We start from the raw sequence: 72,089 nt of genomic DNA, 5'->3' as shown, positions 1-72,089 counted from the left end.
CTAGGATATATATACACTAAGTAATCAATTTTAATGACCGAAAGTTGTTAGTCATTATAATAACTAATTTAGATACCAATTTATAAAATAAAAAATTATTGATTATTAAAATAGTTACTATTATGAATAAAAAAATATTATTGTCATTAAATTGGATTTTAAAAATAGCTATCAAGATTTTGGCTACCAAGGAAAATTGGTCACTAAAACTTAGCTACTTAGGTACCAAAATGACTTAGTTACTAAATTGGTCTCTAATTAATTAGTAACCAATTATAATTTTTCGTTTATAATAGTGACTATTTTAGCAACCAATAATTTTTAATTTTATAAATTGGTCACTATAGTGACTAATAACTTTCAGTCACTAAAATTAGTTACTAACAAGACATCTTCTTTTATATATATATATATATATATATATATATATATAAATAATAGAATTTCTATTAAAAGAAGTTAGTTATATATCATGAAATTTTATATTTTAATTGAACATATGCTATTACATTTTTGTTTTAATTTAGGAAAACATGAGAGTTACTTTGCATTGTTATTAAAGAGATGTCATCATATAGAAAGTAAAAATTGGTTTAATTAAATTTTAAGTTCTTCATAAAGACTATATTAAAGTTTTTAAACAGAATGTCCTTGTATTTAGAGATATAAAAAATATGTGTACTTGTAGATATTCGCAGATAAGATCCGTAATAGGTAAGAAATGAATATTGAAAATAGATATCGCGAGTAATGGATACGAGTATTTTTTATACCCACATATTAATAGAACGGGTACAGATATCATAATATTCGTACTTGTGGATATCTGTACTCGCTATACTCTGATACATTAATATATTGATTTTGAATGAGTTATTTTTTATCCATTAATTTTAAAAAATCTTAATTTATATTTAACACTATTTAAATGAATTATTGTCGTTTTGTTTAAAATTTACAAGTAAGAAAAACACCATCCAAACACCTGAAAAAACCAGGGTTCCCCGGTGGAAATTGAGCTGAATCGCGCTCTGATTAGTGAAAAGGGGTCTTTGTGCTTCTTTGGTTCTTTGGTCTGAATAGCGTTGGGAACAGTGTCCAAACGGCTATATTTTGTATATTACGCGCCCTCGCTTTGGTCAGGGTGATATGATCATCATTTTAGTATGAATGGAAGTGGATTTTATAAAATTTAATTATGTCCATAACAACAACATTGCGTCATTACTTCTTTCTAAGTTAAAATTTTCATAGTGTCGAAACTTTCATTATTAACTTAAATACCTCGATAATAACTATAAAAAATCTAACTACAAATTAGCAATTAATAGTTTCAATATAATTATTTAATTAAATGTTCATCTCATTAATTTTGATTAATTTTGGATGATTCACTAATTAAAGTTACAAGTACGATTAGTAATCTCGTCGATATTTTCCTTGAAAAACTAAGCATCATAGCAATTATACTTTCAACATCTATGAATTCTAGTACAGTGAGTGATTTCTAGATAGTTAATTTTGATATTATCTTGTGAAAAATAACTTAGCTAATTTCTTATATTTTTAGAAATTCTCCAAACTTAAATCAAGTAACCCTTGAAGCAATTATATCGGTGAATTTTGGTTGTGATTTGGAGAATATTTTTTCAGGAATGAGATTGATATATTAAAGGAGGCAAAAATTTAATTATTTATTATTTTTGTTGAATCAGTTGTATATATTTTTGAAATTTTGGTTGATGATTTAATATTCAAAAGTATTTTATAAAATTTTACATCATATATACACCCATTTTTTAACTATAATTTTTTCTCACTAATTTGACACAAAAAATATTTTTACACCTATTTGACACCTAAATTTTTTTGCACCCAGTTTACAACTATAATTTTTGTACACCCATTTAACACCTAAATTTTTTTTATACTCATTTGACAACTAAAATATTTTCACACACATTTAACACCTAAAATATTTTTACAACCATTAACAACAATAATTTTTTGACACTCATTTGACACTTAAAGTATTTATACACACATTTGACACTTAAAATATTTTTACAGTCATTTGACACCTAAATTATTTTACACCCATTTGACACCTAAAATATTTTATATCCGTTTGACAACTAAAATATTTTCACACATTTGACACCTAAAAGATTTTCAGACACTTTTGACACCTAAAATATTTTTACACCCATTTGAGAACTATAATTTCTTAGCACCCATTTGACACCTAATATATTTTTACACACATTTGACAACTATAATTTTTGTACACCTATTTGACACCTAATATATTTTTACACACATTTGAAACTTAAATCATTTTTACACCAATTTGACACTTAAAGTTTTTTTACCCATTTGACAACTATAATTTTTGTACACCTATTTGACACCTAAAGTATTTTTACACACATTTGAAACTTAAATTATTTTTACACCTATTTGACATCTAAAATGTTTTGACAGTTATTTGACACCTAAAATGTTTTTACATCCATTTGACAACTAAAATATTTTCACACATTTGACACCTAAAATATTTTTACGCACATTTGACACTTAAAATATTTTTTCACCTATTTCAGACCGAAAATAATTTTACACACATTTGACACCTAAAATTTTTTTACACCTATTTGACACCTAAAATATTTTTACACAAATTTGACATTTAAAATATTTTACACCCATTTGATACTTAAAATATTTTGACAGCTATTTGACACCTAAAATATTTTTACATCCATTTGACAAGTAAAATATTTTCACACACATTTGACACCTAAAATAATTTTATACCCATTTAACAACTATAATTTTTTAACATTCATTTGACACCTAAAATATTTTTACATACATTTGACACTTCAAATATTTTTACACCCATTTTACATCTTAATTATTTTTACATTAATTTGACACCTTAAAGTTTTTTACACCCACTTGACAACTAACATGTTTTCACACCCATTTGACACCTAAAATATTTTTACACCCATTTTACAACTATAATTTTTTAGCACCCATTTGACACCTAAAATTTTTTTACACCCATTTGACAGTCAAAATATTTGTACACATATTTGATGCCTAAAATATTTTTACACCCATATGACACATAAAATTTGCTTACACCCATTTCTTAGCTATAATTTTTCTCACCAATTTGACACTTAAAATATTTTTACACCAATTTGACACCCAAATTTTATTTACAACCATTTGACAACTGTAATTTTTGTACACTCATTTGACAATTAAAATATTTCTACACACATTTGACACTTAAAATTTTTTACATTTATTTGTCACTTAAAATATTTTTACACCCATTTGAGACCTAAAATATTTTTACAACCATTTGACAACAATGATTTTTTAGCTCCCATTTGACACCTAAAATATTTTTACATACATTTGACACTTAAAATAACTCTCTACCCATTTGACACTCAAATTATTTTTACACCAATTTGACACCTAAAATATTTTTACAGCCATTTGACATCTAAAATGTTCTTAGACCCATTTGACAACTAAAATATTTTCACACGCATTTGACACCTAAAATATTTAAACACCCATTTGAGAACTATAATTTTTTAACACCCATTTGACACCTAATATATTTTTGCACACATTTGACACTTAAAATTTTTTTACACTCATTTGACACTTAAAATATTTTTACACCCATTTGACATCTAAAATTTGTTTACATCAATTTCTCGGCTATAATTTTTTCTCACCAATATGACACCTAAAATATTTTTACACCAATTTAACACCTAAATTTTTTTTATAGCCATTTGACTATTATAATTTTGGTACATCTTTGACAGCAAAAATATTTTTACATATATTTGTCACTTAAAATTCTTTTTCACCCATTTGACATCTAAAATAATTTTACATTCATTTGACAACTATGATTTTTTTGCTCTCATTTCACAACTAAAATATTTTGCCACCCATTTGACAGCTAAAATATTTTTACCATCATTTGACACCTAAAATGGTTTTACACCCTAACCCTAACCCTAACCCTAAAACCCTAACACTAACCCTAAAAACCCTAACCCTAACACTAACCATAACCCTAAAACCCTAAACCCTAAACCCTAACCCTAACCCTAAAAACCCTAACACTAACCCTAACCCTAGACCCTAAAAACCCTAACCTTAAAAACCCTAACCATAACCTTAACCCTAACCCTAACCCTACAACCCTAACCATAACCCTAAATCCCATAACCCTAACCCTAAAACCATAAAACCATAAAACCCTAACCCTAACCCTACACTAACACTACTCCTAACCCTAACCATAACCATAACCCTAAAACACTAACCCTAACCCTAACCCTAACCCTAAAAACCCTAACTCTAACACTAACCCCAACCATAAAAACCCTAACCCTAACCCTAACTTACTTTGCATTGTATTTTTATTTTAATTTATGATTAATTTGTTTTATTATATATTAAATATTTTTTTTGTAAATACTCGTGGGTACCCGTGGATAGTAAAAAAAAAATACGGGTACCCGCATAACGGATACTCACACAAATATGGGTGCGGGTACAAAACGAATATTTATCTCACAGATAGAGTATATATGGTGAGCTATTATCGTATCCTACCCGCCACGTTGACATTCTTGCTCGTGTTACATGAGTAACAATAGGCTTAGGTAAATCTATTTTCTTAAATTCAGTTTTAAGTTTTCAATTTAATTTGTGATTGGATTTTTTTTTATCTGAAGTGTACATGATATTGAGTTCAATCCACAACCCAAAACTTTATGAAATGAATTTATAAGACTTCTATCTTATATGATGTATAATTTTATTATCTTTATTTGATGTGTACTTAGACTTACAAATAATTTGCAATTCTGATACAATTCAATGAAATTGGGAAGTGTAGTAGAAACTCTTTCCAATGTCTGCAGAATGTGAAGAGAGTTGCAATAAAGGTTGCACCAAGGCCACTGAAGCCAAAGAGAAAAGCACACAAGAAAAGGACCTGTGTTTTCCTCTCATATTTCATTTCATATTCATTATGATTCACTCCAAATCATTTACAGAACCAAATTGAAGTTCGATGATTGTAGTGCTTTTTATGTTTGTGATCTGCATAAAGAGAATTTAATGCTTTCAATCTTCATTGAAAGCAATCTGCTACAACTCATTTGTATAATTGCAGCCACACCTCTTTTAGCATTCACCTTTCTTGATTGTAGCAATATACTCTTTTCTTGTAACCAATTAATATGCATTCTTCAAATAAGGAACATACAGCACATAAATGTTTTCTACAAGACCATTCTTGATCTTTAGCTTAACATGAGCCACTTTTTTCTCATCACTCTCGCCATAGAAGAATCACTAAAACATAAAAGTGAATTTTCTTATTACTTTCTTTCACTGATTAATATCTATAAGTCTTACATAGAATAATAAGAAAAAGAAATTAATAAAAAAAATACTATAAGAATAAAAAGTTGTTTTCGAAGTTATCAAAGATTTATAATTTTGTTCATAAAAAATTATACGAAGGTTTGAGTATTTGTGAATGTTTGGTGCGTGATTCCGCACATCAAAGAATTTGGTGCTTTGATCAAAATCTATATATCAATGTTATTTGTTATTTGGTCTTATGCATTTGATACACAACCATCAGAAAAAAAGGTTTTGCTCCCATTTCACAACTAAAATATTTTTGCACCCATTTGACAGCTAAAATATTTTTACCATCATTTGATACCTAAAATGTTTTTACACCCTAACCATAACCCTAACCCTAACACTAACACTAACCATAACCCTAACCCTAAAAACCCTAACCATGACCCTAACCCTAACCCTAACCTTAAAACACTTACCCTAACCCTAACTATAAAACGCTAACCCCAACCCTAAAACCCTAACCCTAAACCCCTAACCCTACCCTAACAGTAACCATAACCCTAAACCTAAAAACCCTAACCCTAACCCTAACCCTAAAAATCCTAACCATAACCATAACCCTAAAAATTGTAACCCTAACCACAAAAACCCAAACCATAACCCTAAAAACTCTAACCCCAAACCCTAACCCCTAAACACTGACCCTAAAAACCATAACCCTAACCCTAACCCTAACCCTAACCCTAAAAACCCTAACCATAACCTTATTCTTAACACTAACCCTAATCCTAACCCTAACCATAACCCTAACCCTAAACCATTAACCCTAACCCTAACCCTAACCATAAACACTAAACCCTAACCATAACCCTAAACCCTAAAAACCCTAACCCTAACCCCAAACCCTAAACCATAAACCATAAACCCTAACCCTAAAACCCTAACCATAACACTAACCCTAAAAACCCTAAACTTAACTTGAACCTTAACACTAACCCTAACCCTAACCCTAAAACACTAACCATAACCCTAACCCTAACCCTAAACCCTAAACCCTAAACCATAAACCCTAAACCCTAAACCATAAACCATAAACCATAAACCATAAACCCTAAACCCTAAAAACCCACCCTAACCCTAAACATAACCCTAAAAACCCTAAACCATAACCCTAAACATTGACCCTAACCCTAAAAACCCTAAGCCTAACCCTAAACATTGACCCTAACCCTAATCCTAACCCTAAAACCCTAACCCTAACCCTAACTCTAACCCTAACGCTAACCTGAACCCTAACCCTAACCCTAACCCTAAAAACCATAACCCTAACCCTAACCCTAACCATAAAACCCTAACACTAACCATAACCCTAACCCTAACCCTAAACCATAAACCCTAACCATCAACCCTAACCATAACCCTAGACCCTAAACCCTAAACCCTAAACCATAAACCCTAAACCCTAAACCATAAATCCTAAACCATAAATCCTAAACCCTAAACCCTAAACCACAATCCCTAAACCCTAAACCCTAAACCCTAAACCTAAAACCCTAACCCTAACCATAACCTTATTCTTAACACTAACCTTAACCCTAACCCTAACCCTAAACCATTAACCCTAACCCTAACCCTCACCCTAAACGCTAAACCCTAAACCCTAACCATAACCCTAAACCCTAAAAACCCTAAACACTAACCCTAACCCTAACCCTAAAACACTAACCCTAACCCTAACCCTAACCATAAACCCTAAACCCTAAACCCTAAACCGTAAACCATAAAAACCCTAACCCTAACCCTAAACCCTAACCCTAAACCCTAAACCCTAAACCCTAAACCCTAAACCATAAACCCTAAACCCTAAACCCTAAACCCTAACCATAACACTAACCCTAACACTAACACTAAAACACTAACCCTAAACCCTAAATCCTAAACCCTAACCATAACACTAACCATAAAACACTAACCCTAAACCCTAAATCCTAAACCCTAAAAACCCTAAACCCTAAACACAACACTAACCACCCTAACCCTAAAAACCCTAATCCTAACACTAACCCTAAAAATCCTAACCCTAACCGTAAAAAACGTAACCATAACCCCTAAACCCTAACCCTAAAAACCATAACCATAACCCTAACCCTAAAACCCTAACCCTAACCCTAAAAACCCTAACCATAACCTTAACCTTAACACTAACTCTAACCCTAACCCTAACCCTAAACCTAACCCTAAACCATTAACCCTAACCCTAACCATAAAACCCTAACCCTAACCATAACCCTAACCATAACCCTAAACCATAAACCCTAACCTTGAACCTTAACCATAACCCTAAACCCTAAAAACCCTAACCCTAACCCCAAACCCTAAACCATAAACCATAAACCCTAACCCTAAAAACCATAACCATAACCCTAACCCAAAAACCCTAACCCTAACCCTAAACATTGACCCTAACCCTAAAAACCCTAAGCCTAACCCTAAACATTGACCCTAACCCTAATCCTAACCCTAAAACCCTAAACTATAACCCTAACGCTAACCTGAACCCTAACCCTAAAAACCATAACCCTAACCCTAACCCTAACCATAAAACCCTAACACTAACCATAACCCTAACCCTAACCCTAAACCATAAACCCTAACCATAACCCTAGACCCTAAACCATAAACCCTAAACCCTAAACCCCAATCCCTAAACCCTAAACCCTAAACCCTAACCCTAAAACCCTAACCCTAACCATAACCTTATTCTTAACACTAACCTTAACCCTAACCCTAACCCTAAACCATTAACCCTAACCCTAACCCTCACCCTAAACCCTAAACCCTAAACCCTAACCATAACCCTAAACCCTAAAAACCCTAAACACTAACCCTAACCCTAACCCTAAAACACTAACCCTAACCCTAACCCTAACCCTAAACACTAAACCCTAAACCCTAAACCCTAAACCCTAACCCTAACCCTAAAACCCTAACCATAACACTAACACTAAAACACTAACCCTAAACCCTAAACCCTAAACCCTAAACCCTAAACACAACACTAACCATAACCCTAACCCTAAAAACCCTAATACTAACACTAACCCTAAAAATCCTAACCCTAACCCTAAAAAACGTAACCATAACCCCTAAACCATAACCCTAAAAACCATAACCATAACCCTAACCCGAAAACCCTAACCCTAACCCTAACCCTAAAAACCCTAACCATAAACCCTAAACCCTAACCTTAACACTAACTCTAACCCTAACCCTAACCCTAAACCTAACCCTAAACCATTAACCCTAACCCTAACCATAAAACCCTAACCCTAACCATAACCCTAAACCATAAACCCTAACCTTGAACCCTAACCATAACCCTAAACCCTAAAAACCCTAACCCTAACCCCAAACCCTAATAACCCTAACCCTAAAACCCTAACCATAACACTAACCCTAAAAACCCTAACCATAACCTTAACACTAACCATAACCCTAACCATAAAACCCTAACCCTAACCCTAAACCCTAAACAATAAACCCTAAAAACACTAACCCTAACCCTAACCCTAACCCTAAACATAACCCTAAAAACCCTAACCATAACCCTAAACATTGACCCTAACCCTAAAAACCCTAACCTTAACCCTAACCCTAAGCCTAACCCTTAACATTGACCTTAACCCTAAAAACCCTAACCATAACCCTAATCATAACCCTAACCCTAACCCTAAAACCCTAACCCTAACCCTACCCCTAAAACCCTAACACTAACTCGAACCCTAACCCTAATCCTAACCCTAACTCCAACCCTAACGCTAACCCGAACCCTAACCCTAACCCTAACCCTAACTCTAACCTTAATGCTAACCCTAAAAACCCTAACCCTAACCCTAACTTACTTTGCATTATATTTTTATTTTAATTAATGATGAAATTTTTTTATTATATATTAAATATTTTTTTATAAATACTCGTGGGTACTCGTGGATATTAAAAAAAAATACGGATACCCGCATAACGGATACTCATACAAATATGGGTGCGGGTACAAAACAATTATTTATCCCGCGGATAGAGTATATATGGTGAGCTATTACCGTATCCTACCCGCCACGTTAACATCCCTGCTCGTGTTACATGAGTAACAATAGGTTTAGGTAAATCTATTTTCTTAAATTCAGTTTTAAGTTTTCAATTTAATTTGTGATTGGATTTTTTTTATCTGAATTGTACATGATATTGGGTTCAATCCACAACCCAAAACTTTATGAAATGAATTTATTATAAGACTTCTATCTTATATGATGTATAATTTTATTATCTTTATTTGATGTGTACTCAGACTTACAAATAATTTGCAATTCTGATACAATTCAATGAAATTGGAAAGTGCAGTAGAAACTCTTTCCAATGTCTGCAAATTGTGAAGAGAGTTGCAATAAAGGTTGCACCGAGGCCACTGAAGCCAAAGAGAAAAGCACACAAGAAAAGGACTTGTGTTTTCCTCTCATGTTTCATTTCATATTCACTATGATTCACTCCAAATCATTTGCAGAACCAAATTGAAGTTCGATGATTGTAGTGCTTTTTGTGTTTGTGATCTGCATAAAGAGAATTTAATGCTTTCAATCTTCATTGAAAGCAATCTGCTACAGCTCATTTGTATAATTGCAACCACACCTCTTTTAGCATTCACCTTTCTTGATTGTAGCAATATACTCTTTTCTTGTAACCAATTAATATGCATTCTTCAAATAAGGAACATACAACACATAAATGTTTTCTACAAAGGTTTGAGTATTTGTGAATGTTTGAAGCGTGATTCTACACATCAAAGAATTTGGTGCTTTGATCAAAATCTATATATCAATGTTATTTGTTATTTGGTCTTATGCCCTTGATACACAACCATCAGAGAAAAGGTTTTGCTCCCATTTCACAACTAAAATATTTTTGCACCCATTTGACAGCTAAAATATTTTTACCATCATTTGACGCCTAAACTGTTTTTACACCCTAACCCTAACCCTAACCCTAACCCTAACCCTAAACCCTAAACCCTAAACCCTAATTATAAAACCCTAACCCCAACCATAAAACCATAACCCTAACCCTAAACCCCTAACCCTACCCTAACACTAACCATAACCCTAACCCTAAAAACCCTAATACTAACCCTAACCCCAACCCTAACCCTAAAATCCTAACCCTAACCCTAACCCTAAAAACCGTAACCCTAACCACAAAAACCCAAACCATAACCCTAAAAACTCTAACCCCAAACCCTAACCCTAACCCTAAACCATAACCCTAAACCCTAAAAACCATAACCCTAACCCCAAACCCTAAACCATAAACCCTAACCCTAACCCTAAAAACCATAACCATAACCATAACCCTAACCCTAAACCATTAACCCTAACCCTAACCGTAAAACCCTAACCCTAACCCTAACCCTAACCCTAAACCATAAACCCCAACCCTAAACCATAACCATAACCCTAAACCCTAAAAACCCTAACCCTAACCCCAAACCCTAAACCATAAACCCTAAACCCTAACCCTAAAAACCATAACCATAACCCTAACCCTAAAACCCTAACCATAACACTAACCCTAAAAACCCTAACCTTAACCTTAACACTAACCCTAACCCTAACCCTAAACCCTAAACCCTAAACCCTAACCCTAACCATAATTCTAACCCTAAACCTAACCCTAAAAACCCTAACCCTAAACATAACCCTAAAAACCCTAACCATAACCCTAACCATTGACCCTAACCCTAAAAACCCTAACCTTAACCCTAACCCTAAGCCTAACCCTAAACATTGACCCTAACCCTAAAAACCATAACCTTAACCCTAACCTTAACCCTAACCCTAATCCTAACCCTGAAACCCTAACCTTAACCCTAACCCTAACCCTAACCCTAACCCTAACCCTAAACCCTAACACGAACCCTAACCCTAACCCTAACCCTAACTCTAACCCTAACCTTAACCCTAACTTACTTTGCATTGTATTTTTATTTTAATTTATGATTAAATTTTTTTATTATATATTAATTTTTTTTTATAAATACTCGTGGGTATTCGTGGATATTAAAAAAAAATACGGATACTCGCATAACGAATACTCACACAAATATGGGTGCAGGTACAAAACGAATATTTATCCCGCGGATAGAGTATATATGGTGAGCTATTACCGTATCCTACCCGCCACGTTAACATCCCTGCTCGTGTTACATGAGTAACAATAGGTTTAGGTAAATCTATTTTCTTAAATTCAGTTTTAAGTTTTCAATTTAATTTGTGATTGGATTTTTTTTATCTGAAGTGTACATGATATTGAGTTCAATCCACAGCCCAAAACTTTATGAAATGAATTTATAAGACTTCTATCATATATGATGTATAATTTTATTATCTTTATTTGATGTGTACTCAGACTTACAAATAATTTGCAATTCTGATACAATTCAATGAAATTGGAAAGGGCGGTAGAAACTCTTTCCAATGTCTGCAAAATGTGAAGAGAGTTGCAATAAAGGTTGCACCGAGGCCACTGAAGCCAAAGAGAAAAGCACACAAGAAAAGGACTTGTGTTTTCCTCTCATGTTTCATTTCATATTCATTATGATTCACTCCAAATCATTTGCAGAACCAAATTGAAGTTCGATGATTGTAGTGCTTTTTGTGTTTGTGATATGCATAAAGAGAATTTAATGCTTTCAATCTTCATTGAAAGCAATCTGCTACAACTCATTTGTATAATTGCAACCACACCTCTTTTAGCATTCACCTTTCTTGATTATAGCAATATACTCTTTTCTTGTAACCAATTAATATGCATTCTTCAAATAAGGAACATACAACACATAAATGTTTTCTACAAGACCATTCTTGATCTTTAGCTTAACATGAGCCATTTTTTTCTCATTACTTTCGCCATAGAAGAATCACTAAAACATAAAAGTGAATTTTCTTATTACTTTCTTTCACTGATTAATATCTATAAGTCTAACATAGAATAATATGAAAAAGAAATTAATAAAAAAATACTATAAGAATAAAAAGTTGTTTCCGAAGTTATCAAAGATTTATAATTTTGTTCATAAAAAATTATACGAAAGTTTGAGTATTTGTGAATGTTTGGGGCGTGATTCCCAACATCAAAGAATTTGGTGCTTTGATCAATATCTATATATCAATGTTATTTGTTATTTGGTCTTATGCCTTTGGTACACAACCATCAGAAAAAAAGGTTTTGCTTCCTTTTTGTCTCAAAGGAAATTTGAACTTTCCTACTTTTGTTTATCATTAAACAGACAAGAGTAAGATTCAAATGCATAAACATAATGACCATATATTTATGACTCCTAAAAGCACTCTTCCTTAATTGTGCCATCATAATTACCTTACATAATTACTTTAACATCTCTTTCTGACCATGAAATCCATGAATAGTATGCACTGTAATTTTATTTAAATTTATGTACGAAAATATTGTTAAATATTAAATTTTTCGTTTGTAACCCATAAATATTAAAAAAATTATATGAGTACTCACATAATGGATATCCGTACGAATACAGAACATATATTTATCCATTAAATAAAGTACGAGGAGATACTACGCGTACCTGTTCCATTGACATCAGTAGCATCTATGTGTTCACTTTACCCTTCCTCTTCCTCTACCAATACCTCTTTCTACTCCTAAGTTGTTGGAATGGAATGAGTACTAGTAGAAGCTAGAGAAAGAGAGGTTGCATATCTTTTTCCATTCTTGAACCGATCAAAGGACACTTAAATTCTGGCATAACAGTAACATCTTCATTTTTTCCCAATGAAATTGCATGAGAAACATAAATCTAAATTTCTGTACTATTAATATTTCACTAGAACATAATTGGCACTTCCTCTTGTCTTTTTGCATGAAATAAATTAATAATTTATCATTTTTTATCGTTTTTGTTCAGTTCTTATTGTAAGTAATCTTCTTTCTAGCTTCTTTATCCCATCTAGCTTATTGACTTATTATCCCCTCTTAAGAATATGTCTACTATTAACTGCAAAAGCTACCCAGAGTTGAAAATAAGAACTTTGAATATCTTACTTATCTGCCTGAGGGTATTAATTAATTTGGATCAAATCAACCCCATCAACTTGAAAAACCAATCCAAACCTCATAAATGGATTTAAGTTTTTAACTTAATCCAATACCAAACCAAGCAGATTCAATTATATTTAGTTTAGATATCAATTTTGAGATTTTAAATTCAATAAACTCAAACTAAACCAGTGATATGCTTTTTATTAGTAATTATCGTTCCTCTAATCCTTTTCATATGCTTTTTAAGGTTATTTATCACAAATCAAGAATATTAATAAATGATTTGTTTTCTAATAAAATAGTTGTTCATTTTCTTACGTTACCCATTTCTTTCTCCATCTAACACAATAAATGCTTGTTTTGAAAACTGATACTTGTTTGCATTGTACTAAGAGTGAAATAAAAAATAAAAGAAGAAAGAAAATGTATGTAAGCTGAAATTCTTTGGATTGGAAAAAAAGTAAAAAATATTAAAAGTAATCAATTTTATAAATTTAATTTTTTAAGTGAAATTTGTATATTTATATAGTTTAAATTCGTCTTATCTTAAATGAATGTAAAACTTTTAAATCTAATATAAACTAATTTTAATATTATATTAAAATATGAATTTTAAATTTAATTTAATTTTATAAAATTTACGTGTGAAATAAAATTTTTATTCATTAATTAATATATTATAAATTTATCTCATTTTTAATTTTAACTTATAACAATATTGTCTCCTTCTTATCAGCTCGTGATGGGTTATCATTCATTTTTTTTTATCAATACAAAATCAATACAAATTGGTAGTCCCAAAAACTAATGGACTATTAAGTTTATGATATAATTATATAAATGTTTTTATAAATTTTACAGTTATCTTGAATAAAATTATGCATATTTTTTTTCCTAAAACAACTTAAGGATTCGATTGATCCAAATTGAAACAACTTATTTCGCCAGCAGGTTTGTTTCAATTTTTTTTTTGAAGAATTAAAACCCATCCCAACTAATAAAAATGGATGTTTTTGACTTTTAAATATTGTAAGTATCCTTAGAAGAGAGTTTAAAGTCTAACTCAACTCCACAAAACCAACTTGTAAGGTGAGGATTGTACCTTACTTATATATTGTGAATTGGTTTTATCTCTAGTCGATGTGGAACTTTCAACACACTCCCTTACACCGAAGTATATTCATCTTGTGCGTGAGACTAGAAATTTGTGAGTGGTCCGTTAGCGATCTGATAACGGATGGAACAGAATGTTCAAAAAATTTCGCTAGGATAGCTCTAATTTGACTCTGATATCATATTATCTAAACAATTGATCGATGATAATACATGAAACTAACAGTGTATTAAAAAATTTAAATAATTGTTAAAAATGCAGATATGGAAATTGCAAACTGCCGCCTTTGAAGAAAAAGTGTGGGTTTGTATATAAGCCAATAATTAATGATTTAATTTGATTATTAGGAAGTAAATTGATGGTTGATTAATAGTTCCAAACAAAATATTAGGAGCATAGACCCATAACATGGGACAAAGATGTTTTGGGTGGAGCATTGCTGTTCTCCCCTTCCCACAGGTGAAGCATTAATTTCTGGCTGCACTTTCCCAGAAATTGTGCTTTATGTTGTTTTTTTCCCTTACTCAACATGCTTCACACACTTCAATCTTTAAATTTCAACGTTTTCCCTTTTTCTTATATTTTTAAATTTTCAGGTTAATTTGACTCTTGTTTTATTTGTTTTTTAATTCAATTTCTTAAATTTAAAAAGTTTTACCCTCAAAAGTGTATTTGTTGACTAAGTTGTTGTACTAGGTGGAATCTCTTAAAGTAAATCAACCACGTAAACGATAAACAATGAAACGGAAAACTAAAAAAATAATAATATTAGTACGAAAAAAACTATTAGAGTGATGAGTTTTTCTATCAGAAACAGTTCTTTGTTTGGATACGGAAGTGAGGGAGAAAGAAGAGAAAAGATATCTGTAAGTTAACTTTATTTTTCTCAACTCAATCAATTATGTCTTTGTTTGTAACTTTGGCTTCAATCTATCTTCAATATTTATCGTTAATTTCATATAATACGAGACAAAATAAAAAGGTTCAATTATGTTAAAGACTGAAACAAAATTGCAAAACACAGTATCACTTGATTTTTCGCTCTTTTCTTAATTCTTAGAATGGGACAACTCCTTTTTCACCGATGATATTTTCATTTCTCACATTCTTTTTCAAAATATATGATCTAAACCATTATATGATTCGGTTTCTGGCCAACCGAGACATATAAGACAAGGTAAAATGGAAATTCTACATTAATGATAGTAAATTATATTTAACTCCTCTTATTCCTTTTCAATTATATATTTTCAAAATTACATCAATAAATTCAAACATGTTGTAAGGACATAGTGAAAAATTACTTCAAAGCTCAACTAAAACTAAAAAATAAGATGGAATATTTTCCTTGTTTAATTTATTTTAAAAATTTATCATTAGTCTAGTGATTATAAATGATATTGGAGAAAAGATAAATTTTTAGGGCAACTTAGGTGCATGAACCTCCTGGTGAGATAATAATTTGTTATTGGCTAATGTCATGGGTGTTAGCTTGCAATGTAGTTAGTTTATTTTCTTCATTTTCTCATTTACCCAAAATAAAATACATTTGCTAGTATAAATAAATAAATAAATTAAAAACAATATTTGTTTTAGAGGTTAATTTTCTTTAAACAATATCAAGATGGATGGAGTGAGATTAGGGTAATAAAAAAAATTATACTCACTTATTTGTGGATAAAATATGTGACATATACTAAACAAATATTCATAATGGATTTTATATATATATATATATATATATATATATATATTCTTACTTAAATTTGTATTTATTCAAGTCTGCATTTCGTCTAAATATCCACAGTTAGAAAGAAAAAAATCTCGAATAAATAATTTTGTGATATTATTTTCAGAAAAATCACATAAATGTGGCTTGCAATACCCAAAATGTTGTATGAGTGGCTTGATCGACTCTCCAGGAATACTCGCGAATCACATCTTTGTTTAGTTTTAAGTTTCGCATGATTTTCTCATCAACTTTGTATTGTCGAGCAATACTTCACATAGACTACAGTTTGAATTGCTCTAACAAACAATAATCTCCAAAAGTAGAGTTTGACCTCTGTTGTCACCCTGATTCCTCCGCGTTCATAATGAGGTAAATTGGTTTTTAAGTAAATATAAGGTTTATTACCAGAAATCTCATATTTCATAATTATATGACCCCTCATATTTTATAATTATATTTCATAAATCCACGTCTCACTTAATTTTGCACCAAACTCTTCATATCAAAATGCAAACTTAAACTCGCATAGTTGCTATCTGTTAATAATTATCAATGAATTTTATTTGAGTATTTTTTTTTAAATTTAAGTGGTCAAAATAAAATTATTAGTAAAAGAATTTTTAATCATGGAATAACCATTTAAAATTTGACTTCAAATATTTTTATTTTTTATTTGGACATATGAAATTGAATTTATTTTATAAAATGTTAACTTTTTAAAAATTATATTTTGTTGCAACTCATTTAAATTTACATTTAAAAAAATTTATTTATATTAATTTATTGACTATTTGATTTTGAATTTTGCCTAAAATTACTTTTTTTTTTGTCTAAGTTTATATTTTAAAAATTTACTTTTAAATAATTTTATTTAAAATTAAAAAAAATATATAGATAAATATTCGCATCTATCTATGAATACCTCGATGTAAGAAAAAGAAAAACTTGTAAATATTTTTCATGGTTATCCGACTAATAACGAAACGGAGACGATGATAGATTTATTTTGATAATATGAATAATGAGTGGACATTATCCGCACCCGATAAACCCAACGAGTTCTCATTCCTAAATGTGATTCCTAATTGGGATTACAGTGTTCCAACACTGGAGCCCTAAACTTTTCTTTGAAAGGACATAAAGAAGTTTCGGTGAGCCATGAAGCTACACATTTGGAATAGCTTAGGTAGGGTCATGGAAGCAAAAATAAGTTTGTTGGGAGAACTTAATTTACCCAATGAAAAACGTTTGTATGTGAGAGGTGAGGTGATGTTGAGGGAGAGCCCGTGCAATACACAATCTGTTTGATTAAAGTTCTCTATCATTCATTGTCTGAACTCAAATTATCTGCCCCTTCAATCTAAACTGTTTCCAGGTTGAAAGGGGAGAAAATGACCAAAGATAGTTAAGAATTGTAATCTTTTAATTTAATTGGTCCCTCATACATGGCTCCTACTTGAAAACGTTTGTCACAAATACAACAAATCCAATAAACAGAAGCACACCACTTTGCAGCCCATAGCCATTTCTCCGATAATTTTTTTTCAGAAAACTCAATTGCTGAGTAGTCTGACACTGATGTTTCTTGTATTTTTTTTCCAAAGTCAATTCTCAGTTTCCAATAGAACTAACACGTGTGCAAGCTATTGACAAAGAGTGCTACCTCTCTCTCTTTAAGTGCTTAATGCAACCTAATCATTTTGTTTTTATTTTCTCCTTCTTCTTAATTAAATATTTCTGTTAAAAAAACTCATGATCTGCAAACTTTTTTTCTTCTAATAATTCCATATCTTTTTTCCTCATAAAAAGCATTGACCTACTTTTCCTAATCACCACCTTGCCTTTTAAGGACTTGTTTCCCTGCCTTTTCTCTCTCAGTGCCTGTGTATGAAACAAAAATCTTTCTCCCTCCCAACCCTCCACTGAGATCAAGAAAATCAAAAGGCATGTTTGGACATCAAGAGATAGGTAAATGTTATATAAACACACATAAATTTTCTTCCTCTCTTAAAAATCAATTTACTCATGAGTTGAAATTAGTAGCATACCATTCATATCACAGTTTCAACCATGTTTTTGGTTTCTGGTGATGGTGCTGAGAGCATGATGCTCTTACACCACCCAAAACACGAATTATTTTTTCTTTACAGATTCATGGTTTTAACATGCAGTTTTTTGTATTTTCCCAAAGACAGATTAGAGGAGATAACAAAGGTGAGAGCAGAGGTGGAAGCATCATCTCAAATGGGAAGAAAGCATTTCTATGGTCCAACTCCTGGGATAACCTTAAACACAGTAACCCCTTGTGCTGCATGCAAGCTTTTGAGAAGAAGGTGTGCTGAAGAATGCCCTTTTTCTCCTTATTTCTCACCACACGAGCCTCAAAAGTTTGTAGCAGTTCACAAAGTGTTTGGTGCAAGCAATGTCTCCAAGATGCTTCTGGTTGGTGCCTAGCTAGCTCCACAACACCAAAATAGTTACTCTTTTGTTGTTCTTCAATTGGATTAGTAGTTCTTATTGAAGTAAAAACTGATTTGTTTTCAAATTTTACTTTTATGTGCAGGAGGTACCAGAGGCTCAAAGAGCTGATGCAGCAAATAGCCTTGTTTACGAAGCTAACTTGAGGCTAAGAGATCCTGTGTATGGATGCATGGGTGCAATATCAACCTTGCAGCAACAAGTTCAATCTTTACAAGCAGAACTAAATGCAATAAGAGCAGAGATACTAAAATACAAATATAGAGAAGCCGCGAGTCTCATTTCTTCTAATCATGCAGCTTTGGTTTCTTCAGCTGATGCAATCTCAGCAGCAATTCCCACAAACTCACAACCACTAGGTCTTTCTCAACCTCTCACTCCTCCTCCACCAAAACCATTGCATACTCCTCCACTAAAACCATTGCCTTCTCCTTCTGTTATCCTTTCATCCTTCTCTTCATCTTCAACTTCTTCTGTGTACACTCCTCCTAAAAGCTCAATGAGCCTTGGATCCATTTCCAGCACTGAAAATGTCCCATACTTTGTTTAGTATTCATTTGTTGTAGGAATAATCATGTTTTTCTCAACAGTGTAGAATGTATCACTTCGCCATCTAGAGCTAGTTATGGGGAAGGAAAGCCCCATCACGTATTCATGTGCTTTTAGTGGTATTTTCTACTCTTTTGATGTTCTTTTTCACAAACATTATCATTATGATTTTTAATTTTATACATCTTCTATTTATGCTTGATTTGTCATCATTTGTAACAGTACTGCATTCGAATATAGGCATCAAATTTACTTTTACCAGGTAATTAATTAACTAGATTGCAATGTTTCAAACTGATGTAAAAGATTAAGGTATGAGATGGAGAAAAACTGAATAAATATAGATGTAGGTAAATGCAGAAAGCAAAAAGTATAAAGAATACAATGAGAAACTCTTGATGCTCTGAGAAGTATGATTTTATTATAGAATTGGTGCTGAAGATCACATGAAGAGATTAAGTATAGCCTTGAACAATTGGCCACTGCACGTGGGGGGAATATATCTCCATTTGACTCAAGTTTAAATAACTCACTCACGAGTCTGTGCCAGCTGCAGATTTAAAGGATGTGAAAGACTTCACTTCTTAAAAGGGAGACAAGGTACGGTGCCTGTGTTATGGTTCCTGTTCCCATGTGAAGATATATAGATATAGATATAGATATATAGATCTAAGAACATATATTAAAACCCTTTTCTCGTTTTACTTAGATTCTCAAACTTTATCAGTCTTAGTATATTTGAAAACATCTCTCTCTATATATGACATATAATAGAAAAATAAAAGTAAAGCTTTTCTGTGTCTTTTGTTGAATTGTATGCTCTAAACTCTTATGTAAGCAGCCAAATTATAACCACTGATTGCATAGATTAGTTAATTAGAATTAGTTTTGTAGCCTAACAAGTCACTCAAAGTATATACAGTTATTTCCTTCCACTGATATAAGAAAAAGGAGACATATTGTAATAACCAAAGGCTATGCATAACCTTTTCTTTCAAAAGGTGTGATAGTTAGGTATGGTGGTATTGGAATCTTATGTGATCAACCAAAAAAAGTTAGGTAGAATAATAGAACAATAGAAAGATTGATTATCTGTTAGCAGCAGTACTAGTTGCTAGCACGTAGTGTAATCAAGAATAAAATAGTTTTTCACTGCAAAAAAATATGATTACGGTTATTTTTTATGTGATTAATGAACTGTAACCTATAATAGTTATAGATTGAAATTAAAGTCGTAATCTATTACACATAATAGATTATAGTTCCAATTGTAACCTATTCATAACACAATGGATGTAATTGTCAAGCGGTCATTGTAAGCATCCTGCTAGAGTTATGATGATGGCATCTAATAACTCAACTATGATATAAAATAGTAGAAAACTGATTTAAGCCGATGCTGGAATCAGTAGCATTTGATATGCATAACCAAGCTTAACTAGGAGAACCAACTTTAACGTTGAACACCAAAGAATCAAAGGAAAGAAAAAGAACAGTGGAATCGTTTGCTTTGCAGTGTAATTAAAGTTGTTCAATGCAAGTAAAGGGTATGCAATCTAAGTCAATCTTTCCACCAACAAAATCTGGTGAGTTATGGAAGCATTCGATTCCTTTGACGTGTGAAACTCAACCTGAAATAGTGTGAAAATAGGCTTAGAAAATGTTAATAAATAAAAAAAGATAGGTAATAGACATGCATAGAATGCTCCATTTTTATTATTTATATTGTGTGATAGTTTGGACGAAAGATGCGTATGGATTATGACACAGATCGAACTTGGTTTTGTCACCGTTGCTTGAAATATTCGCATCTTTGGCTCAACATGGCCATTAGTTATTGCTCAATTTACTATTACTTAATATTCAAAACTTCAGAAACTTCATCTTTCTTACATGTCAAACACCCCATCAACAAGGCACGAGAATTTTGGTTTTCTTTATTCAGTTTTTTGTTTTTTAGAAGTGAAAGCAAGAAATAGTTTTATAGCACGCAATTCAAGCTAGTTGGGCGACTTGGTGGTAAATCATGCAATATTTTAACTAATAATATGGATTAAAAAATATTATCAAACTGATATGGCATTTATATGGAGTTGACAAGTTCTAATTTGGTATTAAATGTGAGAAGAAGATAAAGTATTATGTGTTTGTGAGGATTCCTAGACACATAGATGTGTGTATTAATGATAGGTCTTTGGATCTATATAAATGTGATTAAAAGTCAAAGATACATATCTAAATAAAGCATTCACATGGATATATCTATGAATGCTTAATTAGCTATTAGTTGAGCTGTGTCACAGTGATTAATCAGAGAGGTTCTTCCCAGTGACAGAGACAGCTCGAAACTTGCTTTGTAAATTAATGTGTTCTCACATGGAATCATCAACTGCAACTTGGTCTACAATAATTAACCTAAAGGACAAATAGGGTGTTAGCCAAATTCCTTATATGCTCAACCTTTTAATCATCCATATCTTATGTTAAATTTGGTAATTTAACACTACATTCTTTGGTTTGTCAAAAACATGTTATATGGATTGGATTTTAACATGAACATATTAAATAGGATTCAATTCTTGATTAAGGTTTAAATATATTTTTGAAATTAGTACAGATGTATTAGAAGAGTAGGATAAAGATAGGATAAAAGTATGATAAATTTTAATTTTATCAAATATTTGATAAAGGGTAAAATATAGAATAAATTATGTCTAAATGGAAAAAATACCATTTTTATATAATTACATTTGATTTTCTAAAAGTTCAATATGTTTTTTTACGAGTTCTAAAAGTTCAATATTTTTTATGTTGTTATTTTTCTAAAAAACTGTAAAAGTTGGTCCTTATAATTTGTGTCAGTAATGATATCTTTGGAAATGTTTTTAATCCCTAAAGTAAGCATTAGTTACCTATCTTGAAATGAATAATGGAATAAAAATAATAATTTCAAATTTTGAAGGATAAAAATAAAAAAATACATATTTTATAGTAATTAAAATAAAATTCACTCATTGTATAGTGAAAATTTAAATTTCGAACTACAATGGAAATAAAACAGAAAAGAAATCAATAAAATCAAAACTCGAGGCCAAAGTAATTTAACAAAAAATTATAATGATAATTGACATATAAGGTGAGAATATTAACAATATAAAAATATATAGATCAAGCTACAAAACTCAAATTATTAGTATTGATGGAAAATGTAGTTAAACAAGTTATGATAAGAATAAACATGACATAAAGAAGTAAAGGCTTGAACTTTTTACCTTATAAAAACTCCTTTTCTTAGCGATCAACATTGTTTCAAAGATGAAACATATAGAGCTGTTGCTGCATTGTTAAAGGTTAGCATACGATTAAGTCTAGCCAGTTTTTTCTTGCACCCCCACAGAATTCTTACTGCACCCCATATAAAAGAAATTTCTCATTTTATTGTTCTTAAATTATGCAATCTAAAAGTTAAAAAATATTTTCGGATTATACTATTCGAAAAAATTCATAATTACGTAATTTAAAAGTTGTTTTGGCTTTTCAAATTACGTAATATGAAATTTTTTTTTTTTTGATAGAATGACTTTTGGTTGCAAGATTCACAAATCAAAAATGACTTTTTGATTATACAGTCTAAAAGAAAAAAATGTTAAAAAAGACTTTTAAATTGTGTTATCTTATTGATAAAGTTATGTTCTACTGCACGCAACGTTTCCTCTTAAGTTTTGACTATTTTTTTCGTTATTTGCCTCTTTCACTTCTTTTGTATATAAGGCTTTTGTCCTTGTCCTTGTCCTTTTGTAACACATCAAGGAATATAATTCTATTTTGTCTTTCTTCCTTATGACTCTCTCTATCTCTTTCTCCCTTTGCTTTTGTTTCCATATTGTTATGCAATTCCATATTGCCTCTGTCATTATGCATTCTCCTTTTTTCTTGCTTGCTTCCTGCCTGTTTCTTGTGTTTCTTTCTTCCTTTTGTTTTTGTTCCCTGCTTTCTTTAACCACGACAGATATCTCCACCACCAATATTGTGCCCTCTACATCAAACGAAATTCAGTCACCTAATTTTCTTAATCTGCATCCAAGTGAAAACCCAACTACACCTCTGGTTGCACCTTTGTTTAACGGGACCAATTATCACTCATGGAGTCGATCCATGATCACGGCTTTAAGTGCCAAGAACAAGGTCAAATTCATTCTTGGCACCACTGATCCACCTAACACCAACAATTCTTTGTTCTCCACTTGGCATTGATGCAACATAGTTGCTTCTTGGATCATTCATTCAGTTTCTCCCACCATAAGACAAAACATCATATGGATGGATAACGCCCTCGACATCTGGACAAATCTCAAGAACAAATTCTCCCATGGTGATCTTGCACGTATAAATAATCTACAATTAGAGGCAGTTACCCTCAGTCAAGGCGATCTCAATGTCTTTGATTTCTTCACAAAATTATGCATCATCTGGGATGAATTAGAAAACTTCAGACCAACACCTACATGTTTTTGCCCCGTCAAATGCTCATGTCTGATTCCTACTATCCTTGCACAAATAAGAAGAGAAGATCAGGCTATACAGTTTTTAAGGGGTCTCAATGACCAATTTAACAAATATAAAATCATATGTTCTCCTCATGGATCTAATGCCACCTATCACAAAATTTTTTTCCGTTGTCATGCAATAAGAAAGACAGTTGTCACATGGCACTCCTGCTATCAACATCCACAACATCAACAATACCACTCAACACTCCATTGCTTCCAATCACAATCCTAACAGTGGGTCTGTCAATGTTGTCTCCACTTATTCTTGCACTCATTGCAACAAAACTAGTCACACCGAAAGTGTCTGCTACCGCAAGCATGGCTTTCCCAACCAAGCCAACAATAAAAGCATCCCTCCTCAACTTTCTTCTTCCAAGAAACTTTGTACTCATTGTGGTAGAAATGATCATACAGTGGATATATGCTATAAGAAGCATGGCTATCCACCTGGTCACAAACTACACAATAAAACACCACACGTTCATTAAGCATCCATACAAGAAGACAAATATGCCCAATCTGAACCTGATGACACCATGGGAGACATTCACCTAACACCCCTATAGTACCAACTCTTGGCTAATCTGTTCAAGAATCACACATCGGTAACAATCAATCAAATTGGCTCTATTGCTTCAAGCAATTCTTCATCAGGTAATATCAACTCTATTATTGCTTCTTCACACCATAAACGTATTTGGATACTTGACTCTGGTGCCACAGTTCACGTTTGTGTTTCCCTACATTTTTTTTCTTATCACACCAGAATCAAGCCTATCCAAATTACTCTACCTAATGGTGAAACTGTGACTGTTGAACAGTCAGGAACTATCCACTTCTCCCTTACCTTTTATTTAACTAATGTTTATGTTCCTCATTTTTCCTTCAATCTCAATTCTGTTTCACAGCTAATCAAAACTCTTAATTGCAAACTCATTTTCTCTTCTCTTGGCTGTGATATACAAGACTCACAGAGCAACGCCACGATTGGTTCAGCTAATCACGCTGGTGGCTTATATTTCTATAAACATGTCCAAACTCATGACAACAATTTCTTTGCTTTCTTTAAACAATTGTAATGCCAAGAACATAAATCTATGACACTTTAGACTATGTCATCTCTTAAATGATAGACTTCGTCTTCTGTCTGCAAAGTATAACTATATCAATTTTGATCATTCTTATATTTGTGATGCATGTCATCTTGCTAAACAATGCAAACTAACTTTTCCTTCTAGTGTATCAAAAACTATTCAACCCTTTGAGTTATTACACATTGATATATGGGGCCCATGTTCTTCTCATTTCTATGCAAGGAAATAAATACTTTCTAACTATCGTTGAAACTCCCCAGCAAAATGGCATTGTCGAGAGAAAACATCAACACCTTCTCAATGTCACCAAGGCCCTTCTTCTCCAAGCTAATCTTCCAACTCTATTCTGGTGTTTTGCTGCTACCCATGCTATTTTTCTTATCAATACTATGCCTACTCCCTTTTTAAACAATGACACCCCTTTTGAAAAGCTTTTCGGAAAAAATTGTGATCTAACCAATCTTCATATTTTTGGTTGTCTTTGTTATTCTTCCACCATCACTGCACATTGAAAGAAACTTGATTCTAGAGTTGTGCCTGGTATATTTCTTGGTTTTGAACCCAATGTTAAAGGTTATCGTCTCCTAAACTTAAAGAACCACAATCTTGAAGTATCACACAATGTTATTTTCCATGAAAATCATTTTCCCTATCATAACACTACTGGAACAATTGATACAAACAATCTTTCTCTCCCTCTTCCAACCAACTACACTCAAAATTATGATGACCTTCAAACCCCTTTCCCCACTAACCCTCCTTACCCCAATCCACCCTCTAACACTCTTGCTCCCACCCAACCTCCTTTTATTACAGATTCCAATGTCACTCAACCTCGATGATCCACCCGCTCTAGAAAACCTCCCTAATACCTTCAAAATTTTCAAACCAATAGTATCACCAAATACCTCATCCACAACTACATTAACTATAATATTTTATGCCCCTCTTTCAAACATTTTATTTCTGTTATATCCTCTACTAACGATCCTTGCAGCTACACTGAAGCTTCTAAACACCATCATTGGATTCAAGCTATGAAAGAGGAACTTGAAGCCTTGCCTACTGTTAGATGATATAATATTGTGTTTAGTAGTTGGGCTCAGCCCATTATGTATTTCTGGGTTATGCCCATTATCAATATAAATAAACTATCCTTTGTGTAGGGTTTACACAAGGGAGATTAATCCCAAAACCCTATTTCATCTTATTTTACATGGTATCTAGAGCTTAGGTTAGTTTACTACAGTCACTGTCCAGTCGCTCATTGCCGTCGCTTCTACCGTCGTCACCGTTGCCTCCATCGTCGCCGTCGTCGAAGCTACAGTTTCGACCGACGCCAGACGGTTTTGTTCATGTCGGCCAGGCGACTCCAACGCCGCAGAGATCGCCGCCATCGAAGTTCTCACGCGCCTTCATGCATCGCCGCAAGCTCCGACAGTCTCCCCCTCTCTGCCGCACGTGACGGCGCGTCGCCGATCTTTTTCTACGTCGATCAACTTCGCCTGAATCGCCTTCTTGAGCTCTTCCTAGATCTGTGGTTGTTGTTTCAATCGGAGCACCTTGAATTTTTAGGGTTTCTCCCTCTATGGCTTCTTTCGCGGCCAATTCGGGTGTGTCGTCTTCAAGTTATCTAGTTTGTCGTGTGAGTCTTGTCAATTAGGAAAGCATAGTCGTAGTTCGTTTCCTTGTATTGTCTCACAACGGGCTTTGTCCCCTTTTGCATTAGTTCATTCAGACATTTGGGGACCTAATCGTGCTAAGTCTACTTTAGGTTTTCAGTATTTTGTTACTTTTGGTTATATTTAATGAAAAATCATTTTGAGTTGTTCTCTATTTTTCAATCATTCTTTCATGAAATTAAAACACAGTTTGGGGTTTCTATTCGAAATTTGCGGAGTGATAATGGTCGTGAATATCTCTCTAAATCCTTCAAACATTTTATGGCTTCTCAGGGCATTCTTCATCAAACATCATGTGCTTATACACCCCAACAAAATGGAGTGGTTGAGCACAAGAATAGCCACATTATTGAAACAACTGACACTCTTTTAATTCATGGTGCAGTTCCTTCACATTTTTGGAGTGATGCGGTTCTTACCGCTTGTTATCTTATTAATCGCATGCCTTCTTCAGTCTTGCATAACCAAGTTCCTCATTCTATTTTATTTCCTCACGACCCTCTTCACCCTTTACCTCTTAAAGTCTTTGGGTCCACATGTTTTGTTCATGATTTTAGTCCTGGCTTGGATAAGTTGTCTCCGAGAGCCCACAAATGTGTCTTCTTAGGATTCTCCCGCTCACAAAAAGGGTATAAGTGTTTCTCTCCTTCCCTCAACCATCATTTTATCTTCGCTGATGTCACCTTTGACGAGTCTTCTTTTTACTTCACACACCCCTCTTCTCGCTGTGAGCCACCATCTACTACTATAGATATCCCTGTTGTGTGTGATCCTCCTAGTGTGCCCACTTCCAGTGCCACCTCGAATTCTCCTCAGCCACCTCCGAGTGTACCTATTGCGGATAGACCACCTCTTCAGGTTTATAGCAGAAGACAGTTGCCAACCACCAACACATTACTCACATCAAGTGCCGAGTTATTTGTCTCCTCCGGTTCCAACAACTGAGTCTGATCTTCCCATTGCCCTTCGTAAAGGTATGCGTTCTACCCGTAATCATTCCCCTCATTATGCTACTTTGAGTTATCATAGAATCTCTCCATCTTTCTATACATGCCTTTTGTCTATTTCCTCTTTGTCAATTCCAAAATCTTTAAGTGATGCATTAGCCCACCCTGGTCGGCGTCAAGCCATGCTTGATGAATTGAGTGCTCTCAGGCATAGAGGAACATGGGATCTTGTCCAATTACCATCCGGGAAATCTGTTGTTGGTTGCAGGTGGGTCTATGCTATCAAAGTTGGCCCTGATGGTACTGTTGACCGTCTCAAAGCTCGCCTTGTTGCCAAAGGTTACACACAGATCTTTGGTTTAGATTATGGTGATACTTTTTCTCTAGTGGCCAAGATGGCATCTGGTCGCTTATTCATTGTCATGGCTGCTCTTCGCCAATGGCCTTTTCACCAACTTGATGTCAAAAATGCATTCCTTAATGGCGATTTGAATGAAGAAATTTATATGGAGCAACCTCCGGGTTTTGTTGCTCAGGGGGAGTCTTCTGGATTGGTTTGTCGTCTTCACAAATCTTTATATGGCCTAAAGCAGTCTCTTCGGGCCTGGTTTGGAAAATTCAGTAGTGTTGTTCAACAATTTGGCATGTCTCGTAGTGAAGTGGATCATTCAGTTTTTTATCGTCACTCCAGTGTGGATGTATCTACTTAATAGTATATGTTGATGACATTGTTCTCACAGGAAGCGACAACCTTGGCATCTCCCTCTTAAAGCAACATCTTTATCGTCATTTTCAGACCAAAGATCTTGGAAAACTCAGGTATTTCTTTGGTATTGAAGTAGCACAATCCAATAGTGGTATTGTCATATCTTAGAGGAAATATGCATTGGATATTCTGGAGGAAACTGAGTTAATGAATTTTAAAGCGATAGAAACACCCATGGATCCTAATATTAAACTTCTACCTAAATAGGGGGAGCCTTTCTCAGATCCTGAACAGTACAGACGATTAGTTAGAAAGTTGAATTATCTTATTATTACTCGTCCTGATATTTCCTTTGCTGTTAGCGTGGTGAGTCAATTCCTTAATTTCCCATGTGAAGAACATTAGAATGCAGTCATTCGCATATTAAAGTATATCAAAAGCTCTCCTGGAAAAGGTTTACTATATGATTCCAACTCTAATACAAAAGTTGTATGTTATTCAGATGCTGACTGGGCAGGATCTCCTTCCGACAGAAGATCTACTTCCGGATATTATGTCTCGATTGGTGGTAGTTTGATCTCTTGGAAGACCAAGAAACAAAGTGTTGTGGCAAGATCTAGAGCAGAAGCGGAATATAGAGCTATGGCTTTAGCCACGTGTGAACTTGTTTGGCTTAAGCAATTGCTTCAAGAATTGCAATTTGGAGATGTCACTCAAATGACACTCATATGTGACAATCAGGCTGCTCTTCACATTAGCTCTAATCCTATTTTTCATGAGAGGACCAAGCACATTGAAATTGACTATCACTTCATTCGAGAAAAAATCCTATATGGGGACATCAAGATTGAGTTTGTCAACACAAGTGATCAATTAGCAAATATTTTCACTAAGTCTCTTCGAGGACCTATAATTGATTATCTTTGTAACAAGCTTGGTACATACGATTTGTATATACCAGCTTGGGAGAGTGTTAGATGATATAATATTGTGTTTAGTAGTTGGGCTCAACCCATTATGTATTTCTGGGTTATGCCCATTATCAATATAAATAAACTATCCTTTGTGTAGGGTTTACACAAGGGAGATTAATCCCAAAACCCTATTTCATCTTATTTTACACCTACAAACAACACATGGATTATCACGGATCTTCCACCAAGAAAATCTGCCATTGCTTGTCGTTGGATCTACAAAACAAAGTACAAATTTGATGGTTCCATTGAGCGTTACAAGGCCCACCTAGTAGCAAAAGGTTACAACCAAGTTCAAGGGTTAGATTTCATTGATACCTTTGCTCTTGTTGCTAAACTAACCACTCTTCGCCTCTTTCTTGCCTTAGCTGCCTCTAACAATTGGTTCTTGCGCCAATTGGAGGTCAACAACGCCTTTTTGCACGGTGATTTACACGAAGAAGTATACATGAAGTTGCCCCTAGGTCTTTCTAACCCCAAATCCAAAAAAGTGTGCAATTTGCAACGCTCCCTTTATGGCTTAAAGCAAGCAGGAAGACAGTGGTATGATAAGCTATCCCAGTTTCTCATATCTCATGATTACACATGTTCTCCTTCTGACCATTCACCTTTTATCAAACATGTTGAATCTCACACCTCTGTCATTCTTATCTATGTGGATGACGTCATCCTAACCGAAACATACATTGAGGAAATACAACATATAACTCATCTTCTCCAAACCAACTTTCACATTAAGAACCTTGGTGACCTCACCTATATTCTTGGTCTAGAAGTGGCTTGAAATCCTTCAGGCATTCACCTATCGCAACGCAAATACACTCTTGATCTGTTGACCGAAACATGTATGCTTGATTTTGCACCCATGCCAACTCTTATGTCTCAGTCATCTAAACTCCTTCTGCAAGGAAAACCCCTCAATAAAGACCAATCTGCCTCCTACAGACGTCTAATTGGCTTTCTCATTTATCTGACAAACACACGCCCTGATATAGCCTTTTCCATTAATCACCTTAGCCAATTCATTTATGCCCCAAAGTTTCACCAAGCCAAAATCAAGTAACACCAGGCCACTATACAAAACTAATAAGAACGTTGAAGCGAGAGAATCATTGAAAAGTTTCACAATTTGCCATGTAACAAGTAACAACCATGACTTTTCTAACAATGAGGAAAAAAAGACCAATATCCTTTTCTATTTGAATATGGCAGAATCATGATAGAAGATACAAAACAAAAAATGTATCTCTCACTACAGTAGAAATTCTACTAAAGTGTAAAGTACTAAAGTCTACATAACAAAAACAAAAAAAACTAACCAAACAGTCTTCACTTATATAACATAAAAAGTATCACTACACAAATGAAAAGAAACAAAAATAAAGCCATGTTACAATTGTCATAGTGAGTAGTGATGCAGAGGGAAATTCAGTAGGACACGTGCCTATATATAAGGAAATATGAAAAGTGGAGAGAAAGTTGTTAGGAGAAGCAACAGAATTGCAAACAAACCAGCACGTTATAGGGACTAAGGGATATATGTATGCAAAAGGGGAGGGGAAAAATAAGAAGAAAGTTAGTTATGAATTTCTCTTGCTGAATGTTCTCTTCTCTCTTTGATTTCTATTGTACTCACAGGCTGCTCGGTTTATTTCCTTTGAGAATACACCAAAAATTTCAATTGTCTCTCTTTTTTTTTGCTATCACTATATTCCAGTTTGTGCATGAGATATTCCATTGGTGCTTACATTGAGCTCTGATGGAGGAAAACACACGATTGAAGGAGTTGGTTGTAGACATTAAACGCGCCTCTGATAGTATCACTTCCCTTGATGACCAGAATAAGGTAACCCAGTAGCGTTTGGATCGAGTGGAGACAACGATGTCTTCAATCCAACGCACTCTTGATACTCTAACTCGAGCTCTTGATCGCCTCTCCCTTCCTTCACCAATTGGAGCTCCGTCCTCATTACCTCCATTACGTCACGTGAAATGGGACTTTCTAAGATTTGATGGATCTAATCCTCTTAATTGGTTGTTTTGTGCCTAACAATTCTTTGCATATTATGACACCCCTGCTTCACAATGGCTCCTCATTGCGTCCGTTCATTTTGAAGGTTTTGTTGTGCCATGGTTCCAGATGTTACAAAAAGCCAACCAAATCCCTACATGGATCGAACTTGCTCATGCTGTGGAGGAACACTTTAGGCCTTCAAACTTTGACAACCCTCGTGCCCAATTGTTCAAGCTATCTTAGGAAGGCTCTATTGTTGTGTATTACACTCAATTTTTGACTCTCGCCAACTGAGTCGATGGGCTCATTGATGCAGCCTTGTTGGATTGTTTCATCAGTGGATAGCATGACCCAATTCGTTGTGAGGTCATCACCCAAATTCCGCAGTCATTGTTATGTGCGGTGGCACTGGCCCGTTTATTTGATACAAAGGTTAATTTGGGCCTTCCTTCCAATTCAGCTAAAGCCAACGTTGTTGCTACCCCAATGAGGTCCTTTTCTTCTCCTACATCGTCTTCTACTACTCTCAAAACCTATAACCTCGTGGGTTCTCCTTCGTCAAGTTTACTTCCTACGCCTCGCCTCAAACCATTACCACCAATCAAACATATGTCGTCGGCAGAGATGCAAATTCGTCATGACAAAGGGCTTTGTTTCACTTGTGATGAGAAGTACTCTTGGACTAACAAATGTCCTAATAAGAATATCATGTTACTATTATATGATGTTGATGACGATGATTGCCAACCTATTTTTGATGTGTTGACGCCTAACCCTCCAAACCCCGAGGATGACCCACCATTATCTCTCCATCACCTTTCTCTGCAAGCTTACCAAGGCTTCCCTAGCAGCGCCACTATCCATTTCCAAGGAACCATTATTGGTACAACCGTTAAGGTGCTTATGGATGGTGGTAGCTCCGATAGTTTTATCCACCTTCGCATCGCACATCACCTTCACCTCCCTATTGAACCAACCCCTGGTGTGAGGGTTTTGGTGGGAAATGGTCATTACTTACAGGTCGGTGACATCATCCGTGCCTTACCGCTTCAAATCAGTGGCCATATCATTCATTTCCCCACGTATGTGTTATTGATTTTCGACACTAATGTGTTAATTAGAGCCTCATGGCTTGTGACATTGGGCGAACACATTGCCGATTATCGCTCTGCTTACATCAGATTTTATGCTAACAATGCTTTTATCACCTTACAAGGTGACCATTATTATCACCTGGTTACTGCCAAATTTCACCATCTCAAGCGGTTGTGTGCCACTAAGGCTATTGCTGAAATGTACACTTTATCTTGTTTTTCCATGGACTTGGATACAGGAGAATCGTTGGACTTTCCTCCGAAATTGCCCAATGATCTTGTGGTTGTTCTGCAAAAGTTTTCCTCTCTCTTTGAAGTTCCTCGAGGATTACCACCACCACGTAGCCACGATCATTCTATTCCTCTACAAGAAGGGGTTTCGGCAGTCAAAGTCAGGCAATACCGTTATCATTTCTCTCATAAATCTGAGATCGAGCATATGGTTACAGTGATGCTCCAAGACGGTTTGATTCAGCCAAGTACTGGTCCTTTTTTAGTTCCAATTTTGTTGGTGCATAAGAAGGATGAGACATAGCGCTTTTGCACGAATTACAAAGCCTTGAATGCGGTGACAGTGAAGGATTCATTCCCTATTCCTATTATAGACGAATTACTTGATGAACTTGGTGGGTCTTGATTTTTCTCTAAGTTGGATTTATGTTTCGGGTATCATCAAATTTTAGTCTATCCCGAGGATCGTCACAAGACAGCTTTTCACAGCCATCATGGGCACTATGAGTGGCTTGTCATGCCATTCAAATTAACCAATGCCCCAACCACCTTCCAAGCCTTGATGAATTATGTTTTTTGTCCCTTTTAGCGTAAGTTTGTATTAGTGTTTTTTTATGATATCTTGGTATACAGCACTACCTGATCCTCACATCTGGATCACTTGTCTCGGGTACTTGACTGTTTGCAACGCCATCAGCTTTATGTTAAGCTTTCAAAATGCTCTTTTGGCAAATATAGTCTTGAATATTTGGGTCATATAGTTTCTTGCCAAGGCGTGGAAATGGACCCCGACAAGGTTCAAGCAATGCACGAGTTGCCTATACCGACTTCCGTGACTCAATTGAGAGCTTCCCTTGGTTTAATTGGATATTATCGCATATTTATTAAAGGATATGCTTCCATTGCTGCACCTCTTACCAATTTGTTACAAAAAGATAAGTTTTCTTGAAACACGAAGGCCCACACAGCTTTTATCGCTCTTCAACAAGCTCGCTCTTATCACGGCACATGTCTTGTCTCTTCCCGACGATTTTGCATTACCGTTTATTGTGGAAACAAACGCTTCAGGCTTGGGTATTGGTGTTGTTTTGTCTCAAGTCGGTCATCCTATTGCTTATTTTTCAAAGAAAATATCTCCTCGCATGCAATGACAATATGCATACGTTCGGGAACTCTATGCCATCATTGAAGCGGTTGCGAAGTTTCGTCATTACCTGGTTGGCCATTATTTCATTATCCGCATTGACCATCGTAGCCTTAAACATCTCATTGGTCAAGTCATACAGACATCGAAGCAAGAATCACTTCTTCCTAAACTACTAGTTTCCACTACTCCATTGAATACAAAACTAGATCCTCTAATCAGGCTTTTGATGCATTATCTCGTTCATTTCACATGGTAGTAACAATTCCCCATTCCACCATTATTGATGAGATCAAAGATGCCATCTCTTTGCCGCGTTCATTGAACCAATTAATTCAGAAATTCCAATCTGACCATGCTACCATGCCACAACACATATTGAAGGATGGGTTGTTATTTTGGCGCCACCGCTTATTGATTCCAGTCGAGGCTCATTCTGTTATCCTTCAAATCTTACATGAATTTCATTCATCTGCCATAGGGGGACATGCGGGATTCCTCCGCACTCGTGCTCGTGTTGCTACTTATTTTTATTGGTCGGGTATGCGTCGTGACATTAGTGCCTTCATTAGGCAATGTCAAGTATGCCAACAAGCCAAATCATTACAAACATTTCCTGCTGGTCTTTTAAGCCCTCTTCCAATTCCGAATCAAGTCTGGGAGGATGTCGTTATGGACTTCATCACTGGTTTTCCATTGTCAAGGGGTTATTTTGTTATTTTTGTCATCATTGACCGCTTATCTAAGTTTGCTCATTTTGCACCTTTGCAGTCCCATTTTATTGCACTCCAAGTTGTTGAAGCTTTCCTCAATATTGTGGTTAAATTGCATGGTATTCCTACTTCCATAGTCTCTGACCGTGATAAGGTTTTCACTAGCTCATTTTGGCAGCATTTATTCAAACTTCAGGGTACTACATTGAAGATGAGCTTCGCTTACCATCCACAAACAGATGACCAATCTGAAGCTCTTAATAAGTGTCTGGAAATGTATTTGCATTGTTTTGTTTCTGAACACCCACACCAGTGGGTCTCCTTTCTGCCATAGGCAGAATTTTGGTACAATAGCTCATTTCAAACCTCCATTGGGATGACCCCTTTCAAAGTTATCTATGGCAGAGAGCCTCCCACAATCATTCCATGTTCTACTCGTGATGACATTCCCTATGAAGTTCAGGATCAGTTAGTGCAACGTGATCGTCTCCTTGCTCAGCTCAAACTACAGTTGTCTCACGCTCAAGCTCGCATGAAGACGAATGTGGATAAAAAGTGGACGAAAATAGAGTTCAATGTTGGTGTCGGTTTTTGTGAAGTTACAACCCTATCGCCAATTGTCTCTACGGCTTCAACGAAATCAAAAGTTGTCCATGCAATATTTTGGGCCTTTTAAAATCTTAGAACGTATTGGAATTGTTGCTTATCGTCTAGAGCTCCCTTCACATGCCAAATTACACCCATTTTCCATGTTTCTTTGTTGAAGTTGTGTAGGGGTGAACCCATTTCCCAGTACATTCTATTGCCACTGATGACAACTCTCGAAGGACCACAGTTACAGCCGTTAGCAGTATTGGCTTTTCGCCATATTCAGGTGCAACAATCTTGGGTTCCCCAAGTTCTCATCTAGTGGGAAGGTACATACAAGTGCACTTGGGAATCATTATCATATATCCAAGCTCATTTTCCTCAGTTTGACCTTGGGGACAAGGTCCCTTTCGATGGGGAAGGTAATGTTATGATGATTAGTGATGCAGAGAAAAATTCAGTGGGACACGTGGCCATAGATAAGGGAAATATGAAAAGTGGAGAGAAAGTTATTAGGAGAAGCAACAAAATTGCAAACAAACCAACGCATTATAGAGACTTAGGGGTATATGTATGCAAAAGGGGAGGGGTAAAATAAGAAGAAAGTTAGTTATGAATTTCTTTTGTTGAATGTTCTCTTCTCTCTCTAATTTCTATTGTACTCACAGGGTGCTTGGTTTATTTCCTTTGAGAATACACCAGAAATTTCAATTGTCTCTCTTTTTTTTCTATCACTATATTCCAGTTTATGCAAGAGATATTCCAACAGCTATGCAGAAAGTCTAGTCACATTGCATTATTTCTAGTATATGATTTTGAAACATTATCTGTGCCTTTTTAAGTTGTTTTGTTTACAAAGTGAAGACAATACAGGGGAAATTGAAAATTTTCCAATCCATTAACTGCCTTTATTTGAACAAGCATACAAAGGTCTTGGCAAGCAATGTATGGAGAAACAAGCAATAGAACCTTTCACTCTACCTCTGTACTTCATAATGCTGTTTTGCCATTCATCGTATAAGCATCTCTTTTTGTGCTCGCTTAGCTTCTGAGCACTTCAATGTTTGTACTACATATGGCAGCATTGTCTGAAGTAGTTGCACACCTTATGTAATTCTTAGCATTCATAATAAGTTCTAAAAGTTCAGGAATAGAAAGCATATTTTGATCCTGAAGACAAACTGCCAGTAAATTTGCAAATGTTTCGAAGCTCAAAAAAGAAAGCTCAAAGCTAGATTTGATAAGAGGTATGAAAGCCGTTGTCTATTGGTTTATTTAACATGCATTGTTAGGTTCTCTTTTAGCATTTTTCTTCTTTGCCATCTTATCTGTTATTCTGTTTCAGACAGTTGGCAGTTAAGTAGTTTAGTTGGTTGGTCATGTTAGTTAGACTTAAATAGTACTTTTGTTTAAGCCTGATAATAAGGAGTTTATACCTATAAAAGAAAGATTCAGAAGTTACATCTTGGTTTTAAGTAACATCTGACATGATATTAGAACTTACAGTTCATTTCGGTTTTCAATTAGTTAGGAAGCAATGACATCAAAGAAAATATTAGCATATTAGGAAGAAAAAAATGCAACTATATCAAGACTACAAAAAATCAATGATTCCTGTTGTTAGAATATGAAAATAAATGTAACAACCTGTGACTTATAATCAAAAAGTAATATGGAAAGCAATAATATTACATGATTCTCACCAAATTCAAAATAGCATGTGTCACTAGAAAGAATCTCACCTAGTTTACTCTTACAATAGGCCTCTGGCAATCATTTCATAAAGAAGTTTCTCCGCCTTATCATTTTCATCTTCTTCAAAGAAAGCACGAATCATTATTTCAAAAGTTACAGCATCTGGAATGCAACCATTGTCTTCCATTTTTGACCATAAGGCCAATGCTTCATCAAGCAAACCCTCTTTACAAAGCCCATTGATCATAACAGTATATGTTTTGGCGTTTAAACAATAGCCTTTAGTCAAAAGATCTAGAAAAACCTCTTGTGCATTCTTAAGCTTTCCACCTTTACAAAGTCCATCAAGAAGTATAGTGAATGTGTACACATTTGGCTGAATTCCTTGGTTTTTCATTTTGTTGAAGAATTCAATTGCTTTGTCAAGATGGCCATTTTTGCACAAAGCATCTATTAAATTATTATAAGTGATTACATCAAGAGGTTGACCTGTATCATGCATCTGATCAATAAGATCCCAAACATAAGAGATTCTTCCTGATTTGCACAAACCAGCAATAAGAGAAGTATAAGTCACTGTATCAGGAACCATATTTTTCTGGTGCATTTCTTTAAAAAGATTCATAGCATCATCCACCATTTTAATCTTACATAGTCCATGAATCATGATACTATAGCAGTGAACATCAGGAGTTACTCCCATTTGGGTCAAAGTGTAGAATACATGTTTTGCACTGTTCACTTCATTAACTATGAAATATCCATCCATTAAAGTACTACAAACAATAACATCAGGTTTCAAACATGCTTTCACCATCACAGCAAACACATTTCTAGCTTCTTTTACCTTTCCTTCCTTACATAAAGCATCAATCAATATACTATAGGTATAAATATCTGGGTCGATGCTTTTCGATACCATTTCATTTAACAAACCAATTGCTTTGTTTAGTTGACCCACAATGCAGAAACCACATATCAAACTAGTGTAAGTGACAACATCAGGAGAAATTCCTTTCACAACCATTTCAGAATATAAATCACAAGCCTCAGTAACAAGATTATCTTTGGATAGACTATCAATGATTGTGCTGTACATTATCAAATTAGGCTTAATAGCCCTTCTTTCAATCATTCTCAACAACCTAATGGCAGCTCTTGTTTCTCCTATTTTACACACCCCATTGATCAAAGTCCCATAACTAATCTCATCCAGCCGAAACCCTTGTGCCAACACCTCGTCATGAAAGTTCAGTGCTTTTTTTACCTCACCCTTAAGACAGAGACCTTTCATGAGAGTGTTCAAGGTTATGGTAGTTGGGTGATGACCCAGTTTGAGAATCTTTCCCACTACAGAGAAAGCGAAGGCCATTTGACCTAAGTGGCAGAAACAGTTAACCAATATGTTCAAAGTGAAAAAGTCAGGATCAATTCCAGTGAATTCCATTTGCCTATAAAGAGAAATAGTAGAAGGGTAAAGCTTACTATTCACAAGGAAACTTAAAATCTTGTTAAGTTGGAATGTGGGTGGGGTAGGATGCATATGGAGCATGTGATTGAATTGGAAAAAAGCATCATCAAGATTGTTAATTTGTAGGCGCTGGGAGTGAGAGTGGAGAGTACAGGGTGAAGGGAAGCAAAGAAAGGAAATGGGGTTTTGCAAGAAAGGAGGAAATTTGGGAATGGAAGGAGACAGACAATACCTTAATCTTCTTGCCAAAAACATTGTTTTGTTCGTTGACACCAACATCACTGAAAAGATTGCGTTGTTTTGTGATTGGTTGGTTTCTGTGTGAGAGACCAAAGTTCAGTTTTTGCTATTCAGCTTCTGGGAACCGGGATCGAATAACTGATGCTGCGCTTACACGACCAAAAAATGGAAAGACAAAGATATGGTAAACTTATATTTAAGAAAGAAAAATAAAAATAAAGTAAAATATAATCGGCTATACAATATAATATATAATTGAATAAGAATATAGTAGAATAAAACTTTTTATAAGGTGAATACATCTTAACTAAACTAGTATTTTAGTTTGTAAATTATAAATCTAAATAATAAATTTATATAATTAAAACTCATAAGAATAATATTTCTGTATATTAAATTTATATCAGAATTTAAAAAATTATATATAATTGTTTAAATTGAAATTTAATTTTAGAATAAAGTTAACTTAATTATATTTTCCTTTGGAATTTTAACTTAATAATTTTTTTAATCACAAAATTATTGAAACCGTATAAGTCTTGAATTTCTTTTTTACATTTTCTCGCACATATCTAAATTATTGCTTTGTCTCTATATAAATCAGTTACAAATATATATATATATATATATATATATATATATATATATATATATATATAATATTTATTTGAAATACTTCATCTTGACTTGGATGTGTGTAGAGATGGCAAATAAATTTATCATCGTGAATATTGTCCAAACCATTTTGACGGGAAATTTTCGCATTGACTGGATATGGGTATGTGTATGGAGAATCTCCGACTTTTTTAATTGGATATGGGGATAGGTATGAGGATGTACATATCTCCATCATAATACTTGTTCTCGTTTAAATTATTAAATATTTGTAATTAATTAAGTAACCATATATATATATATATATACTATTTTTTTTATTTCTTCTAATTATTTGGTTTGTCATAAAATTTATTCGCATCTCAATTATATTTTTTCATCATATCATAATTTTTACGTAATTATGTTAAAAGATGTATGTCAAATAAAAAAAAATTATGTCTCACATTTGAATATTTATATTATTTTTTAATATTTTTATTTACTGTATATTTTCCTTCCACATTAGAATGTCTAATACTCTCAATTTAAGTATTTAATAGCATAAACCTTTCGTTGATTAGTATCCTTTACTTATTATTATTAGTTTTTGTTTCATTTGAAGAACTTTTTTGTTTCTCTAAAAAAAGTTTTGTTATTTCTCAACCATTGAGTATCTATGTTGATATTTTAAAAGTTTTCTTAAATCTCTAAGGTATTTTTCATCTTATCATACTCTTAATTATACATTTTTGTTTTTCTTGGTACGATTTCTTTATATAGTCTTTCAAATTGTTTATAAGCATTTGTTAATTTTTTTAATATCTTTATTTGTTATTTATTTTCATTATGTAGAATACTATTTCGATATATTTATCTAATATTTTTTTTATTTTCTAACTCATTATCAATCATACTGTAATATTTTCACTATAATTGTATACATAACTTTTATTTACTATAATATAAAAAATTTAATATAATTGTCATGAATCTTTTTTTATACCATCCAACATAATTGAAGTTCAAAAGATACAACATCTATCTCAAAATTTTATTATTATGATTATTATTTGTTCTTTGTATCATTTTGATAAGGTGATGTATTATAACTTTTATTAATGTATAAAAAAGATATTCATTAGAATTTAAAAGATTTAAATAAACAAACATTTAAAATATATTTTAATTTGAATATTCCTTTTATATATTTAAAAAAATATTTTTAAATTTTATTAACTAGATTTCATTAATGTATGCAAATTTAATAAATGTGTTGGTTCTCATGAAATTTTATTTGGTATTATAATTTAAAATGTAAACAATTATAATTTATTTTCAAATATTTGTTATCGAAGAAACAACCATTATTTTAATATTGAATATTTGATAATATTATGTTTCCTTTACCATAATTTGTTATTATGTTATAAAAATTAATTAAAATTAATATTGAAGTAATAAAAAAATGTATATTGGTTCAAGATTATATCTGTTACCTAGTAAAAATGGAGATGAGACAAAAGATAATAAAACTCGAGTCCGTCCTGTTGCCATCTCTATGAGTGGGTAAAAGCCTAACAATATTATTGAATTCCTACCAATGCCATTGAATCATTATATATTGACTGGTGAATTGAAAAATATTAACTGCATATTTCCTATATGTTATTTGTGATTTAGTTATCTTTTCAGATTTGGAAATGTTTTCCGGGAGTAAATTTTTTCAAAATATTAAAACTGTAATAAATCTTAGTTCTATGCTTCGATGCATGCGAAAATCCAAAACTAACACATTAAAAGATAAGAAAAATAAGGTGAGGAGCAACTTAACACTGTCATCATATTAAGAATTCATTCTTGTTAAAGAGTGGCCATTCCAAATATTTTAGTACTGCATGAATGATCAATTGAAATGTAAAGTAACAGTCAAAATACTATTATGGGGTAATTGAATGTTATTGTGCTAATGAATTTTAGTTTCATTGTCTATTGTTTCAACCACGGTGTTGTAGCTCCCTAATCAGACAGAACAAAACCTGTTCAATGTCATACAATAGAACAACTTTGAAGCAGCCACTAAACCAGAAAAAACTTTCAAATTTAGGGAGGGCTCAAATGAGAAGATGGTGTTTGATACACTGACCAGTCTAGTCTAATGATTCGGTATACATAAGAAAAGCTTTCAATAGAAAGATGGTCTCATTGAACAGTAGTGAGACCAGCTACACCTGGTTCTTGATATAAGCATACAAGTTTACATGGATATCAATATCAATATCAATATCCCATACAAATTAAAAGCCAGTACAATCTCAACTCGATCAACCAGGCTTTACTCATTTCAGAAACACAATACTTATGCAGCAAGACATCAAAAATGTTATAGATCAAAGCAAGAACCACTGCACCCAACCAAAGATCAATGAGTTCACCAATTTATGTTCAGTGCAATTAGCTTTTGTTCAACAATGTATTCTCTTCCAATATTTTCTATTAAAGAAACGTTGAACTTCAAAATTTACAGCTTCAATGTTACATTATACATAAATAAGTACACGCAGCTGCAATGTTTACCAAATAATGAATGTGAGTAAGAGGGTTTATCCTCCAAAAAAAAATGGTGCTATTCTCCAAACAAAATTGAACTTCCACCTAAATAGCCCGTGAAATGAAGGTTTGCATTACAAACCAGTACAAGTTGAGGTGAAACTCTAATTCTAAATAGAAAACTACACATAGAGAATAAGCTTCTCTGTATCAGGTAAATCAAAGGTTTCTTAAGAATACAAAAAAAAAATAAATAAACACAGAGCAAATAAAACAGTCCCCAAAAAATACTCTGTTCAATAGACACTCTCAAGCTATTCTCACCAGCACCTTGTTCTTTTTGCCAGCTGATAACAGAAGAACTTTCCCATCCACAATATCCGCAGCCTCAATCCTCTTACCTTCACTATCCACTCTGCTATTATTTAAGTAAAGCCCCCCTTGCTTCAACAACCTCCTTGCAGCAGACTTACTCTCAAACAAACCAGAAGAGACAGAAAGATCCACCAATGACAGATTCAAAACCTCCTCATAAGCCAAAGAACAAGATGGCACATCCTCAGCAATCCCCTCAATGCTTTTCCAGTCCAACTTCGTCCCTGACCCTGGCCTCAATGCCTCAGTGGCCTGAAGAGCCTCAGCCAAACCTTCTTCCCCATGAACAAATCGTGTAACTTCTTCCGCCAGCCTCCGCTGGGCGGTGTTAGGCACATAGCCAGGCTTCGTCATCTCCCCTTCCAAGGCAACTATCTCCTCAATGTCCAAAAATGTAAGAACTCTCAAAAACCTAATCACATCATCATCAGTAATGCTAAAAAAATACTGGTAAAACTTGTAGGGAGACAAAAACTTTGGAGACAACCAAATAGCTCCATCTTCAGACTTCCCAAACTTCGTACCATCACTCTTCAAAAGAAGAGGGAATGTCAAGCCATATGCATCTTTCACGTGCAATATCTTCCTAATCAATTCAGTCCCAGCAGTTATATTACCCCATTGATCACTACCCCCAATCTGAACATTTATACCCTCATTCTGAAACAAGTGCAAGAAATCGTAACCTTGCAATAACTGATATGTGAACTCAGTGAAACTAATTCCTTCTTCTGACTCCAACCTCTTCCTTACACTCTCCTTAGAAATCATAGACCCTACCCTAGCAAACCTACCCACCCTTTTCAAAAAATCCAACAAACTAAACTCCTTCCACCAGTCATAGTTATTCAAAATCACAACAGATAAATCAGAACCCACCGAGTTCGGATTTCGACCGCGACCCAAAATCCGTTCAATGGTGTTGGAGATACCCACCGTGTTCTTCTCCAAAGACTCGGCGTCAAGTTCGGGCCTTTCGAGAGATTTTCCTGAGGGATCGCCCACGCGGGCGGTGGCGCCTCCGATCAACGCGATGGAGCTGTGGCCGCAGCGGTGGAACCAGGAGAGCACGATGATGCCGAGGAGGTTGCCAAGGTGCAGAGACTCCGCGGTGGGGTCGAAACCGCAGTAGACCTTGACCGGTGAGGAGCACGCGGCCCGTAGCGCGTCGCTGGTGATGGACTCGACCAGACCGCGTTCTTCGAGGATTTCAATGACGTTGCGGCGAGATTGCTGGAGGGCGCAGGTGGTTTTTGTGGCACATTGAAGAAGAAAGGGAGAAGAAAGGGGTTTGAAGGGACTAAAGAAACGTTTGGTTGAATGGTTGAAAATGAGTGTTCTTGCTAAAACAGAAATGGAAGCCATTGGTTGTGTCACTGTGTGACTCCTGCTTCCTCTTTGAAGTTGGGGATGACGAAGGATATGATTCTGTGTCTCTCTTTCACACCATTTCTATTTATTAATAACTATTAAATTAAATTTATTAACATCTACATTATTTTATTCAAAAGAGTTAAACTTGTTTTTTAATCAAGGAAAAATAGGTTATCTTGTTTTCTTTTTAAAGAAAAAGTAATTTTTTTTATTGCAGGTTTTTCTTTATCGTCTTAAAATTGAAAGACTGATTAAATTTAATTCATACATTTTTCTAATACTTAAAAAGAATTCATTAATTTGAAACCACGTGGATTAAATTTCTAATACTAACTATACTGAATATATGTTTTGTTCTCGCCTATGTGATCCTCGATGAATTGAGATTTTAATATGAGGATCTCTATAATTTAGATTAACTAATTATACTCATTATACCATGTCTCCATATAAAACAAATATATTTGTTTATAAAGACTAATCAGTAAGTGAATCTGGGTGAAAGAAATAATTCAATTCATAATTTAATTATTGGAGGAAAATTGGAGATGATGTCTCGATTATGATTTAATTATAATTAACATAATCTAACTATTACAAGAAAATCAAAACGATGTCCCAATTATAATTTAATAATAATTGACAGGAGATAACCAAATACAAAATAAATAAAAATCGAAAACGATGTCCCAATTATGATTTAATAATAATTGGCAGGAGATAACCAAATACAAAATAAATAAAAACCGAAGATTAATGAGAAAACAAAATACAAAACTAAATTATCTAATATAAGGGATTATGTATCCAGTTAGAACAATGTTTATAATAAATCTTGTAAAACATATTTGGTATTGTTTTATTATATATTATTTTTTATTTCTAAATATTGATTATTGGCTTAATTAGACTTTTGTTCCTCTACTTTATATAATCTAACTATTACAAGAAAATCAAAAATAATGTCCCAATTATGAATTAATAATAATTGATACGGGATAACCAAATACAAAATAAATAAAAACTGAAGATTCATGAGAAGACAAAATACAAAACTAAATTATCTAATGTAAGGGATTATGTATCCTGGTTAGAATAATGTTTATAATAAATCTTGTAAAAAATATTTGGTATTGTTTTATTATATATTATTTTTTATTTCTAAATATTGATTATTGGCTTAATTAGACTTTGGTCCTCTACTTTATATGTGAGGTTTATTTTGGTCCTCTTATTTTTTCGGGGTTCAATTTAGTCCCCTAGTTTGTGTAGGAGGTTCAATTCAGTCCTGTGTGTTAACAACGTTAAAAAAATTAACGGCAGAGTAATTTGATGTGATACTGTGGCAATTTTACATGATATGTCAAGTAGGGACATCAGATTATGTGGACAGTAGAGAACGAGAAATTAAAGGCAGTGGTAATTGGAAGAAGCGAAATTAGGGTTTGTGAAAGAAAGAAATTAGGGTTCGTGGAAGAAAGAAATTTGGGTGCGAGAAAGAAATTGGGGATAACGATTGAACAAATTAGGGTTCGAGGAAGAAGCGAAAATCAATCAATATATAACGATTCCAGGAGGAAGGATTTGCGGTCTCCTTCGGTGAGACAAAGGTTCGTCGTTGTGTTCATAGTGGGACGAAATCGAAGGTAAGTTTTCTGGTTTTTTTATGGATTGAATGTCGCGTTTTACTTATATAGTATTGTCTTTGTCGGCATTGGTATTGTTTTTTATGTGTTATTTTGTTTGTGTGTGTTTGTAATGGTGTGTGGGTTGTGGTCCTGTTGCTTTGTGGTGGTCCTGTTTGTTTGTGGTTAGTGGGTTGTGGTCCCGTTTTAACGTTTGTGATATGGAATATGAATTGGAAGATGACGCAGATAGTCACCATAACATTAGGGTGGAGCCACAAACTGAATTTGAGGAAACTGGAGCTGATGTAGTAGGTGTAGGTAAGGAAACTGGATCTGATGCAGTAGTTGAAGGTGATGAAACTAGAGCTGATGGAGTAGGTGTAGGTAAGGAAACTGGAGTTGATGCAGAAGTTGAAGGTGATGAAGCTGGAGCTGATGGAGTAGCTGTAGATAAGGAAACTGGAGTTCGTGCAGAAGGTGATGAAGTTGGAGCTGATGGAGTAGCTGTAGATAAGGAAACTGGAGATGATGCAGTAGGTGAAGGTGATGAAACTGGAGCTGAGGCACATGAGGCAGTAGGTGGGGAGGAGAGAAATGAAGATGAAACTGATTCTGATCTAGTTTATGTAAGTGTCCATTATGAGGACAATTTATGGGAAGGAAATGGGGAAGAAGATAGTGAGGATGACGATTTAGAATTTGATGGCAGTGACCATGTTGATATGCGAGATAGGGGGTTATCTGATGATGGGTGGGAATCATATGACATGTACAGCGATGATCCAAGCAGTGATGACTCATTGGCCAGTCGCAGCCAATGTAAGGCAAACTTTGGGACCTTTAAAATGCCCAAAAGTATGGCCCAATACCAGTGGGAAGTTGGAACATATTTTCCAAATAAAGAGGCATTTATAGAGGCAATAAGGACATATGGAGTGCAATTTGGAAGAAGGCTTAAACTTCAAAAAAACGATAAACGTAGATGTAGAGTGATATGTTTGGGTGGGAAAGGGAAGTGTTATTGGTTTGCATATTGTGCTTATATGGCTTAAACACACATATGGCAGTTAAGGAGAATTAATGACAAGCACAAGTGCAACAGATAATTCAATGTGAAAATGCTTAATGCTAAGTGGTTAAGTAGTAGGTTGGAAAACACATTAAGAGACAACCCAAGTTTGAGGGCAATTGATATTCGCAATAAAGTTACTAGGAAGTGGAATATTGTTGTGACAAAGTCCATGGCTCGTAGAGCAAAAACACTAGCTGTTGAGCAAGTTGATGGGTCATTTGTAGAACAATTTAGTAGAATCTATGATTATGCACATGAGATTCTTCGTTCTAATCCTGGTTCTACAGCAAAGGTCAAAGTGGAAGGAAATGAAGGGGAAAAATATTTCAACAGGTTCTACATGTGTTTAAAAGCCTCCAAAGATAGTATGATTTCATGTCGCCCTTTTATTGGTTTAGATGGATGTTTTCTGAAACATAAGTATGAGGGTGAACTTCTTACTGCTGTTGGAAGGGATGCCAACGACCAAATGCTACCAATTGCATGTGCTGTCGTTGAAGTGGAAAATAAGGACACATGGACATGGTTTTGGGAGTTGTTAATTGATGATCTTGGGGGACCAGATATCTGTGCAGCCTACACATTCATGTCAAACCAGCAAAAGGTATGGATACTATTTTCGCACAGTTTTGTTATGTCCATTTACTGCTGATATAATTGGTGGTCTGCCTTAATTGATTTAATTGTATTATGCAGGGTTTGTTACCAGCCATTCAATCTCTTTTGCCTAGGGTTGACCAAAAGTTCTGAATGAGGCATTTATATGCAAACTTCAAGAAGAAATTCCCGAGAAAGAATATGAAAGCTTTAATGTGGGAAGCAGCTCATAGCACATATCCACAACAATGGGAGAAAATCATGAAGAGGATGAAAGAAGTTAACAACGATGCTTTCAAACATCTGTTAGGAATACCCCCTAGGTAACTTTACTCAACTTTGCTGAAACTGATTGTGAAGCATTAATGATTTTTGTGTGGCACTTCTACAGGTATTGGTCAAAGTCAAGGTTCATCCCTAGACCTTTGTGTGACACACTCGTCAATAACATGAGCGAGGCATTCAACAGCATAATTGTACAAGCAAGGAGTAAGCCAATAGTGTCCATGATGGAGGAAATACGTCTTTATATGATGCAAAGATGGGCTGAGAATCGATCAAAGGCAAAATCATTCAAAAACTCAATATGTCCAAGAATCAAGACAAGATTGGACAATGAAACAACAAATTCCACGAGTTGGATTCCCAGGTACTTTTAATTTGTTGCACACTCATTTTGATTTAGTCACCATTGCCTCATTTCTGATTTAAACCTGTATTGAATTGTCATACACAGCTGGTCAGCAAATCAGATTTTTTAGGTTAGGCACAAATCATTTACTGGGGAGAAATTTGTGATGAACATAGATAGCAAGCACTGCACCTGCAAGAAGTGGAGTCTAACAGGGATACCTTGCTGTCATGCAGTGGTTGCAATTAAGTTTTTGAACTTAAGTGAAAAAGATTTTGTCCCTCATTGGTTCAGAATCTCAACCTATGAAGAGACCTACAATTCCATCATATACCCTTATAACGGGCATCAAATGTGGACTGAAATAGAATTTCCATATGTATTGCCCCCTCCTAAACGAATTCTACCTGGAAGACCCAAAAAGAAAAGAAGACTTGAAGCTTGGGAGATGAACAAGAATGGGAAGCAGATTACAAAACATGGCATGACTAAAAAATGTAGCATATGCAAAGAAGTTGGTCATAATCGAAAAAGCTGTCCCCAACAACCTGAACCAGCACCACCAACTCAGCCAACACCATCAACTCAGCCAACACCATCAACTCAGCCAATACCATCAACTGAAACAGCACCACCAACTGCAACGACAGCAGGAAGTCAGCCAACACCACCAACTGAAACAGCACCACCAACTGCAACGACAGCAGGAAGTCAGCCAACACCACCAACTGAACCAGCACCACCAACTCAGCCACCACAACCAACTCAGCCACCACCACCAACTATTACTCAACCAAGTCAGTCATCACAGCAGCCACCACCAACACCTATGACTCAACCAACTCAGTCATCACAGCAGCCACCACAGTCATCACAATAGCCACACTCATGCCACCTTCCAATTCCTCGTCCAACCATACCCAATAGAAGGCAGAAACTACAGCATAGGAGAGGACGTGTGTGGAAGCCATGAGGATGACTTATGCTTTTTTTGATGCTGCACGTTTATTTTGGAGCTTTGATGTATTATGCAGCTTTTAGATTTCTAAGTCAAGAATGTTTTGTCCACTTTTAATTTACATGTTTTACATTGTAAGTTCAAAAATCCAAAACACTATTGGATGTCTTTTGTGTTGTAACAGCAAGTACAATGATGTGTTTCTATAATATTGGCTTATGATTGAAAAATTGTTGTTATTGAATGTTTGTAATGCTTGTAAGTAGGATACCAAACACATATTTCTTTAACACCAATTTTTCATTAATTAACTAAGTCATACAATAATTGAGCTTTCCAATTACATATTTCAAGACAATAAAACGAAAAACACAAATTGATACCCCCAATACACAAACTGATACATCCAATACAGATTTCAACACCACCGAATACAAATTTAATCACACACTTTTCATCAATCATGACAACACAATGATGTTCACTACAACTAATAAACCCACTATCCCTAGTAAAACATTAACAAACATTCTGGATCCCTTAAGTTCTTTCTCCAAAATAAATATCTTCCTTCTTTACCTTATAATAGTGTTATCCCTTTCATCAGCAGCATCTTCCGAACACCATTTAAAGTAATTACAACCGATGAAAGCTTCACTTCCCCTCTGTTATTGACAACATCCACAACACAAAACAACCTTCATGTTAGTTGCAAACAATTATTGATCAACGAATCACAAAAAAAGGGTGATGGATCTAACCTTGTAATTAGGACAACCCCAAAATTGCTTCCCACCATTTTTAGTAGTTTGAGCTGTTCTTAACACAACAACTTCTCCACAGTTGCAAATGGGCGCTCCACCGTGAGACAAAACACCACCACCATGATTAGATAACCTTGGATTTTGCGTACCCCACGAGTTACAGGAGCAAGATGAAGAAGAATGGCCCCTAGACATCACTCAAAATTAAGAAAGCTTGCCAAATGAAGATGAATTCCAGCAGGACGAAGAAGACGACTGAAATTAGGGCAAATGAACACTTCTATCTCCATAAATAACCTTCATTGCCACCTCATTACACCACATTGATGACAAGGTACTCAGGACTTGCCACGTCCCTGTTCCAAACAAACACAGTGGCACTATTCTGACACCGTTTAACTAAAACTAACGGGAGGGACCATTTTAAACTGTTTTAACAAATTGGGGGACTAAATTGAACCCCGAAAAAAAAGAGAGGACCAAAATGAACCTCGAAGAAAAAGTAGGAGACCAAAAGTCTAATTAAGCCTTGATTATTTTACTGGTTATTTAAATAAGGTTTATTTTTAACTGAACAATTTGAGTCAATTTATTTTTATGGAAAATGTTTGTGTTGTTAAATCAATTTAATCGTTAAATTTTATATTTATATTAATTAGAAATATGTATATAAATATAAATTTTGTACAATCTCAGTTATTTAGTATTTCATTATATTATTTAATTTTACATGTATAATATGATATTTAAAAACATATTAGTATGTATTATTAGATAATAAATCTATAAAAAGTTTAAATTGTATAAATTTGATTACATGCTTATTAAAAATGAGGTTAAAATACTTTTTTTGTCCCAATTTTCGTCAAGTTTTTTCAAATAAGTCCTAATTTTGGTTTTGTGTTCAAATAGGTCCTAATTTTCGTCAATTTTGTTCAATTGGGTCATTTTTTGTTAACACCGTTTAAATCATTAACAGTGACTGCCACGTGTCACTTCGTGGTTTTTTTGAATTTTTTGAATTTTTATTTTTATTTTTTTAATTTTTATTTTAATTTTTTTTAAATTTTTTTTTAAATTTTTTTTAAATTTTTTTAAATTTTTTTTTTAGTTTTTTTTAAATATCCACGTGTCAACCCAGTAGCGTGTCACGTGTCAAAGCCAATGTTCTAAATTTAATTTGGTTCCTATATTTATTATTTTTTTTCAATTAGGTCCCAATTTTTGTTAACATTAACCAATTTGGTCCCTCTCCAAATTAAAACCAAATTTAATTTTTATATTAAAATTTACATTTTTTATTAAATATTTTTATATAATATATTAAAATTCACATTATTATAATTTTGATATAAAAATTAAATTTTGTCATAGAAAGTGAAACATAAAGTTATTACAATTATAACTATATGTCTCTTAAATTAACCTAAAATTGCAATAAAGAAAGACAATATTATAATAGGATATATTTTTGTGTGGATGAAAAAAATGTTATATGTATCTTTCTACATCAGATTAAATTTTAACCAACGTAGTATGTGACTTCTTTTTTTAAATGTCATATTCTTTTTAACTTGTAATTGAAATCGATTTGAACTAGTCAAAATAAATATAGTTTATGAATGAGATACATTTTTAATATTTAATCAAATAGTAAATAACAAAATTGATTAATAATTTTATTTAAGTGCATTAGTTTCTAAATATAAAAAAGTTAATTAAAAATTAAAGTTGTTATGACTGCAAATCAAAACGAAACTAACTTAAAATATGTTTGTTTTAACGTGTGAGATCTCAAACATTCTTTGAAGAGTCATTAAAAGTACCTCATAATTGGGGGATTGTAGTTGCAACACAACTTATAGATAGAAAACACAAAATTTTAGTTTAAAAGAGACAATGTAACAAAAACATGATTTTGAAGGTAGCCATCACAAAAAGAGAGCAATGGAAAAAAGTGAAAAAAAAGAAGAAGAAAAGTATTCGACACAATCACAAAAATAATAAAACAATGAAAAAAAAAAGAAACACCATAACAAAATTGAAAGTAAACATGTCCTAATAATAAGAAATACTAGATCATCATTGCTTTAAAATTTATGTAATGTGTCCCATTACATAAATTCTAAAAAAAAATACTATAACATATGACTCTATAATTACAAAACTATTGACTTTATCTTTTTATTTTCTACATTGTTTTATAAAAAATCTGTAAAATCTTGTCTTCACATAATAATACATAAATTACATCAATATATATATATATATATATATATATATATATATATATATATATATATATATATATATATATATATATATATATATATATACTTTCTAAAACAACTGCTGGTCATATCAACTACATAAGAAATCTCTTAGAAAAAGTATATAAGTTTTACATTTATTCTGGTTCAAGAAAAAAGTAATATTCAAATGTATCAACTCTGACCCATTCCTAAATATTAATTAAGTAATATTCAAATTCAAATATCTGGTACCCACACGCAGTCATAAGCACCTATCCATCAAAAGAAAAATAAAAAATATAATTTTTTTAAACACAGAGTTTTATTTTATAAATTTCTTTGTAAGAAAGTAGTTTTAATAAATTAAAATTACTTTATGTACAATTTAAGATATATATATAAAAGTTTGAAAAATTACATAATTTTTTTATAAAAAAATTTTATATAGAAACAAATTTTAATATGCAGTCTTCATTTATATTTTTATCATAGAAGTTCCTTGGGAGATTTAATGCAAACATGTCCTTATCTGTATAACTATAATCTGTGACTTTTCACACGTTTTGTTTCTACTATTCTATGCAAGTCAAAGTGTAGGTTAGAAGAATACAAATTACCCAAAATTCCACATTTATTTTAGCACCACCACTGCCCATTGCAGCTCCTCCCATTCCAACGGTTGCCGCCAAGCCCATTTCTCCGGTGCTGTCAATCAATTCTTCTCCTTCTGTCACCTTCAACTGGGAACTATTTGCCATATAGTACTTCTCCTCTCAATTCCCCCTCTTTTGGTAAAACCCATGTTTCTTAACTCTCAATAGTTGGTTATTTTTTGTATATGATTTTGAGTTTGGCACCTAATTTCACAAGTTCGTGCTTTCATTTGGACGAAAGGTTGCATTTTTACCAAAAGGGTTAGTGGTTGTGTTGGGTTTCTAATTGTGCTCTTCGACCATATGTTGCTGCATTTGCTTTGTGTTGGTTATTGGTCACTCCTTTGTTGTAGCATTTTATTGATTTTTTAATCTGGAAATTTGTTGGTCTTGCTTTGTTTGGTTCACTGTTGTGTAATGATTTGTTTTCTGCTTGAAACTCAGAACTCTTGACTGGCTTTATAGTCCCAACTGCACTGTACTTGAGCTCAAGTAAACTACGCTGGTTACTAGTGATTTGGAGTCAAGCTGTGTCTGCATGCCTTTTTTTCTTCCTCCTGATTGAGTTGAATTGATCCTAACTTTGCTTATGTGGTGCTTAGTTGTTGCCGAGTGTTCCATAGCATGTGCCTTACCTTAGTAGAAGAGGTTGGTTGTGTTGTCTAATCAATTGTTAACATACAACTTTCTTGAGTTTTTATAACACCGGATTATGTGGACAAGATAAAAAAAGAAGGTGATATAGTACTTTCTAAGGAAAAGATTACGATCTTGCCATAATTGATTTAGTCGTGTGTTGGAGAAGACTAATAAATGCCCCAAAGAAGAAATGTTTAGTTGGTAGAGCCATGGATGATAATCCAATGAATAAAGGAAGACAGAAAAACAAGGAATACTATAAAGAGAAACCATTAAAATCGATAAAGATCTAAATGACCATTTCGAAAAATTAGATTTTCAAAGAACACAATGTTGTTGTTTTATCCATATCGTCAGCGTTGGAAAAAGATCTTGTTACTATTATTATTGGAATTGTGTTAAGTTCATCCTAGTGTACTTTTAGCTTAACTTAGCTAGCATTTCAAGTTCTATTGTTCCCCATTGATAGATAACAGACATTTGTTACATGTGCACAAGAGTGTAATACTGTATGAGTAATAAATCTTAAAGCTTATGTCGAGTTTCTCTGGAAAACACTAGATAGGAAATGCAATGAGTGATATGCATGAATCCCTTGTTGGCAATGTGTAAGACATGAATATAGTAGGAGTGGGTTTTCCTCTTCGTATCACAATTTCAGTTTTCTAGAATCTTTTCTACAAATGAATTTATGCATCAGAGTTTTTCATGGTGGAGAAAATGCATTTTGAATTATGTAATTATGTCAGTTTTCTGTAAAACTGAATGGTCCATTTGATCAACACTACAATTTGCAATCTTTTAGAGAGGCAATCTTGTGCATCGATTCTCATTTTCGTTGAATATCTTTCATGTTTTCATTGGCTATTTAGATTCTATTTGTAATGTTCTAATAGTTCCATACTGATTAATTTTACTCTCTAATAGTATGCACTTCTTTCCCTGCTTTTGCGGCAGTTCGATTTTTCATCTTCTAAAAAAGTTGTTTTTCTAAATTGACATGTAACTGCGTCATTAGGTCAGGTAGAGTCCAATAATACATGGTTAGGTCTTCACACAATCAGTTAGCTAATACAGTTCTATAGTGTTAAAGGCTTGTCAGTTTCTTATTATATTAGGTCTTATAGTTTTCTCAAATCCGACGCTATCCTATATAATTTAGTTGTTGTCCATTCTGATTTACATATGTTAAAGATTCCAAATACTAGTAATTACAAATTAGCTACAATAAATTGCTAGACCAATTAGTTAGCCAGTTAATTAAAGAGGATGGAAGGATATAGATTTAACTTAAATAGTGTAGATAGAAGGGAGTTGCATTCTGTTTTGTATCAACTGGTAACTTAGTATTAGATCTGTCATATGGATGAGAAACCTTTCTCCTTGGCTTGTTCATTTTCAAATGAGAAATAAAGTTTTTTTTTTTTTCTTTTTTCAATATCTGGTTTCTTAATGTCATACAACTGAACAATTTTTCTGTTAATAGTGCAGGTGTTATGGAGATATCTTTATTGAAAGTCCTATCTGATGCAATATCCACATTTTTGCATTTATCATTTTCTGAAAAGATGAAGTTAGAACCTGTATCAAAATGTTTCCAAAAGGCAGAGAAGATGCTTAAGCTGTTGAAGCCAATTGTTGAGACTACTGTTTTTTCAGATATAGCTTCTAATGAAGGGCTTAGGAAACTATTTGAGGAACTTGGTCTGGCAGTTGATGAGTTGAGGGAGCTTATTCTGAACTGGCATCCATTATCTAGCAAATTTTACTTTGTAAGTTTCATCATGTCTCTATATTATAATCAAGGGTTTTCCCTCCACCCACTTTTCCACCCTATATTTTCCTCTCAAAACTATCACATCATATATTATGTTTTCCTCTCAAGGAGCTTATATTTGTTTAACTTGGGATTTCCATCTGGTATAGAAGTATATTATGTACTAGTTGTTTTTTCTGACCTGCTTATCACAGATGTTATTTGCCTTAACTATTGTTTATTAAGTATGTGTTGGCTCTCATGCTTTCCTCTTTTTTAATCTCTAGGTTAATCAAGTTGATCCCATAATATCAACAATTCAGGCTTTGGGTCTCGGCATTTTACAACAGCTGGAGGATTCACCGCAAGTTCTCCCAGATAATTTGGGAAATGAAACATCATCAGCCATTAAAAAAGCTATTATGGAACAACCGGAAGGTGTAGGACCAAGTTTGGAGGTCCTGGAAAACATTGCTGACAACCTGGGTCTACGGTCTAATCAAGAGGTCCTGATTGAGGCTGTAGCCCTTGAAAGGCTGAAGGAGAAGGCTGAACAAATTGAAAACACTTCAGAAGTTGAATATATTGATAAAATGATCTTAGTTGTAAATCGAATGCATGAGCATGTTGTTATGCTTAAGCAAGCCCAGAGTTCTATCCCAGTGTCAGTACCTTCTGATTTTTGCTGTCCTCTCTCTTTGGAATTGATGACAGATCCGGTCATTGTGGCATCTGGACAAACATATGAGCGGGCTTTCATCAAGAACTGGATTGACCTAGGTCTTACTGTTTGTCCAAAGACACGCCAGACTCTTGTCCACACCAATCTAATACCTAACTACACTGTAAAAGCATTAATTGCTAACTGGTGTGAAACACATGATGTAAAGCTTCCTGATCCCATTAATTCCAAAAGCTTAAATCAACCATCACCCTTTCTTGTGTCTATGGAGTCTGGTTTGACCAAGGATTTTCCTGTTAGAACTAGTGGTGAACCCCACCAAGAACGAATCTCAACATTGCATCCCTCTTCTATACCGGTTGGTTCTTTAAATGGCACGGTTCATGAGCCGTATGTGGATCTTGAAAGAATATCACACACCGGTTCGGATGATGAATCTGCAAGCTCGAATGAAGGGAGCATCGATTCAGTTGGTGAATCATTAACATCACCATCCAGAAATATCTTGAGCTCAGAACAATCTCACACTGATGTTAGAACTACTTCTGATGTCAACAATACTCTGCTATCAACCAGCTCAGTCCACAATCGCGATGCTTCTGGGGAATTGAATTCAGTGCAAGATGCTGTTCCCTTGCCAACTCGGCATAGAGAATCTGAGTTTTCTGCCCAATTACCAGTACCAAGGTCTCGAAGCCATACTATATGGCAACGGTCATCCGAGTGGCGTGTTCCTAGGGTAGTGTCTACTGTTGAAACAAGAGCTGATCTTTCTGCTGCTGAAACCCAGGTTCTGAAATTAGTGGAGCAGTTAAAGATTGATTCTCTTGATGCTAAGAGAGAGGCAACATCAGAACTTCGCCTTCTTGCTAAGCACAATATGGATAACCGAATTGTGATTTCAAACTGTGGAGCCATTAGCTTACTAGTTGATTTACTGCAATCACCTGATTCTATGATCCAGGAAAATTCTGTTACAGCTCTCCTTAACTTATCAATCAATGATAACAACAAGGCTGCTATTGCAAATGCCGGTGCAATTGAACCTTTGATTCATGTCCTCAAGACAGGGAGTGCAGAAGCCAAGGAAAATTCAGCTGCCACTCTTTTCAGCCTCTCAGTAACTGAGGAAAACAAAATCAGGATAGGGAGGTCTGGGGCAATTGGGCCACTGGTTGATTTGTTGGGAAACGGAACCCCTAGGGGGAAGAAAGATGCTGCCACTGCGTTGTTTAATTTGTCCATATTTCATGAAAACAAGGACCGGATTGTGCAAGCAGGTGCTGTGAAACACCTTGTAGAGTTAATGGACCCTGCAGCTGGAATGGTGGACAAGGCTGTGGCTGTTTTAGCAAATCTTGCTACAATACCAGAAGGGAAAGCAGCCATTGGTGATCAGGGTGGGATTCCTGTTCTGGTTGAGGTTATTGAGTTGGGTTCTGTGAGAGGAAAGGAGAATGCTGCTGCGGCTCTTCTACATCTTTGCTCAGACAACCACAGATATTTAAACAGGGTGCTCCAAGAAGGAGCTGTGCCACCTTTGGTAGCATTGTCACAATCTGGCACCCCAAGGGCCAAAGAAAAGGTATGGCTTCTTTGACACCATTTGACAACCTTTATAGGGATAAAATGATCTTTACATAAGTTAACTTTTGTATTTTTAAAGAAAAAGACACAGTTCAAGTAGTGTCAAATGGCTGTAAAAAAAATTCTGGTGCCAAAGTACCATTGTCCTTTCATAATTTAGTTGCCTTCTTATTTTATTCGTTTGATACTAATAAAGATGATGGTTTTCTTTTACTTTTTAGGCCCTTGCGCTCCTTAATCAATTTAGAAGCCAAAGACATGGTGGTGGTGGGAGAGGTTGATCTCAATTTTGCAACTAGTTGGGCCAACCAAAGTTTTTGAACCAGTTTGCAGAATGTGTAGGATTATACGCTCCATTGTGCACATAATATGCGTAAAGGCGTTTTTTTTTTTTGTTGATTACACATGCTTGTAAAGGCGTGAAGGGGCTAATATGTATGTATGATGATTGTTTCTGTTTGTGTCCTCTTGTGACACACCTCTCTCTCTGATGCAAGTGTAACTTTTGTTTCAGAAACAAAATTCTGGATTTTGTAACTGACCGAATGTAAAATGTAAGATGAAATATACTTGTATTTGGCTTGTTTGGTGATGTACTAACTATCACTTTCAATGAGATGTTTTCTACCTGAGAAGAAAGCATATAACAAGCATTTGAAGAAAAAAATAGTTGATACTGGTGTGTTTGGTTGTTTTTGTTACCAGATTCATATTCTTCTTCTCTATTGCATTCTCGAGTTTTCTTTTTTTTTTTTTCTTTGAGTGAATGAACCTATTAGGAGTGACAAAAAGGTTGGTTTGATTGGGTTGATGACCGGCTAAACCAACCTAGGGTTTTTCTTCCTGCACCTCCAATTTTTTCTTTCTGCCCCACCAAGTTTGACCGTGAAGATTATTATGTCCTTCAAAAAAATAAAAAAAAATTATAAACTAAATATCTTCGTAGTTTGTACTCCCAAGAATAAAATTCGGTACTTCGGTTTTTGAAAGTCGGTAACATCGATTTCTGAAAGTCGATAACACCGGTTTTTGAAAGTCGGTAACATCAATTTCTGAAAGTTGGTAACACCGAATTTTAAAAGCCAGTAATACCGGTTTCTGAAAGTCAGTAACACCGATTTTTGAAAGTCGGTAACACTGTTTTCTAAAAGCCGGTAACATTGGATCCTATAGTTTAATAAAATAAATTTCGTGACATACTACAACCAATAACCATGACGAAATACTATAATCTAAAAAGATAAAGATTAGAGATGAGTATAACGAAACTCGTCTCGAGGATATTCAAGTCTTTCTTGGCACTCCTATTTCACTTCTCCAACAATTTGTGGCTTGTCAACAAGGGCTCAGAGTCGCCAACCATGAACAAAAAAAAAATACAAAAGAATTAAAATAGTCCAAACATAATTTTGCAAATCGATACACTCGCATCCACCGGCGGTCCTTCATTATGACATAGGGGAGCCATGGCTCCCCCAATTTTTTTATATATATTTTTATATATTTTAAAATTATATTTATATAGAGTTATATTATTTATATTAAGTTTAAGAAAATTTCTAATAATTTTATTTATATATTTTTAGTTATATATCTTTATTGTTTAAAAATAAAAATCAATTTTATGGATATTGGTTGATAAAAGCGATTAGGGTTCTATCTTTGGTCTTAATAAAATTATTTTTCAATAAGTCATCAAGAAATATTAAAGTAAAACCTTAATTATATTTTTACCAAAATTAGTACAACCTTAAATTATAAAATTTAAAGGTTTTTGTATTTTCTGCTGCAAATGGTAAAATTTATGGATATATCTTCGGGTGCATTACAAATTCCGCTATACATAATGAATTAGTTTGATAACCTTGAATTGAAATAGAAATTCTATTGTGTGAATTCAATAATTTAGAAATATTAGAAATTGAAAAGTGCATACGTGAGTCACTCTATAAAAATGGTTTAAGTATAGAAAATGAAGAATTTTTTATTTAACTAGAAAAAATAATTTATATATAAAAAATTTAAATTTGACACCCCTAGAATTTTTATTCAAGTTTTTTCACTGCAAGTATCCTGAAAGTCGGTAACACTGGTTTCTGAAAGTCGGTAACACCGGATTCTGAAAGCCAGTAACTACAAACCAAAAGGGTAGCAATAGAATTATAAAAAAATTGAGGGTATAGGAAGAAAAATTGGGGGTGCAGGAAGAAAAATCCACCAACCTATTACAAATGACGGACTGAGTTAACTGCCGGCTTTTACTTCCTGCACCCTCACAATTTCTGTGTGCCCCTCTAAAATTTTCAAAATGTCATTTAGCCCTCCGACAAAGTCACTTTTCTGAAATAAAATTTTCAGAACATGATTATAGAATTTCCTAAACGTATGAAATGTTCTGCAATAAATTTGTTGGAACGGGTATTCAAAATATCTTCTGGAATGTGTTTTCCAAAGTACTTGTAAATGAAATAGGTTTTGAAAATAACTTTTCGAAACATATAAAATATGTACCGAAGAAAACTTTTCGGAATGAATTTTTTTTTTCTGCATTTTCTTTCTTCTTCTTCTGCAGCATTCTCTCTCTCCATCCCTTTGCAGCAGTGGTGAGCAATGGTGGTGTGGTATGGTGCAGTAATGGAGGGTATTTAAGTCATTTCGTAATGTTGTGGGGGTTCAAGTGCTTTTAATTTAACTAATATTGAACAACAATTTTAGCTTTAAGAAATTGAGGTATCCTATAAAAATTAATCTGCCCTTTTAAAGTGGGTAATGATAAAGTAAGCTATTCCATATAAAAAATTAAGATTTAAAGTTTTAACATGTTCATGATTTGTTATATATGTGTATACATAATATTAGTATAATTTATTTTCTTATAAACTATTAAAATTATTTACTTTATACCCTCTTTTATGTCACATATTCTTTTTTCATTGATTGCCAAATCTTTTTAGATAGGGTTTGATGGATTAGAATTAATTGGATTGTGATGTCGTTGACTACTCTTAATCTAACCTTTTGTTTGTAGTTTAGTAGCAACCTTTATTAAATATTTGAATGAAGTAGTTAGTAATGACTATGAAATTGGAAAATATAGTTTTGGACCATGCTTCTAATTGATTTGATTCCCTTCTTTTAAATATATTGGGTCCATTACTATAGATATATTTTAGTATGCTGGACCAGGCCTCATCAATCTTATTGAATCAAATCAGAAAAACAATTTTTTTATGATGTGAATTTAATATATATTTTTTAAATATTGTTTTGACTTTTAAAACAAAAATAAAAAACATATTTTCTTCTCTTTTCCACTCTTTTTGCTAAATTATTTTTCAAAATATTTTAAACTAAATAAAAAAGGCCCACTTAAACACACCCTTGTTAGTACACAATTTTAATTAAGGGTTAATTAATCTGTATGAGTTTTAGAGAAATTAGAATAGCGAGCTATTTTAATAAAATTCAGTGCTGTAATTAAATATATCTTAACTACTAATCCATAGCAATTTGGTGAAACCTAACCATGATAATGATTTTTGCCATTTGAGAAAACTCACCAATTTTATTTAATTGCATTCCTTTATTCTTATACTTTTCTTTAGTTGCACAACTTTATTGAGTTTCAAATTCTCTTCAATCTTCATTAACAGCTTCTAAACAGTTTAATTCAGTAAACTAATACACACCAAAAGTAATTCTTATAAAAAGAAACATTCCACTTTATTTCATCACTTTCTTTTTATGGAACAGTTACAATATGTATACATATCCTTAAACTGAAATCACATGTAAGAAACATGCTTTAATTACAATTGATTCAAAACTGTGTACTAAAACTGAAATTGAACTTAACAAACAAAAGTACATTTGAAGGCATAGAAAACACCTTAAAAGATGAACTGATAAAAGAACTCCCCCACTTTTGGGATGTATATGTAAAAAACACACAAAAACACACTTTGATTATAATTTATTTGTTGTTTCTCCTCTAATTAGGGCTTCTACACTGCCTCCTTATCTCCCCATTTGACCCTGTTAAGGGTTTGATGTTTCCCATCTTGATCATTGCAGTGACAAAATCAGACTCAAAAGCCTTCTGATTGTTGCTGTAAGCTGTAACAAGAGAATCTGTGGATCCTCCATCGAAGAGAACTTGATCAGAATGAAGAAGACCCTTTTTGTTGATGAGGTTCTTGTAGTAGCTGTTGTCAAAATGGTTAGGAGTTTTGAAATCTAGTGGTGCTACATTGTTGTCCTTCGGTGTTCCATTACTGTTACTTGGACAGTTCTTTTGCCTTGCCTTCGCAAACAAACTGTCAATGTTTTTCTCTGTGTATATGCGACTTCCATAAGTTGCACACCTTGCCTTCCCAATTGTGTGTGCTCCTGAATCCACACAAAAAAAGAAAATTTCCCAGTTAGTTAAACAAGCTTTTCTTTTAACTTGACTCTTCTATGTTCAGAAAGAGCATGACATGACATGCATGCACGTAGTTGTTTGAATGTCACATCAGGTCCATATTATGCAATTATACAATGAAATGTCGTTTTTTCTTTACTTTCCTTTGTTACAGTACTCATCTATAATTATTCACATTTCTTTCCCTCACGTTTTTTCTTCTTATCAGTGTTGTAAAAGTACTGTATAGATAAAGAAAATTTCTTCTGAGCAATAATGCAGATTTCGTAGAGAATTGGAAGAGAGATAAGGGCAAAAGTAGATATAATTAAAGAGAAAAGGACATATACCAGATAGGGCAACCATGTCCTTGGTAGAGAGGCCTTGATCTTTGAAGTTTGAGATAAGGGTGCTGAGGGAAGAAGATGGACCTGGGAGAACACCACTGCTTGCAAGTTGGAAGAATCCAGTCTTGGAATCCCTTCTACCAAGTTTAACCTTCCAAAATGGCCCTCCAAGCTGCACAATCAAATTTTGTTAACCAAAAATCAACACTTGTATTTTCTTATTCACATATAATCTGGTTTTTAAGAACAATTAACATATATTATGTTGGTTTAGTACTCACAATATTGACAGAGTCACGAGCAGCAATGGCTGTTATATCAGCACAAGAGACTATTCCGGGGCAAATTGCCTCCACCTTAGACTTGATGGCATCAATGACTTCATAGCCTCTCAAAGAATTATTGTTGGGTGGTGCAGTCTTCTCTGAGGAAGGGCCATCAAGTAGTACTGATCCATCACAACCCTATTTCCAATTAACAACACACAATTCATCACCAATTACTTCTGTATATATGTAATCATGAAGCCTTTCTAAACTAATCAAATGCATGTTTAAAGACCTAAACAATATTTGTAACTTAGTTTGAAAAATTATTGTAATTCTGATATTGTATATAAACTATTTCTATTTACTTAAACAAAATAACATGGAGTTTTCAAAAGTTCATCACATAATAATGTATAACAGAACAATGTTAATAAATCATACAATTTATAAAAACAAGCAAGTCAAACTCAAAGAATTCAATTGGCGGATTACAAAATATATAATTTAAACCAATTCATAATTTTTTACAGATTAAATGAGTTTACTTCAATTTAGTCCATTTTGAAACCCTTGTGTTGGCAAATAGTGTTTCTAATTGATTATCTTTTCCTTCTATAGTTGGAATATGAAATGAAGCTTTACTTAACATGATCTAATTAGTGTATTGTTTTTAATTAATGTATACGCAAAGGAGATTTTTTTATATTATATACAAGATTATTCTAATTGACTAAGAATATTTAAATATGCTGAGTTATTTTATGAGAGATTCGGACCTATGGCCTGTGGGCGGAATAACCAAAACCCCTACGTTTAAAAAGAAGTGGTTTACATGCCATGAAAACATCGGATAAGAACATTTTCACTTCATTTTTTTATGCTTTGAACGTGCAATATTATTGGTGATGTCACATCATCGAATATGACCTTTGAAAGTGATAGAAACTTAGAAAGAAAGAAAGAAAAACAAATACGTATGATTGGTCAATAACGTACGTAACACAAAAACAACATAGTATTACACTATCAAATACTTGTATTTTAGTATTACGATTATCCACGCACAACGTCCATTATATTCTTCATGATGGAATACGTACGTGAATGATTATATATGTATAGAAAGTGAAATCTAGAAAATCTTATTAACTCGGAAACTTCTGTTGCTAAAAGCTATGTAAGTATTACCCTTGATCAAGCAGATAAAGTATATATAACTATGATGAATAAAAAGTAAAGATTTTAGGTTAGAAAAATTTACATTGACAAAGCAGTCATGAAAGAAGAGGCGAAGGAGAGAACCTCCCATGCGAGGTTCTTTCGCCACAGCAGATTGAACCACAGATTTTACAGCAGATAAAACCTTGGGACATTTTTTGGCGTAGAAGTTCTCAGAGAGTTGAGCTGAAGAACTTCCTATAAGAAAAAGTGTGAACAAAGCTATAGCAAAAGTGGTTGTTGAAGAAGAAGCAGAAGAAAAAAGTGCCATTTTAATTTGCAAAGTAAGGTTCAGAAGATGGATAAAATGAGCTTAGATGATGAAGGGAAAAGGATAAGATATATATATAAATACAGGGTATGTGAGAGCTTTGAGAGATGGCTACTCACCTAATAATCAAGAACTTGACAAATGAATGCATGGCACATAAAATTTGTCCGAGTCTGGAAAATGAGGATTGAATTGACCAGTTGAATTGAAAAGAACGAAATTATTTACTAACAACTTCCCTTTTATTTACTTTATTTTTTATTGCAATTTGGAAAGATAAACATAAAAGGTTGTGGTGAAATGAACTTGGTCGATGCATTGGTTATGCATATTTGTCCTTATTATTATTGGCTGTTGTTGTTGAAGAATATATATAACCTAGTTTGACTATTCAAAAATTGCAAAAAGCACATGCTAGCTGTTGGTTTACTATTATATAACAAAGAGAAATGCTACTTGAATAAGTATTGATGTAGATGCTGGTTAATATATATTATAATTATATTATGAAATGAAGTGATTAATGAAAAGTTGATGAAGATATGCATGCAGGTTCAGCAGTGAGAGCTAGAAAATTCGTCTAGTTACCCAATCAAATTTTTGCTGCAATTTATATAAGAATTTAAGTGTTTACCTATTTTTTATTTTTTAGTTTTTTGTTTGGGTTGTATATCATCGTCAATCATCATCGTTACTTGACCATATTATTCATTTTATCTAATGAACTTAGAAAGCAGTGGTGGAGCTTGAATCAAAATTTGAAGGGCATAATTAAGTTCGCAGAAAAGATAATGGAAATTTCGATGCTTGTTTTGTAGCTTTTGTTTCAGTATTCTAATATATATATCACTGCACCAGCAACTAAAGGTATTCTATGGTGCAAATTTAGCCACAACATATGAATATCCCTTCAACACACACCTATACATATATATAGCACTATATAAGTACTCATTATTCACTTGCTTAAAGACATACACCTTGTTACCAGAAGAATTTGAGAACCAAATAAACTAATTTTGTATCTTTAGAGCATAATTTTCACTGTTGCAGATCATGATATCATCAAATTTTAAAGTATTTTTAAACTTTAAATATTGAAAATCCTACATCAATTATAAATCAGATCAATTTATATATTGATTTTATAAATTGATTTTATAACATTAAATTAAAATTTAAAATTAACTTCTTAATATAATATACAAGTTATGTTAAATTATATATATTAACAAAAGTTCTCATTTAATGAGTTGAATCATTTATAGATAATTAATCCTATGTTTAATATTTAATAAAAGATAAAATTGAATTAAATTTAAAATGTACTTGTTAATATTAATAATATTAAGAGAAATAAGTTAAGGTTATAAATCGTAAGAAACTAATTATTTTTATTTTTATGAGCTTAATTATAATTAAAGAATTATTTGTATTGTATTTTTATTTAAGAAATGGTGACTATGGCTGGCTTTTCATCTACAAATCTTGATATCTCTACGCGCAACACAACATCATTAAGATATGAGTATAAGAATGGACATATTTTCAATCCAATTAAAACAATAAATTTATAGGTATTTTTTTATACGGTATTTCATTTTCTTATTTTTATTTGATAAAAATCTTAAGCTCACTTGAATTTTCAATATTATTGTTTATATAATGTGTTGGATTTGTGGTGGATTTTAATCCAAAACATAACGTGTTGGATTGTGCCTGTGCAAAGACTTTATCTCAATGCTTTAAAACATGTGAAAGATGTCATATTATACTTTTCGATCAATTTTTACACACTGATAGAAAGACATCAAATAAAATAGTATAGTAACACGCTGTCTATAAACATGATTTTACAGGATTCTTACAGGATTCTCATACACTATAGTGTGTGAAGAAAATTAAAATGATACCAATTTTACTTTAAATTTTAACATGAATTAATTGTAGTTAATATCTTTTAAGGCACATTAATTCATGTTATAAATTGAAGTAATAAAGAATCTGTATATTAATATGTGTTTGTTATCTTTTAAGGCATATTCATATACGTCAGTTTTCAGTATGAGAGACGCACCTTCCAAATTTCACGATCCTCTTGATAGAGTTGTTAAAATGGATAATCTGATCCGATCTGATTTGATTTATCACATGTTGATTATTTTGTGAGTAAATCCAACCCGGTTCACTTATTAGCGAGCAAACAATATTCAAATTCGGCCTGACCCACCGCGGATTAGTGGGTTAAACGAGTTGGCTCATGGACTCACTTAATTAAAAAATATATAATTTTTTTATTTATTTTTCAGTCAAAACTAAATTATAATTATAATTAAAATCTAAATAAAATTTAATACAAACCAATATCACAAAAATACAAATTATCTATGTGTTTGACTAAAAAAAACAACTTAACATGACCCAAATGCAAAGTCCAATTTAACAAAAAATACTTGTGCAACCCTTTATTTACGGGTTGGTGAGCCAACCCGGCTACCACGGATTCAACCTGTATTGAAATTTGTAAAAAAAATTCAACCTAATCCGAATCAGTGGTGAGCTAGGTTGGCTCGCAGATTCCAATACATTTTAACAACTCTACCTCCTGATCAAGATAACTATAATTAAGATTATAATTAGAAAGGTAATTATATATATAAATAAAATTAATCTCTGAGTCAATACTTAATCAAACTAAGTCTACAAAACTAATAAGTTTCCCAGTACTTCAAAGTAGGTTAATACTTAATTAATTATATATTATCCTAATGTTACAGCCAAAGTGGGTTATATTTTGATTGTCTTTATCTACCGCAGAAGAGTCATCCTTAGCAGACAACTTTTAACATTGTTTTCTTTATTTTTCCAATGATGTTTGCTCGGAATCTCTCTTTCCTTTTGTCTGCTCTATATGTTATTTTATTCTTTACTTTTAGACTTTTATTCTCCATAACTGTGTGATGTTATCTTGTTTATTTTCCAATCAACATAGTGACATGTATATAATCTTCATTACGTATTTGTTTGGTCCTTTGCGTTGCATGATAAGAGTACACAGATGGAACAAAAGGTTAAATAATGAAGCCAAAAATTAGACTTTCATGCTAATGGAATGTTTGACATGAAAGAGATTAAAATAAGTTTGTACATATATAGCATTAATTTCATAATTATCATCTTTGTCAACATTTAAATAAGAATATATCTTTTTTTTCCCTTGACGTGCCATTAAGTTTATAATCTATAGTAAATGTTAACAAAAATAAAAAAAGTAAGACTAATAAATCGCATTATATGATGGCTATCACCAACCCTCTCCAAAGAATATTTTATAAAGTTAATAGTAAAATGATCTCTGTTTGGTTTCTGACAAACAAGAAGTAAATTATGTACTAATAATTTTTTTACAATATCTGATTGGACTATTCTACCCTTCTGTAACGTACCAGTCAAATGATTGGATGGTGGTTGAAATAGCAGCCCGCTTAGTCCAAAAGATGAAGTTCTTTTATAAGAAAAACGTATATACTGTTTAGTTAGTGAATATATATCAGACTTATTAATTAATTATAATTAGCTTTTCTCACAATGGTAGAATAAGACTTTCATGTGAAAATAAATGTAGATATACGATCAGTGAATTATATATATATATATATATATATATATATATATATATATATATATATATATATATATATATATATATATATATATATATATATATCTTATAACCTTCACTTAATCAAACAATCAAATTACATGTTTAAATGTTCATTACTATACTTAATCAACACAATCAAGACATTACTAATTTATAAATATTATTGATAAACTCTCTCTCCTTTGTATGGTATTGTTCATTCAGTTATCACTAACTACCAGCATCTCTCCTTTTAGGTTCTCTTGGCTTCCTGGTTTTGCAGTGTATATATATCTTACACTCTCTATCAAAATACTTACTTCATTTTCCCGCTTCTTGTCTTCCCTTTTACATCCTATTGTAATCTCTTTCATCCTTTTAGCAATACAAAGTTTCTTTTCTGTTTATCTGGTACAAACTCTATTATGGTATCATTAGTCAGCAGATCCTTTTAAACCTTTTTTTTTCTTGATTCTTTCTTGTTTTTCCTCCTCGCCTCTCCTCATGGCTGACGCATCCCAAGATCAACAAGCCCAATCACCACCCAGTTACATGTATCTGAACCCTAATGAGAATCCCGCCACTGCCTTAGTTTCTCTTGTCCTTGATGTTTCCAATTACCATTCTTGGAGCCGCAGTATGCTCACTGCCCTCAGCGCCAAAGACAAGATAGAGTTTGTTCTTGGAACCGCTATTCAGCCTAACACAACTGATTCTTCTTTTACATCTTGGTACCGCTGTAATAGCATGATTGTGTCATGGCTCGTTCATTCAGTTTCTCCTTCCATTCGATAGAGTATTCTATGGATGGACCTCGCCTCTGCCATTTGGTCTGATCTGCACAATCATTTTTCCCAGGGCGACCATTCCCGGATCTCGGATCTCCAAATGTAGGCCAATACTCTTCATCAAGGGGATCTTTGTGTTTCTGACTATTTCACCAAACTCAGAATTTTGTGGGATGAATTAGAAAGTTTCCGACCTGACCCCATATGCAGTTGCAAATCCAAATGTTCCTGCCCTCTTTCTTCCATCTTGAATCAAAGAAAGCTTGAAGATCAGTTGATGTAGTTCCTCTGCGATCTTAACGATCAATTCACCAACATCAAGTCTCACATGCTTCTTTTGGATCCAATGCCCGCTGTCACCAAAATTTTTTCTTCCGTTCTATAACAAGAACGCCAACTTGCTGCTGCTCATCCTTCTCTCAACAATCGTGACACCCTTGCACCATCTTCGGGAAACTCCAATTCTTCCTCCACTCACGTTCTTGCTGCATCATCTACTCCGGTCTGCACCTTTTGTCACAAATCTGGACACACAGAAGCCGTTTGTTACCGCAAGCATGGATTTCCTGGTCAAGACAACAAAAATAGTAAACCTCAATCAACACATAAGCTATGCACCTTTTGCAACAAATCTGGTCACACTATTGAAGTTTGCTTCAAGAAGCATGGTTACCCTCCTGGATACAAGTTTTCCAATGGTCGTCAGCCTCACATCAACAACGTCTCCACCCAAGATGATGCCCCCACTACGACAGATCAATCTGATAAAGATCATATTCGTTTAACACCACAACAATACCATATTCTAGCAGACCTATTCAAGCATGCTTCCAACACCAATATTGTTGTTCACGCTAACCAAATTGGTGCTGCTACCTCTAACCAATCTAATACTGGTAATATTCCTTCAAAACCTCACCCTCTCCATTCCAATCACACTTGGATTGTTGATTTTGGCGCCACAGATCACATCTGTGTTTCCCTGCACCATTTCTCTTCTTTTAAAGGAATCACACCTGTTATTATTAGTCTTCCAAATGGTAGTTCGGTCCATGCTCATTACAGTGGCATTGCTACTTTCTCTGAAAAATTTCAACTTTATAATGTCTTATATGTTCCTTCCTTTTGTTTTAATCTCATATCTGTTTCCAAACTACTTTCTTCTCTTCATCATACCCTCACATTTACCTCTTATGGCTGTGATATACAGGATCTAACAACCAACGAGAGGATTGGTTCAGTTAACCTTCATGACGGCCTATATCTTCTTCACTCACAAGATTTTCTCCATAATTCCTCTTTTTGTTCTGCCACCATTCCCTCTTCTTGGCATTCCCGCTTAGGCCATCCATCCAATGACAGATTGACTTTACTACAAAAGAAATATTCCTATATTAGCACTGACAAAAACTTTGTGTGTGATGCTTGCCACAAGGCTAAACATAAGAAACTCCCCTTTCCCCTTAGTTCTTCTCGTAGCTCTCATGCTTTTGACCTTATTCACATGGATATATGGGGTCCTTGCACTATTTCTATGAATGGTTTCAAATATTTTTTGACTATCGTGGATGACTACTCTCGTTATACATGGGTCATATTATTGCCTGATAAAACTTCTGTTCGCAAGCATATCATTGACTTTGTCACTAAAATTGAAACACACTTCCACACTGTCATTAAAAATATTCGCACCGATAATGGTCCTGAATTCTTAATGCATGATTTCTACTCTACAAAAGGAATCACTCACCAAACCACATGCACCTATACACCTGAACAAAATGGCATTGTTGAACGCAAAAACCAACACATACTCAATATTACTCGTGCTCTCCTTTTTCATGCTCATCTTCCTTCCCTTTTTTGGTGCTTTGCTGTTAAGCATGCTGTTTGTCTTATTAATTGCTTACCAACCCCTCTATTAAACAATGATTCCCCTTATGAACGCTTGTATGGTTTCTTATGTGATCTTTTTCACTTACGCGTTTTTGGTTGCCTTTGCTATGCTCACACCCCTGCTGTACATCGAACAAAGTTTGACTCACGAGCTGTCTCAGACGTGTTCCTCGGCTTTAAGCCTCACACCAAAGGGTACTTATTTCTTAACCTTCACAATCACAAAATTGACGTTTCACGTCATGTTATCTTTTATGAATCACACTTTCCCTATCAACACATTTCTTCATCTATTCCTGACACTTCTTCTCTTTCTTTACCTGTTCCCACCAATTCCTCCAATGACTATCACCCTTTTGATACTATTGCTGTCACCAACATTCCCACACCTACTTCTACACCAATTGACGCCACCGCTACTGCTGAACTTCCTGATCCTTCTGCCCAATCCACTACCGAGGTAACTGATGTGTCCCCCACTCATATTGATGATGCTACATCTCTCCACGATAATGTTGACTTTGATAATATATTTCCTACACCGCTTCGCCGCTCCACACGCCCCAAAAAGTTCCCATCTTACCTTCATGATTTTCAACTAATACTCTCACCCGATATCCTATTTCTCACTATGTTAATTATGCCAAACTGTCCCCCTCTTTTCAACATGTTGTTTTCTCAATCAATTATGTTCCCGAACCTCGCACTTATGCCCAAGCCTATAAGGACCCTCGTTGGCTCAAAGCCATGGCTGATGAACTCGAAGCTTTGCAAACCAACAACACTTGGACCATTACCACCCTTCCCCTAGGAAAATCTACTATTGGATGTCGTTGGGTCTATAAAGTTAAGCATAAATCTGATGGGTCAATTGAACGTTTCAAAGCCAGACTAGTGGCTAAGGGATTCAATCAGCTTGAAGGACTTGACTTCACAGATACCTTTGCTCCTGTTGCCAAACTCACTACACTTCGTCTTCTTCTTGCCTTCGCCACCTCTCAGAATTGGCTTCTTAAACAGCTCGATGTGAACAACGCTTTTCTCCACGGCGATCTCCATGAAGAAGTTGTTATGAAACTCCCCTTGGCTTTCCTTCCTCTCAACCCAATCACGTCCGCAAACTTCAACGTTCTCTTTACGGCCTCAAACAAGCTGGCCGACAATGGTATGCTAAACTCTTTCAGTTCTTAACTTCACGCAACTATGTTTGTTCCTCTGCTAATCATTCCCTCTTTATTAATTATACTAATCCTTCCATTACCATTCTCCTTGTGTACGTCGATGATATTCTTCTCACGGGAAACAATGTTGCCGAGATTAATCACATTGCGGACCTTCTACATGCTGCCTTTCGTATCAAAAACTTAGGCGACCTCACATATTTTCTCGATTTTGAAGTTGCTCGCAATAGCACTGGACTTCATCTCAGCCAGTGCAAATACACCTTAGATCTTCTACACGACACTGGCATGCTAGATTCCTCCCCTGCCCCTACTCCTATGGCTCAAACATCCCGTCTCCAACACACTGGCCAACTTCTTGATCCAGACGAGGCTTCATCGTACAGACAGCTCATAGGTCGTCTCATATATCTTACCAACACGTGACCTGACATTTCCTTCTCTGTCAATAATTTAAGCCAATTCGTTGCTGCTCCAACTCCTTCTCACAAGCAAGTCGCCTTTCGTGTCCTTCGATATCTCAAAAACTCACCTGGAAATGGTCTATTTTTTCCGATCAACACACCATTGAACTCAAGGCCTATAATGATTCTGATTGGGCAACCTGCCCAGACACACGCAAATCTATTACTGGATTCTCCATTTACCTTGGCCAATCGCTTATTTCTTGGAAATCAAAAAAACAGCAAACCATATCACGTAGTTCCTCTGAAGCTAAATACCGTGCTTTAGCCTCCACAGCTTGCGAAATCCAGTGGCTCATATATCTTCTTCAAGACCTTCATGCCTCGTTCTCTTTACCTGTTCTGCTATACTGTGACAACCAATCAACCATTCAAATAGCCTCCAACCAGGTCTACCATGAACACACCAAACATATAGAAATCGATTGTCACCTCATCCGAGAAAAAGTAGCCAGTGGTATAATCAAACTCCTCCCCATTCCTTCCGCTCAACAAGCAGCAGACATTTTTACCAAACTGTTACCCTTGCCCTCCTTCACCCAACACTTCTCCAAGCTGGGAATGCAGAATATCTACTCCCAGCTTGAGGGGGGCTGATAAACTCTCTCTCTCTCTCTCTCTCTCTCTCTCTCTCCTTTGCATGGTACTGTTCATTCAGTTATCACTAACTACCAGCATCTCTCCTTTTAGGTTCTCTTGGCTTCCTAGTTTTGCAGTGTATATATATATCTTACGCTCTCTATCAGAATACTTACTTCATTTTCCCGCTTCTTGTCTTCCCTTTTAAATCCTATTGTAATCTCTTTCATCCTTTTAGTAATAGAAAGTTTCTTTTCTGTTTATCTGGCACAAACTCTGTTAATTATTGCTGACAAACTTAAAAAAATAGATAATATCTTAATTTAATGTTGATTTTTTTTTCTCAGCA

General features: G+C 34.0%; 7 protein-coding genes across 9 annotated transcripts; 4 read left to right on the top strand and 3 right to left on the bottom strand.

Moving 5' to 3' along the window:
- The first annotated feature begins 18,128 nt into the window (after positions 1-18,128).
- LBD13 (LOB domain-containing protein 13) lies at positions 18,129-19,622 on the top strand. 2 transcript variants are annotated; one of them, XM_028083773.2, is made up of 3 exons: positions 18,129-18,368; positions 18,592-18,842; positions 18,964-19,622. In XM_028083773.2, the coding sequence occupies exons 1-3, from the start codon at positions 18,347-18,349 to the stop codon at positions 19,426-19,428; spliced, it is 738 nt and encodes a 245-aa protein (XP_027939574.1). In that variant the 5' UTR covers positions 18,129-18,346; the 3' UTR covers positions 19,429-19,622. The 2 variants fall into 2 exon arrangements, with proteins under 2 accessions (XP_027939574.1, XP_027939575.1); XM_028083774.2 differs by having other exon boundaries at positions 18,176-18,368; positions 18,596-18,842.
- An 11,517-nt stretch (positions 19,623-31,139) lies between these two features.
- Positions 31,140-36,005, top strand: LOC146884433 (uncharacterized). Its single transcript, XM_085665984.1, has 9 exons — positions 31,140-31,226; positions 31,782-32,967; positions 33,481-33,551; positions 33,655-33,816; positions 34,086-34,852; positions 34,982-35,153; positions 35,343-35,450; positions 35,550-35,729; positions 35,910-36,005. The coding sequence occupies exons 1-9, from the start codon at positions 31,140-31,142 to the stop codon at positions 36,003-36,005; spliced, it is 2,829 nt and encodes a 942-aa protein (XP_085522110.1).
- Positions 36,006-36,759: 754 nt separating this feature from the next.
- On the bottom strand, positions 36,760-38,739 carry LOC114193946 (uncharacterized). Its single transcript, XM_028083952.2, has 2 exons — positions 38,563-38,739; positions 36,760-38,310 (listed from the first exon to the last, which is right to left on the bottom strand). The coding sequence occupies exons 1-2, from the start codon at positions 38,607-38,609 to the stop codon at positions 36,918-36,920; spliced, it is 1,440 nt and encodes a 479-aa protein (XP_027939753.1). The 5' UTR covers positions 38,610-38,739; the 3' UTR covers positions 36,760-36,917.
- Positions 38,740-41,793: 3,054 nt separating this feature from the next.
- Positions 41,794-43,528, bottom strand: EMB2768 (Tyrosyl-tRNA synthetase, class Ib, bacterial/mitochondrial). The gene has a single exon (XM_028082928.2). It carries the CDS (start codon positions 43,452-43,454, stop codon positions 42,024-42,026), a length of 1,431 nt encoding a protein of 476 aa, XP_027938729.1. The 5' UTR covers positions 43,455-43,528; the 3' UTR covers positions 41,794-42,023.
- Positions 43,529-46,209: 2,681 nt separating this feature from the next.
- Positions 46,210-46,913, top strand: LOC146884432 (protein FAR-RED IMPAIRED RESPONSE 1-like). Its single transcript, XM_085665983.1, has 2 exons — positions 46,210-46,767; positions 46,860-46,913. The coding sequence occupies exons 1-2, from the start codon at positions 46,210-46,212 to the stop codon at positions 46,911-46,913; spliced, it is 612 nt and encodes a 203-aa protein (XP_085522109.1).
- Positions 46,914-51,931: 5,018 nt separating this feature from the next.
- Positions 51,932-57,282, top strand: LOC114195252 (U-box domain-containing protein 4-like). 2 transcript variants are annotated; one of them, XM_028085653.2, is made up of 4 exons: positions 51,932-52,156; positions 54,144-54,429; positions 54,701-56,680; positions 56,904-57,282. In XM_028085653.2, exons 2-4 carry the CDS (start codon positions 54,154-54,156, stop codon positions 56,961-56,963), a joined length of 2,316 nt encoding a protein of 771 aa, XP_027941454.1. In that variant the 5' UTR covers positions 51,932-52,156; positions 54,144-54,153; the 3' UTR covers positions 56,964-57,282. The 2 variants fall into 2 exon arrangements, with proteins under 2 accessions (XP_027941454.1, XP_027941455.1); XM_028085654.2 differs by having other exon boundaries at positions 51,945-52,156; positions 54,149-54,429.
- A 3,098-nt stretch (positions 57,283-60,380) lies between these two features.
- Positions 60,381-63,250, bottom strand: LOC114193594 (peroxidase 4-like). Its single transcript, XM_028083466.2, has 4 exons — positions 62,962-63,250; positions 61,713-61,895; positions 61,435-61,603; positions 60,381-61,071 (listed from the first exon to the last, which is right to left on the bottom strand). Exons 1-4 carry the CDS (start codon positions 63,187-63,189, stop codon positions 60,674-60,676), a joined length of 978 nt encoding a protein of 325 aa, XP_027939267.1. The 5' UTR covers positions 63,190-63,250; the 3' UTR covers positions 60,381-60,673.
- Positions 63,251-72,089: the final 8,839 nt, after the last annotated feature.

Source organism: Vigna unguiculata, chromosome 8 (genome assembly GCF_037176805.1).
Source record: "Vigna unguiculata cultivar grain cowpea cultivar isolate G323 ecotype 2 chromosome 8, ASM3717680v1, whole genome shotgun sequence".
Taxonomy (NCBI): Eukaryota; Viridiplantae; Streptophyta; class Magnoliopsida; order Fabales; family Fabaceae; genus Vigna; species Vigna unguiculata.
This window is presented reverse-complemented; position numbering and strand designations above follow the sequence as displayed.

What these genes read in the sequence shown, in the direction of transcription:
- LBD13 (XM_028083773.2), top strand. Translation starts at nt 18,347, where the DNA reads ATGTTTGGACATCAAGAGATAG. An exon ending in GTTTGGACATCAAGAGATAG is followed by an intron (nt 18,369 to 18,591) that starts GTAAATGTTATA and finishes ATTTTCCCAAAG; the next exon opens with ACAGATTAGAGGAGATAACA. An exon ending in ATGTCTCCAAGATGCTTCTG is followed by an intron (nt 18,843 to 18,963) that starts GTTGGTGCCTAG and finishes TTTTATGTGCAG; the next exon opens with GAGGTACCAGAGGCTCAAAG.
- LOC146884433 (XM_085665984.1), top strand. Translation starts at nt 31,140, where the DNA reads ATGGAGGAAAACACACGATTGAAGGAGTTGGTTGTAGACATTAAACGC. An exon ending in TGGCTTTTCGCCATATTCAG is followed by an intron (nt 35,451 to 35,549) that starts GTGCAACAATCT and finishes CATTTTCCTCAG; the next exon opens with TTTGACCTTGGGGACAAGGT. An exon ending in CGCATTATAGAGACTTAGGG is followed by an intron (nt 35,730 to 35,909) that starts GTATATGTATGC and finishes ACTATATTCCAG; the next exon opens with TTTATGCAAGAGATATTCCA.
- LOC114193946 (XM_028083952.2), bottom strand. Translation starts at nt 38,609, where the DNA reads ATGTTGGTGTCAACGAACAAAACAATGTTTTTGGCAAGAAGATTAAG. An exon ending in TTTTTGGCAAGAAGATTAAG is followed by an intron (nt 38,311 to 38,562) that starts GTATTGTCTGTC and finishes TTCTCTTTATAG; the next exon opens with GCAAATGGAATTCACTGGAA.
- EMB2768 (XM_028082928.2), bottom strand. Translation starts at nt 43,454, where the DNA reads ATGGCTTCCATTTCTGTTTTAGCAAGAACACTCATTTTCAACCATTCA.
- LOC146884432 (XM_085665983.1), top strand. Translation starts at nt 46,210, where the DNA reads ATGCTTAATGCTAAGTGGTTAAGTAGTAGGTTGGAAAACACATTAAGA. An exon ending in TCATGTCAAACCAGCAAAAG is followed by an intron (nt 46,768 to 46,859) that starts GTATGGATACTA and finishes TGTATTATGCAG; the next exon opens with GGTTTGTTACCAGCCATTCA.
- LOC114195252 (XM_028085653.2), top strand. Translation starts at nt 54,154, where the DNA reads ATGGAGATATCTTTATTGAAAGTCCTATCTGATGCAATATCCACATTT. An exon ending in TATCTAGCAAATTTTACTTT is followed by an intron (nt 54,430 to 54,700) that starts GTAAGTTTCATC and finishes TTTAATCTCTAG; the next exon opens with GTTAATCAAGTTGATCCCAT. An exon ending in CCCCAAGGGCCAAAGAAAAG is followed by an intron (nt 56,681 to 56,903) that starts GTATGGCTTCTT and finishes TTTACTTTTTAG; the next exon opens with GCCCTTGCGCTCCTTAATCA.
- LOC114193594 (XM_028083466.2), bottom strand. Translation starts at nt 63,189, where the DNA reads ATGGCACTTTTTTCTTCTGCTTCTTCTTCAACAACCACTTTTGCTATA. An exon ending in TTCATGACTGCTTTGTCAAT is followed by an intron (nt 61,896 to 62,961) that starts GTAAATTTTTCT and finishes AATTGGAAATAG; the next exon opens with GGTTGTGATGGATCAGTACT. An exon ending in CTCGTGACTCTGTCAATATT is followed by an intron (nt 61,604 to 61,712) that starts GTGAGTACTAAA and finishes TTGATTGTGCAG; the next exon opens with CTTGGAGGGCCATTTTGGAA.